Source organism: Rana temporaria, chromosome 2, assembly GCF_905171775.1.
Source record: "Rana temporaria chromosome 2, aRanTem1.1, whole genome shotgun sequence".
NCBI classification, from domain to species: domain Eukaryota; kingdom Metazoa; phylum Chordata; class Amphibia; order Anura; family Ranidae; genus Rana; species Rana temporaria.
In genome coordinates, this window is record NC_053490.1 from 112,237,726 (window position 1) to 112,309,814 (window position 72,089).

Below are 72,089 nucleotides of genomic sequence, written 5' to 3' on the forward strand. Positions count from 1 at the left end.
GTATATGTTACAGAATAAGGTCTGCAGGTTAGACATTGTAAAAAAAAAAATACAGGAAACATTACCAAAAAACATCTTCACCAGTCTTTCAGACACTAAAGGGTTAAGCAGAAATTCAGATTGATCTTTTTTTTTTTTATAGTGCAGATCTCCGTTCTTATTCATTCCAGCCATAGGGACATTTGCAGCTCATGGTGTTATGAGATTACAAGCAATATCAGAATTACTGCCCCTAAAGCTGGATTTAAGAAGAGGTTTGGTATTATTATACCCATGGAACCATAGAGTCTTTTTATTAAGGCTGTCAAGGCCATATAAGCAGGGACTGAATTTAACAGTCATGTGACATTTTTGGCATGGTCTCAAAACTAAGCGTGACCAACTAAAAACAGAGAAAAGAGCAGTAGAAAATGCTGTGCCAATATTTGAAAATATAATACAATACATGGAAGATGGTTTCAGATACACAAATACCCACATCTGTATTTCTAGCATATTCCTGGGGACAAGCTTTGCTCTCACATTTATGCACTTGTTCTTTAGAATATTTTGAGCACTTCATCTACAAAGAAAATCTGAAGTTCTGCTAGGAATTATACAGCACCTTGTGAACTTCAAAATAAGGGAGAAAGGGAGAAAGTGCCCAGTGGCGGTCGTAGCATACTGTGGCAAATCGTGGGCTTGGCCAAACTCTTAACAGTGGGAGGGACTTAAGGGGTGTAGCACTACCACCGAAGGAGCTGCTGGTTTGTTTTGAGTGGCATGTTACCTCGTGGCTCCTCTGCCGTCTAGGGGTGTGTGGTGAAAGTCGTAGTAACGGAATGTCCACCTGTCTTTTTCTGTGCTCTTTATTACCCAGCCGGGTAAAAATAATATAACCTGTGGTGAAGCAGAAGGAGAAATAGCAGATTCAGGCGTAGCAATAGGGAAACAGTCCTGCTCCAAAAAACACTTGTCCGACGGACCGTTTTCATCGGTTCACCGCTGAAGCAGACTGATGGTCTAATGTGCGGTTTTGAACCGATGCTTTTGTGTACTAACCATCTGTTTTGACCGATGGTCAGCCGTACCATCGGTTCGATTTTAAAGCAAGTTCTATCATTTTTGTCCGAAGGACAATAGACCGATGGGTCGTACACACGGTCGGTTTGGATCAATGAAACTGGACTTCAGGCCGTTTTCATCGGTTTGGACCGACCGTGTGTACGCGGCCTCAGGCCCCGTACACACGTCCGAGGAACTCGACGGGCAAAACACATCGTTTTGCTCGTCAAGTTCCTTGTGAAGCCGCCGAGGATCTCGGCGAGCCAAGTTTCCTCATTGACTAACGAGGAAATAGAGAACATGTTCTCTATTTGGCCCGACGAGATCCTAGTTGGCTTCCTCGGCCAAAAGTGTACACACCACCGGGTTTCTCGGCAGAATACGGCTCCGATCGAGTTTCTGCCTGAATTCTGCCGAGAAACTCGGTCGTCTGTACGGGGCCTGAGTCTTCTTCGCCACTCCAGCCAGAGTGGGTTTAGTGTACCTGGACAGGCCTCTCTCACTGACCTGGCAGCCAGAGTATCGCTCAGAACTTAAGGGAAGAAGTAGGGGTAAGAAGGGGACTAAAACACCCCCCAAGCAATACTCTCCCCCTTGTAACCCTTTCAGCAAAAAATCACACTCCCTCCCCTCCGAAAAATCTAAAAACTCAGCTCTAATTTGCACGCTCAACCCCCCCCATCCCCCCCAATCCTCTCTCCTCCTTCCAAAACAAATCCTCCCATGCAAATCCCCCCTCCCAGCACAAGATTCCCTCTTACAGCACAAATCCCCATCCACAATGAATCTTCTTCAACCCCCCAAATCCTCTGTTTCAGCTCAACCCCCCATTCTAGTACAACTCCTCTCCCACCCAATTTCCCCACTTCAAATCCCCCAGCACACCCCAAATGTAGGTCGCAAACGCAGTGTGTTTGCTTGCACTAAATCGCATGGTACAGTTGCTTTGCGTTTTTTAAAGAAGTGCATGCATTACTTTTAATGCAGTTTGGTGCAATTTCAACTCATTCAAATTAATAGGCTAAAATTGCACTGCAGCTGGATCGCATGTGAATCACACAAGAACGAACAGTGCATTCCTGTGAAATTCATTGAGTGAACCAGCCCTGAGAACAAGCTCCGGCACTTGGCTTTACTAACTTGCCTGGTGGGGTAGCACTAGCTTGGGCACCAGGGGAAATTGCCCCACATCTCTTGTGGGGTGCCAAGGTGCCACGATTGTCCCCTCTCCCAGCACATCTTTGATTGGGGGGGATATGTACTAGGGGGAAGATTGGGAGGGAAGATGATTTGTACTGGGGGTTGGGGGAATGGATTTCATATCAAAACCCCATTCTAGCACAAGTCCTCTCTCCTCCTTTAGTGCTCCTTAGCACATATCCTCTTCTGCCCCAAATCATTCAAAGTATACATCTTTGTTGCCTGCCCCCACCACTCTTCCCAGTCAGCATGCCCCCCCCCCTCCCCTGCAAAGCCTAATGTACACTTACCGGACACCTTATTTAGGTACACCTTGCTAGTACATGGTTGGACCCCCTTTTGCCTTCAGAACAGACTTAGTTCTTCATAGCATAGATTCAACAAGGTGTTGGAAACATTCCTCAGAGATTTTGGTCCATATTGACATGATAGCATCACGCAGTTGCTGCAGATTTGTCGGCTGCACATCTATGATGCAAATCTCCCGTTCCACCACATCCCAAATGTGCTCTATTGGCTTGAGATCTGGTGACTGTGGAGGCCATTGGAGTACAGTGAACTCATTGTCATATTCAAGGAACCAGTTTGAGATGATTTGAGCTTTGTGACATTGTGGACTATCCTGCTGAAAGTAGCCATCAGAAGATGGGAATACTTTAGTCATAAAGTTAACGACGTGGTCAGCAACAATACTCAGGTAGGCTGTGGCATTTAAATGATGTTCAGTTGGTACTAAGGGGCCCAAAGTGTGCCAAGAAAAAATATCCTACACCATTACACCACCAGCCTGAACCGTTTATACAAGGAAGGATGGATCCATGCTTTTGTGTTGCTTAATTGCCAAATTCTGATCCTAACATCTGAATGTCACAGGTGTAATGGAGACTCATCAGACCAGGCAACTTTTTTCAATCTTCTACTGTCCAATATTGGTGAGCCTGTGTGAATTGTTGCCTCAGTTTCCTGCTCTTAGCTGAAAGAAGTGGTAACCGGTGTGATCTTCTGCTGCTGTAGCCTATCTGCTTCAAGATTCGATGTGTTGTGCATTCAGAGATGATATTCTGCATACCTTGGTTGTAACGAGTTGTTGTTTGAGTTACTGTTGCCTTTCTATCACCTCAAACCAGTCTGCCCATTCTCCTCTGACATCAATAAGGCATTTTTGGCCACACACTGGATATTTTCTCTTTTTCAGGCCATTCTCTGTAAATCCTAGAAATGATTGTGCATGAAAATCCAAGTAGATGAGCAGTTTTTGAAATATTTAGATCAGCCTGTCTGGTGCCAATAACCATGCCACATTTAAAGTCACTTAAATCCCCTTTCTTTCTTTCCCATTCTGATGCTCAGATTGAACTTTAATAAGTTGTCTTCATGTCTAGATGTAAATGCATTAAGTTGCTGCCATGTGATTGGCTGATTAGCAATTTGTGCTACCAAACAATTGAACAGGTGTACCTAATAAAGTGTCCGGTGAGTGTATATTGTTCACAGACCTTTAGATCAGCACGGCACATGCAGACCGGTATCCCTCCTCCTGCCTCCCCCTCTTGTCTGTATACAGGAAAACCATATAGAGATATGGTTGCGGCATGCGGGACCCCAGACACCCCGCACAAGTGTGTCTCCACAGGAGAAGTTCCTGGAGCTAAGTGTCGCTCCGTGACTGAGCCTTGATTCATGGGTACTCCGGGATTTACATCAAATCCCATGATGGCTCTGGCGAATCCGGGACAGTTGGGAGGTATTCATTAAGTGCATGCAGCAAACAGACATGACAACATAGTTAAAAAAGTATAGAACCAATTTCACTGTAGACCTAAAGTGCATCTACACCTAAACATTTTTTTAAGTAAAACTAAAAGTAAAGCTTATTCGTAGCGGCTCCATGGTAGCATACGAATAAAAGATTGAAAAAAAACGAGATGTGAGTTCAAGGTCTCGACCATTAGGTCCTGTCTCATTCACCACAATTATATCAGATGCCAACAGTTGAGGATGGGGAGCATATTGCGGAGAGATCAGAATTTAGGGAAGATGGTCCTTTCTTACCACAGGGGTCGAATCAAACTAATTAGAAATGTGATAAGCCTTTTTGGAGTTAACAACATTGATTCCTCAAATCAAGAACCCATATGTACTCTTGCAACTCGACAACAGGGCAGCGGGCTTGTACATACAGTGTCAGGGGGGCACTTGAAGCAAAACTCTATAGAGGGAGAACACCAAACTACCTTGGTTCTTCTCATGCTTACCTCACCATTGAGTGGAAAAGGGTGATGGCACTGTAATGTCCATGGAGGTACAGCCAGGCTTATTCCTTTTCTCACCGGCCACTTATGTTGAGATTCCTCCTGAGACTACTGACAGAACCAGTACTAGCCATAACAGTCCCACCCTAATGGCCCAGGAGGCTATGCTTCCTATTGGCAATACAGCTCAGTACCTGCCCTCCAATGTTCATCTATCCAAATCCTCAGAAGCTAGACCTTCGAATGTGGAGGTTTAAAGGAGGAGGTTTGAGATGGTAGCATGTTCACCAGAGATTTTTTCTACCTTACTTAAGGCCAGGAAGCTGCAATAAATATATGCTAGGATCTTGGACAAGTTTGTGGCCTACACTGCTGGGAGAACTATAAATCCTATTTCACCTTCTGGCTCTCACCTGTTGGGTTTTCTTTAAATCGGCCTTGATTTCGATTTAGACTGGGATTGAGTTTACTTAAAGTGCAGGTAGACACAATCTTGGTAATCTAGCGTTTTATAGGAATGTTAAATATTTTCCTCCCTGCTAGGCATACCTTCCCCAAGTGGGATCTACCCCTGGTCCTAGAAGCATTAAAAAGCCGTCCACTTGCTCCAGCCTCTCTTTGGAACCTAACTCTCAAGACAGCTTTCTTAGTAGCCATAACACCAGGCAGAAGGATCTCAGAGCTGCATTGCTTAGGTATTGGGCAAGACCCTTTTTCATGATAGGGTGGAGCCACGTCCTTTATGAGGATTAACACATAAGGTTACTTACTTCCTTGTGCCACTGGACAATGCCTTGGGTCCTTCCAATTTTTAGGGATTCCCAGATGGATTCTTTGCATGAGTTAGATATATCCAGTGTCTTGAGAGCCTATCTGGAATTTACAGCACCTTTCACAGGCTGCAACAGACTGTTTCTCCTCCCAAGTTGGAAGAACAAGGGAAAAGAGGCCTTTCCCAGAATACTCGCTTCCTGGATTGTGATGCTAATCCAAAGAGCATACAGAGCTAGAACCATGGACCCTCCATTTCTGGTGAAGGCTCATTCAACATCATGGGTGGCAAGAGCAAATGTTTCTCTTGAGACAATTTGTAGGTCAGCCACCTGGTCATCCCAGCACATATTTCTGAGACATTATTAAGTTAAGGGATAGGGGAGCTCTCATGATAGTAGAGCTTAGAAGGAGGACAGTTCATTCTGGTCTTTCCTTGTCCAGGCAATATATATTTTGTTAGGCTTCAACCCATCCATGTCAGCTGGTTATTTATCACTTGTATGCTGCCATGGTGGCACCAGGAAAATGGAAAATGGTATCAAACATACTGTAATTTATCTTTCCTGGTGCCATATCCATTGCAGCATACACTACTGCTCTCAGTATTCTATATTTACAGAGAATGTTGTGGGTACACTTGTCTTTCTTTTTATGCTAGTTACTGGTCCTGGGGGGGCTCTATCACTCGTATGCTGCCATGGATAGGCACCAGGAAGAGAAAAGGAAAGGAATGTTATAACCCCTGTCAGTCTTTTTTTGCCACCTGTGTTCCATTAGGAGATTTCCCTATAGCCAAAACAGAAACAGGAAGTGAGGGGAAATCCATCCAAAATGAGGGAATCCCCATGGTTGTCACCAAAACTAGTGTCCTTTATTGAAAGATTTTCCCTCTATTCTTGTTCTATGACCACCCAATAACATTTCTTTCACTCTCTGTGATAACAGTAAACAGGACAAATAGAAAGGGTGAATCTTCCAACCGGGGGACACAAACAGCAATAAAAACCTGACACAGGTTCTAATCCCTCTAAACTCTATTCACAAATAAAATAAAAGTGTTGCATTTTGTTATACATTAGGTCTCGTTTCACACTGGTGTGTTTTTGAAATTGGGCTACTTCAGTGCGATTTCAAAGCGGCACATCAGTGCAATTTGCACTGGCGATTTGATTGCAGCTTGTGACTTAATAAAGTTTATGCAAGTCGTAATGAAATTGTCAAAACGTAGTGCAGAAATCTTTTTAATAATCGCTGCAAAATAAGTCAAATCACATGACAAGTCACACCAGTGTGAATGGGGGCTTAGTCTTAGACAGGGTGAGGAGGAAGGATTAAAATCTGACAGGTTTTACTGCTATCTGGCACTCCATTAGGACTCATTTAGACTTAGCACTCCAGAGATGTTAAAAACATGCAGCGGAGTCACATTTTTAGCACTCCCCAACTGTGATCCACTTAAGTGAAAGAGGACAAGCCACAATGCTCCCACAACCACAATGCACGCAGATGGTCATTTAGGGGGTTAAAACAGGGGCGGTGAAGAGGTGTCATCACTTCCTCACTACCTATCAAACCCTTCTTAAACATGATTCAAATGTGGATTTATTTTCAGAGGCGCAGCAATTGAGGTACACATCTAAACTAGCCTTAAAAAAAACGATTTCCCCTAACTTTCTGTCCTGGGTACAATATTTTTCCCTGGCAAGAAGTGAAGAAAGCTCAAACTCCCCTACAGCAACACTGTATAAAATAGATACAAAAATAAATGTAAGTTAACTGGGGGAATACTAGAACTTCCGTCAGTTTTTTTATTTTTATTTTCATTATTGTGTTTCCCCATTCTCTTTCTTCCTGTCAGGTAAAAGGTCATCCCTAGAATGGGAAGTGAGATGAACATAATGGTTGTTATTTTATAAGTGGTTGATTGTATGAGTAGTTCTATGGTATATTCCTTATACAAAAAGAGATGCAGTAGTGTTTTTAGTACATTTGAATTATTATTGATTCCATTTGGTAAATTGGAAGTCCCATAACTTGCCCTTCTGGGGATCTTTGCACATTTGTTCATGTGGGATGGCAGCGTATGGACAGTCTACTTGTGGTTTATGACTGCCACCACATTTGACTCTTCAATATAAGCCGCCTTTAGTGAGATGCTGCATTGGCATACTTTCCCAGACATTGAGAATGAGAGGCAGTATTTACAAGATAATCACAGTGAGAGAAATAGCAATAGACACTCCATCTGTCCTCTTAAGTGAAGAGGTCATTTCTGTACATGACCTGATAACCTCAGGAGGCAGATCTCTATCACAAGAGCCACTTAGCCCTGGTACTACTGATATATCTATACAGGCAAGAGATCGTCATTGTCCAGTGTTCATTAGCTGGATGCTGTGAATGTGGAAGCATTGACTCCATAGTGTTCATCTTTGAAAAAAGTTTAAACCTTCATCTGTTTATGTAATTATTATTTACCTAAAAAAAATTCTATCAAAAGGTACACTCCATTCATGAATGAAGTTTGTGTTTACTCAGTGGACATGGTCTACACCAGGTCTGTCTACTACTTTGATTCTGGCATACATTTTGTCATGTTGGCACACTACTTCCCGAAACCTTATGGATGACAACTTTCTTATTTCCTGAAATGCAAACCTTTGAAATGTTGGCCAAAGTGTCCTAAGTTGTAAGCAATGTCTACTGTAATTCACAGGAATGCAAAAGTCCCTAGCATAGCATGCTGCTAAATGGGGATACAAATGATTACCTCTGCCTACAGTGCAGTATATCCAAAAGGCTGTCCAAAGTTGAAGATCTTCCCTTGGCCAGTGTCTGCTGATGACAAGCTCCCCATACGACATCACCCACACAGAGAAATCTGAGGCAATGGGGCACCGAAACCCCCACTGAACCCCACTAACAGTTGCTCATCTCTGCTATTGCTGGGCCACTGCTGTGCCTAATATGAATACTTACACTAAACACCTAACTCATTTGCACAGTTTGTCCTCTGCTATCTTTAGCAATATGACAGGAGAACATGCAATTTGAAACATCCCTTTTCTGTTCCATTTCTGTTCCTGCTTTGCTACCATATTGTTGAAGATAGACATTACCCCTGAAGGATGGTGTAGTGTTAAATTATGGAGGCATGTACATCTAAATACGGGTAGAACATGTAACGTGTTTCAAAGGTGAACTTAGCCTTTAAAGCCAAAAATGGAACTTCTGCTTTTCGGAACCCCCCCCCCCCCCTCCGGTGTCACATTTGGCACCTTTCAGGGGGGAGGAGAGAGCAGATACCTGTGTAAACCAGGTATTTGCTCCCTCTTGCGGGCATAGATCACCACGGTGACCTACGCCATGTCCGGCACCTCCTTTGTCCCACGCTGTCTTCTGGGAGACAACTTTTTTTTGTTTCATATAGGAAAAATGTTGGCTCTTCCAGATTTTAGATGTCCTATGCATTCCCTCACTTCCTGTCCTTTCAACCACCACCTGGACAAGAAGTGGGAGGAAATCTCTACAGTGGGGCACAGATAGAAGATCTGATTCTCCCACAGTCTGCATTACTGCTGTGGAAATTTCCCCTAACTTACTGTTCTGGCTAAAACCCAACAAAAAGACAGAAATAGAGGGGAATGATTTCCAGACAGCAATAACAGAGGTACAGACCCTTCCCTGCTCTACTAAAAATAGTCCAAGCAAGGCAAGCTGATATCTCGGGATAGGCCTGTGACCTCGTTAAAAACAAGGGATCCACTACTTAATTTGTCTTACGGCCCGCCAGATCGGCTTAAAGGCACTTTTGCTGTAAGACAGGAAGTTCGGGACTCAAATCCTGTGGCAGAGGATACCTGGCTATCCACCTTTTTGTTCTCAGACGGTCTGTGTCAGAGACTGTTTCCATACTGTTCGTCCATCATTCCGGCTGATAGGCCATGTGAGAGTGGTCTATCCGAGTGAGCAATACCCACTCAGAAGTGAGTGGTGAATACTGGAACTGTTGATTGTGTAGCGGGGCATCACCTTTTGTGTGACCTAAAGACTACCATCTGCTGATCAAGAAGGATCTTAGCTCCCTCTGGTGGTCAAGTTGTGATATAGACACCTTCCATTTACTTGCATTGTTACCACCAGGAATGATGGGAAACTGAGTGCAGGGATAAAGGGACTCCATTGCACTGGGTTATTTATAAACTACAACACCCAGAGTGCAACTGCACAACCCCGGAATGCTTTGCTCCCTGCGCAGCCTGCTGGGGGAGGTAAATTAAGGAGGAGGGTGTTCTTGGCGCGCTCTCTCCAGACAGCCTTTTCAACCCAGGAGGACACCTGTGTGTGGTGTCTCCATGGAAGTCTAGGCCGGAGTTGAGGCCTACATACGCCCGGGCAGAGCGCCATTAAGAGAGAGGGACAGAACCTCTGACGGAGTGATTGGACGGTGTTCCAGGGCAGTAGTGACCTGTTCGAGAACCAGAGACTGTCATCCTGAAAGACTGTGACCGGAGATCGTGGACGGAGTGTTCTGGAAGGACAAGGCCTGAACTGGTTTGGTGAGACAGGCACCAGCCCAAAGACAAGATCTACTGACTGTGTTGCCGGAGGGCAAATCGTTCTCATTTACCGGTGTGGTTTGACTATTTGGGGCTCTTCCACTAGTTTATTTATTCCCTTATTGGATTACAAATTACCCCTTGCACGCCACCGCATGCCAACGCATCAGTGCATGGACTTTTGGGATAATTTGTTCTGGGGTTTGGTCTGATTAACCAAACCACATTAGTTAGGTATATTATCTAAGGACTGCCTGTTTAGTTGTTGCAGATTGTTGATATTTGTCTTCATACTCTTTAACTGAGTAATTGGTTCCATTAAACTGTGTAATACTGTAGAGAGAGAGAGCTGGGTGAGGCTTGGCAGGGAGGTGCTTCAGTGCGAATGCCTTACTGAGGGAACCCCCCTTGCTGGTGCTTACACAGGTCTGCATAGCTGTTACAAATTAGTTTGTATTTGTCTGCTACTGATGATTCTGACTCTTGCAGGGCTCTGCAAGAAGTTTACAACCATTTTACCCGTGTTCCCTTTGCTTTTATTTTAACAAGTAAAGAATTACATTGGTTAAGTTGAACTTGTGTGCAGTTCATCTGTCATCCTACAGGATTAATACAACTCAAGGTAACCATTTGTTTGAATAATTTGTTGTGGTGCAGTAAGATATTGTGCTCCCTAACATTTATTGGGGTCCACAATCCTCCTTAATACCAGTTGTGCCAAGGGAGGGTTCGAGCCAATTCTAGGGGTTGATAGCCAGAACGTAGACCCAAAACAAACCAGCAGCTCCACCGGGGGTAGTGCTACAATACTTTTTGTGCATTCTGTACTGTGTACCTGAACCTTCCCCTTCTATCTATACTCTCTACTACCTTCACAAGTTTTAAGCAACAAAAATAAAACCTAATAGTTGAAGGTTTTACATCTTGTGTGGACATTGCAATTTCTACAGACTTTCTTCCCTGGACAACGAACCTAGAGGTAACATTTAAGACCCAAATCTAAACCAGCAGCTCCTTCGGGGTAGTACTACATGTACATTGACACATAGGCTTTAATGGAGTTGTGTTTAGGAGCTTAGGCAAGAAAATGCTAAAAATCTAGGAGTTGCTAGTGTACATGAAGCCTTAGAAAATATTAGCCTCACTTTGGAGATACTTCCTCTTGCTTCCTTTTGGGTCTACAGAACAGGAAGTGAATGACAATCTCTACAATGAAACACACATGACAAATAAACCCAAAAACTTTTTAGGGATTCTATTACAAAAATGTAAAACAAGTTATGGCTTTGGCAACATATTCATGCTTTTTTTGAGCGTGCCTTAACCAGAGCATTATATTATGGCTTTTAAGAAACCAGGTGGCATCATTCTAAACGTGTCTCATATATAAATTGGCACCGGGCCCAGGTGTACATTTAACCAAGTTACCCCTTTCAGTTGGCATAACCATTTCTATCTACTCTGGCTAGCTATGCCATTGAGCATTTGTAGCTGGGGTACGTCATCCACAGTTATTCTGAGTGATCTGTATTTCTAATTAGTTAAGTCAGACACTCTGGGGGCAGAAGATGCCATCCCCTCTCTGGGGATTTGGAACACCTTTCCCTCCACCTCTCAATTAGTAATTAGTGGAGATGAATAAATTATATTTGGAAGGATTATGTTGTCTTTAATAGAGAAAATTGACAGCCAAGAGCTCCAATGATAAATGATAGAGCAACCATGGGAAAATGGAACGCTGAGATTGGTGGTTTATAATAGCCAGATATCCTTCTAGCAAACTGGCATCAAAGCAAGGTTTCAATTTGGAATCCAATTAAATAAAATATAGGTATTAGACTGTTTAATCAGAAAATAATACATTACAGTTTAGATGTGTGTTACTCTCTATATAACAGATTAGATTACATAGCTATTACTGATGTTTAGCCTATAACTGTAAGCTTTTATTTCATACAACACAAATTGGTACAGTATTTCATGTTTAGTTATACAAAAGAATCCCTTTAAGAAAGCTAAAACAGAAATCCAGACAAGCCTTGTAACTCTGCAAAGTATATTGTGCAACTAACTACAGATTATGCCTGTGTTGGTGTTTTGAAAGCTCCAGCCTCATTGCCATACTGTAACAGCAACGAAATCTGTCAATGACACACTTCATGTTTTCTTTGATTGGATCACAACTACCTGTATCATACAATGTAATTACACCCAACAGCAGGAACTTCTACAGTTTGACATTTGGCTCAATTCACAAAGCTTTAACACAAGGTGTAATGGTGCAAGTCTCAGCCAAGCTGACAGTGTCTGTCTTCAGGAGTAGAATGAGGCCTGGCTGGTCTGAGCAAAAGTGATGCGGTTTCCAGGAAGAGTGGCAGATCTCTATACTTTCCCTACTCGTCTGGAATCTTTCCTTACTGCCAATACTGTCCCTGACAGACTGGTGACCTGTCCCTACACTACCCACATGCTAAAAATGCACCCGAAACCCAAGAGCCAGGGTCTTAAATAGACTCTACCGAAAAACACTACAGCGCTGACACTGTGCCCATCCTATAGTGATAAAATGTCATATACCAGGGAAAAAATTGGTATTTAAAGATACTTACTCCGGGAGGCTGATGAAGGAGGTGGGGTTAAGCTTCCCGAAACGTGTTCCAATTCACACAGCGGTTGGACTGACAGATCCTCTTACTACTCCAGCTGGACACCTGATTTCTGGATACCACAGTAAGCTTTCTTCTCCACCAAGGACTACCACACAGCTCACAGCTCATTACAATTCACTGCGGACTGTCATCCTCTCTTTCCCTCTCATCCACTCTTAAGTTCTATTTGTTTTATATGGTATTTTACTTAATAAATTGTGCTACACTATGCCGGTTTGGCGCTTTCTTTCTTTTCCCCCCCTAAATAGACTCTGCCTGACTCATGATGGTCACCAGAGAAACATTGGCTGTCAGTATCCAACCGGATCACTGCCCTATTGACCCAGGAAACCATAAAGGAACCATGTTCCTCCTGACTTCCTCTCCTTCTGCACTGTTGCTGTGGCTAAGCGCTACCTGCAGTGGAGAAATTAGAGTGCACCTGCCAACAAGCAGATTGCGGTTGCAATGCCTGAATTCTGCACACTCTCAGTCAGCTGCCTGCCCATATCTCCTGTACAGTTACTGAACTTCAGGAAGAATCAATGAACTAAGAGAGCGCTCTTACGCTGCCGCCGGCGCGTATGCGTACCCCCCTACTTTAATTCTCAGGAAAATATGAATGAATAAAAATGGCTGTGTGGACTGATTTCAAAAGGTGAAGGGAGCTCTGGTGTCAGGAGGTGGGTGTATAGGAGCATGATTCATGTTGCATCCTAAATATATAACCCTCCTTCATGACCAGGCTGTTTTTTTACGATACAGCGTGCGTTACTTTCACTGACAATTGTCGTGGCACATGCAAACCTACCAATCGTGCGATGCTGTTCATAAATAAAATTGATGTCCTTTTTTGTTTTGGTGGTATTTGATCACATCTGCATTTATTTATTTTTTGCACTATAAACAAATAAAGACCAACAATTTTGAAAAAAATAAGTATATTTTTTACTTTCTGCTATAAAACACATCCAATAATAATAATAATAATAATAATAATTTAAAAAAAAAAATACAAATTTCTTTATCAATTCAGGTCAATTTGTATTCTGCTACATATTTTTGGTAAAAAATAGATTAGCGGATCTTTAGATTTACAATCCGCCGGCGGAAATTTTTGAGGCAAGTGCTTAATTCAGAAAGCACTTACCTCAAAACTTGCGGCGGTGTATCGTAAATCCCCCGACGGAATTCAAATTCCGCAGCTAGGGGGCGTCTACAATTTAAATCAGGCGCGTCCCCGCGCCGATCGAACAGCGCATGCGCCGTCCGCAAATTTTCCCAGCGTGCAGCGTAACTTGCGTCCAGCTCTTTTCTGAATCGACTTACGCAAACAACGTAAAAATTCAAAACTCGGCGTGGGAACGACGGCCATACTTAACATAGGATACCCCTCACATAGCAGGGGTAACTATACGCCGGAAAAAGACGAACGCAGGCGACGTAAAAAATAAACGATGGGCGGGCGTTCGTTTCTGAATCGGCGGAAATCCTCATTTGCATATTCGTCGCGTTTAAAAAACGAAACGCCACCTAGCGGCCGGCCTGAAATTGCAGCCTAAGATCCGACGGTGTAAGTCACTTACACCTGTCGGATCTTAGGGAGATCTATGCGGAACCTGATTCTATGAATCAGGCACATAGATACGACGGACGAAACTCAGAGATACGACGGCGTATCAGGAGATACGCCGTCGTATCTCTATCTGAGTCCGGGCCATAGTGTCTACAAACTATGGGATATATATGTGTGTATATATATACTGTATGTAACGGAACATCCCACACTCCGCTTGAGTGCTTCCGTCATATACCGCTTCCTATCAGTCTGGATATAGATATCAGATATTCCAGCTGCACACAAGCACACAACGAGACGAGACTTGTTTGTCTGCTGAACATGGAGTGTTTAATAGAACCAAGAATACAACCTTATATACAGTTTAAAGAGGAGGTAACCAGAACATAAATTAACATGAGCTAATTAACTAATCATTTATCCAGACTAGGCGACTCATAGATATGACCTTTCAGAGTAGACGTCACGTCTCCTCGCTCACCTGCTATACAATACACATTTTCATAAGTGTAAACAGAGGACATCTTCACACAATAGCAGGGTCAATTAGCACAGAGAACAGACAGATGGCTGGAGTTGGTGACATTAGCATCTAACAATGTGTGTCCCAACATTATGAATGAGTCACTCTTACAATTAACCCGTTGAGTTCAGAATCAACAAACAGTAAATAGTTCTTTACAGATATCCTGGAATATATTGTGGATAATAATTACATAATAATCCCATCTCAGGTAGTCCAAGATATCATTTCTCAGTCATCCTATGTCCCTAGTGGACATAGGATGATTTTAGACATAAGAGGGTCCGGGGATGTTCCAGGTAAGTCTGTCACACTGTGTATATATACTGTATATATATATATATATATATATATATATATATATATATATATATATATATGTATATATATATATATTTTTTTTTTTTTTTTTTTTTTACTAGTAATGGCGGCGATCAGCGACTTATAGCTGGACTGCGATATTGCAGCGGACAGTCGGACACTAACTGACACTATTTGGGGATCAGTGCCTAGCTAGTTTTCATGCCTTCCTTACTAACAGAACATTGACCTGCCTTGTTTGCAGACCACTGTTCTCCCTCTGTCCCGAAGGCAGACATTGAGTCTGCAGTGCCCGATGATCAGCTGTGTATAATTACAGCGGGAGTGAGCTGCCGCCGGCGCGTATGCGTACCCCCCTACCCAGAAGTGTTGTATCACGTACTAGGTACGAGATGCAGTGCAGCATGTTGCTGCCATATGTGTAAGTTATGCGTCGGCAAGTGGTTAAAGACAAAACTTTTTTTTTAATAGAGTAAGAGAGGGTTATAACTCCTGTCAGTTTTATTTTGGTCATCTGTGTCCCACTGGGGAGATTTCTCTTCACTTCCTATCCCATAGCCAAAACAGCAAGTTACGAGGATATCCCTCCAAAGTGAGGGCTTCCTGATCATTACCATTGGAAGATTCCCCCCCATTACTATTCTAGTTATTTTCTTTTAAATTCACTTTCGATGGTAACGGTACAAGTGTCCTAATCCCTCTCTACCCCATTTAAAACAAATTGCCTTTAGGCCCCTTTCACATTGAGGCATTTTTCATGCGGTACAGCGCTAAAAATAGCGCTGCTATACCGCATGAAAAAAAACTGTGCGCTAGCAGGAGCGCTCCAAAAGTCCTGCTAGCCGCATCTTTACTGCGGTATAGGAACGGTGTGTTCACCGCTCCTATACCGCGCCTTCCCATTGAAATCAATGGGAAACCACGGTATTAACCCTTTTTCGGCCGCTAGCTGGGGTTAAAACCTCACCGATAGCGCCCCAATATCGCGGTAAATACGACGGTATAGCCGCGCTACAAATAGCGCGGCTATACCGTCACCGCGGCTCTATCCCCAATGTGAAAGCAGCCTTAGTTTTAATTCAAGGCACTTGTAAACTCAAAATAGTTTATTATATTGCAGCTTACTGATTCTTCATTGTGGCGGCTGCATTATTTTATTTTTTAGGTCTTCCTTCTTTTATTTTCATCTGGTGATCCAGCCAATACATCTGTTGTTTTACAAAATAACAAGCTTTCCTGCAAATTTAGAAATTAGAGGGATAAGACAAACCATTTAGCACTGACAAGGGTGCTTACAATTAACAGCTTTTTTTATGTATATAAAACTTTCATACCAAAAAACTGCTTTTGTAACTGTAATGTTTGCTGGAGTTTGGCTTCACTTTGTTAACGTACCTAAATCTGCTCGTCCATCTAACACCACCCACCCCCGGACTCACAATGCTGCTGTCTGCTGTGCCTCTGTGCTTGTTTATCCAGAGTGGGGGCACTCTAATACAGCAGGTGTGTTACTGGTGATCACCAGACTAAAATAATAAATAAAACTAATACAGCCACCACATCTAAGGATTGCCTTTGTTTTTAGATTTAATGCTGCTTTAAGGCTGCCATATAAACCTCAAATTTCTGCTGAATCGGCCAAAATTTGAGCTATGAGTGACTCTCTCAACATCACCTGGCGCGACAAAAGTAAATTTTTCAACCATCTTTATTCAAGGAGCTGGGTGAAAAATTATTGGCTACAAATTTAGATGCAGTCACTGTTTGGGTATTCTGACAGCCATTGGTGTTATAATATAGTAGCCAAAAAGAGAGATTCATCCATCTACACACGTTTAGGCAAAAGTGGAGGAATTTATTAAAGCCTCGTGCACACGATCAGATTTTCGGATGATCATTTGTCTGTTTTTTGTGGCACGCTACTCTCATGTCGAAAGTGAAAAGGTTATTCCCCATAAGAAAATTCTCATACAACAGGGGTCAACAGCAGAAGTGACGTAATACGTTGAATAGTTTTGTATGTGGTCGTTAGTTTCTGAGCAAGTGTAATCTTGCTCTTACGAAACGTGGACATTGAGTTCACGTACGATACAATATTTATAGTCTGCACATTCAGCTTTTGTCGAAATCGGTTGTCAAAAGCACTGTACTAACGATCCAAAAATCGGACGAAATTTGACTTCCGATTTTCGTATCAAGGCTTTAGACTGTACAGCTTGAGTCACTGGATGAAAGGCCGTCTCAGGGTTGACAGTTGCTATCAAGAGCAGAGAAATTAGGAAATAATTACCTTGAATTTGATTGGCCACTTGTCATGAAAACAGGTTTCTAAGGAGAGTATTTATTTAGCAATGCCAACAAGCAAAACAAATACCAGGGCCAACAACCGTGACATTTTCTAAAAGAAAAGAACCTAAAAAAAATAAAATGAAATAAATGCAGAAAAAAATAATATAATAAGCAAAACTGATTTCAAATGGAATATGCAGACACGTCCATAAATAAATATTACAAAGCAGTTTAAAAAAGGAAAAAGAAAAAGCATCTTTCAAATAAAATATTTTATGTTAGTTATATATATATATATATATATATACACACACACACAATACAAAAAAAGAATATTCAGAAACTATATGAAAATATTTACGCATTCACTTGAGCCTAATGTAGTACAAGAAGGCCTTTTTCACTTTCAGTTCCACAGTGCACTTCTTTGAAATGTATGAGCGCCATGCAAACAGCGTATTGTGAATATATACGCATCAGCAGATGCCAGCTAGAATCAGCGTAGAAAATGATTGCTGCTTTCAGGGTTTAAAACAAAAGACACATCGTCCTTTTATATTTTATTGAAATAGCAATCTATAAAACTTCAAAAGCCATTGCATACACAAGTCTTTATGGGGTGGACAAGTTAGATTGAGTGTCTGTATAAAAACATCTCCATACAATAAAAAACATAAAAAAAAAATACAGTTATCAAAGTTTCCCAACATATAAATTAGATAAAATATTTACAGTAAATCAGAACCTCACATAATTTTCCCAAACCTGCTATCAATGAGCCTTAAGAGCCCATTCACACCTAGGCGTTTTGTCGCCTGTAGTGTGACGCCCGCTGCCGCCCCGACACGCCAGAGGGATGATGTAACATTGCCCTCTATGGAGATGGTTCACATCTCCACGCCGAATGCCTGTCGCCTGAAAAAAAGTCCTGGACCTTTTTTTCAGACGTCTTTCGGCGTTCGGCATAGGAGATGTGAACCATCTCCATAGAGGGGGTGAAGGCTGCATTCAAAATCGCAGCGTTTTGTCGCCGCGAATCGCGGTACAAAACGCCGCTATTTGTCGCCACAATTCGCGGGACAAAACGCCGCGAGTTAGTACGCCGAGGTGTGAATGCAGCCTTAAGGGCTCTCCAAGCACAGGAATGTATGCAGAAGTTCATAAGAGAATGGATACAGTGCCTTGAAAAAGTATTCATACCACTTGAAATTTTCCACATTTTGTCATGTTACAACCAAAAACAGAGATGTATTTTATTGGGATTTTATGTGATAGACCAACACAAAGTGGCACATAATTGTGAAGTGGAAGGAAAATGATAAATGGTTTTATCTGAACAGTTTGGCATGCATTTGTATTCAGCCCCCCTGAGTTAATACTTTGTAGAACCACCTTTCTCTGCAATTACAGCTGCAAGTCTTTTTGGGGATGTCTCTACCAGCTTTGCACATCTAGAGAGTGACATGTTTGCCCATTCTGCATTGCAAAATAGCTCAAGCTCTGTCAGATTGGATGGAGAGCGTCTGTAAACAGCAATTTTCAAGTCTTGCCACAGATTCTCAGTTGGATTTAGGTCTAGATTTTGACTTGGCCATTCTAACACATGAATATGCTTTGATTTAAACCATTCCGTTGTAGCTCTGGCTGTATGTTTAGGGTCATTGTCCTGCTGAAAGGTGATCCTCAGCCTCAGTCATAAGTCTTTTCCAGACTCTAAGGCCTTGTACACACGATAGGATAGCCAGAGGACAACGGTTTGAAGGACCGTTTTCATCAGTCCAAACCGATCGTGTGTAGGCCCCATAGGTTATTTAACCTTAGGTTAAAAAAATGGCAACTTGCTTTAAAATTTAACCAATGGATTGCTAACCGATAGGTCAAAACCGATCGTTAGTACGCAAAACCATCGGTTAAAAATCCACGCATGCTCAGAATCAAGTCGACGCATGCTTGGAAGCATTGAACTTCGTTTTTTTCAGCACGTCGTTGGGGTTTTACGTCACCGCGTTCTGAAACAATCATTTTTTTTACTGATGGTGTGTACGCACGATGGACCATCAGTCAGCTTCATAGGTTAACCTAGGACAACAGTCCTTCAGACCGTTGTCCTCTGGTTAACCTATCGTGTGTACGAGGCTTAACAGGTTTTCTTCTAAGATTGCCCTGTATTTGGCTCCATCCATCTTCCCATCAACACTAACCAGCTTCCCTGTCCCTGCTGAAGAAAAGCATCCCCACAACATGATGCTACCACCACCATGTTTCATGGTGGGGATGGTGTGTTCAGGGTTAGGGATGAGCCGAACACCCCCCGGTTCGGTTTGCATCAGAACCTTCGAACGGATCGAACATTTGCGCAAACTTTAGAACCCCATTGAAGTCTATGAGACTCGAACGTTCGAAATCAAAAGTGCTAATTTTAAACGGCCGTTTATTCGGGCGCAGTGATTTTAACGATGCTTAAAGTGAAAAAAAAAGTGAAATATTCCTTTAACTAGATGCCGACCAGGTTGGCTCTCCTGCACGAGAGCCCGTAGCTCAACGTCGGCTCTCGAAGCGGCCACTAGGGGCACGCGCGTGCGCCCCCCGCTTGCTCCTGACTCCCGCGCGCGTGCCCGGCAGTCGCGATCACTGTCAGGCACCCGCGATCGCTCGTTACAGAGCGAGAACCGGGAGCTGTGTGTGTAAACACACAGCTCCCGGTCCTGTCAGGGGAGAAATGCCTGACCGTCTGTTCATACAATGTATGAACAGCGATCAGTCATTTCCCATAGTGAGTTCACCCCCCCTACAGTTAGAACACACCCAGGGAACATACTTAACCCCTTCCCCGCCCCCTAGTGTTAACCCCTTCCCTGCCAGTGGCATTTTTATAGTAATCAATGCATTTTTATAGCACTGATCGCTATAAAAATGCCAATGGTCCCAAAAATGTGTCAAACGTGTCCAAAGTGTCTGCCATATTGTTGCAGTACCGGAAAAAAATTACAGATCACCGCCATTACTAGCAAAAAAAATACTTATAAAAATGCCATAAAACTACCCCCTATTTTGTTAAAGCTATAACTTTTGCGCAAACCAATCAATAAACGCTTATTGCAATTTTTTTTTTGAAAAATATGTAGAAGAATACGTATCGGCCTAAACTGAGGAAAAAAAAAATGTTTTTGTATATTTTTGGGGGATATTTATTATGGTAAAAAATATTCATCCTTTTCAAAATTGTCGCTCTATTTTTGTTTATAGCGCAAAAACTAAAAACCGAAGAGGTGATCAAATACTACCAAAAGAAAGCTCTATTTGTGGAAAAAATGGACGCCAATTTTGTTTGGGAGCCACGTCGCACGACCGCGCAATTGTCAGTTAAAGCGACGCAGTGCCGAATCGCAAGAAGTGCTCTGGTCTTTGACCAGCAATATGGTCTGGGGCTGAAGTGGTTAAATATCGTACCTGCTGGGTGTTTATAGTATGCCTGTAAAGTGGCACGTGTTTTCCGTGTTTAGAACTGTCCCTGCACAAAATGACATTTATATAGGAAAAAAGTCATTTAAAACTGCGGCGGCTTTAATGAAATGTCTGATCCCTGTAATAAGGATAAAAATCAATGAGAAAAATAGCATGGGTTCCCCCCCCCTCCCCCCAGGTCAATAACAGCCCCTTTGGCCCTATATACTTTGAACAGCAGTATACATCCGGTGCAACCAAGACAGGGACTGTAGGTTTGTTGTTAAGTAGAATCTGTTTGTAATTTTGAACTGGTACATTGTTAAAATGTAGCTCCAACCAAAAAAATCTATTTTTAAGCTTTTTGGAAAACATAGAGAAGGGTTATCATCCCTGTAACATTTGTTTTGCTGTCTGTGCGCATCTGTTCAGAAGATTGCACCTCACTTTCTGTCCCAATGACAAATGTTTTTTTGAAAATTTGTTTTTTTTAGTAAAACAAGGATTGGTGATAAAGCATCAGTGAACAGGAGAGACCTCTTACAGAAGAGAATTTCCCTTCCTAGTGGTAGATTTCCTCTAACTTCCATTTGCAAGTAGGAGTCGTTTGTAAGTTGGATGTTTGAAAGTTGGGGCCTGCCGTATATACTTAGTCTTGGTGAGCACTGGAACGCCCTGCTGTGAACTATTATATCAAGAATTGTAATTACAATTGAGCCTTTGTTGGTGGTGGTGCTGGTGCCAGAACACTGTAAGCCCTCACAGTTACTCTTGGTGGCTGCAGGAATGGGCCCCGCTGTGAAATATTAGATAACAAATTGTAATTACATGCCCCTGTTGAACAGGGGCAGAAAAATTGGGCCTTAGGCACTGGTTCCACAACACAGCAACCCCTCACAGATACTCTAGTTGGAGCGCACTAATGAGCCCTGCTGTAAAGTATTGCATCAAAAATTGTAATTACACGCCCCTGTTAAAGAGGTGCAGAAAAATTGGGCCTTAGGCACTGGTGCCACAACACAGCAACCCCTCACAGATACTCTAGTTGGAGCGCAGGAATGAGCCCTGCTGCAAAGTAATGCATCAAAAATTGTAATTACACGTCCCTGTTAAACAGGGGCAGAAAAAATGGGCCTTAGGCACTGGTGCCACAACACTGCCACCTCCTTTATATATACTCTAGTTGGAGCGCAGGAATGAGCCCTGATGCAAAGTATTGCATCAAAAATTGTAATTACAAGCCCCTGTTAAACAGGAGCAGAAAAATTGGGCCTTAGTCACTGGTGGCGATGCCCAGAACCAACTTACAAATGTTCTTACAAGCTATCAGCATGATCATTGAGGAGGAAAAGGATAGTCACTCAGCATAACAGGATAGTCACTCAGCATGACAGGATAGTCACTCAGCATCAGCATAGGCAGTCTTGAAGGGATCTGACATTTCCAAAAAAAATATTCAGTTACATCAGCATCAGGTGCTTGGTAGCTGGTTAATTTTTATGAAGGTCAGCCGATCGACCGAGTCGGTGAAGAGGCGCACCCTGTGACCGTTAAAAAACAAAGCCTCCAGCAGCACTGAATGTGCGTTCCGAAAGAATGCTGGATGCAGGACAGGCCAGTAGCTCAATTGCATACTGTGCAAGCTCTGGCCAGTGATCCATCCTCAAGACCCAGTAACCCAGAGGATTTTTGGTGGGAAAGGTGTCCAAGTCTGATCTTGCCCCTAGGTATTCCCACACCATGTAAAACAGACGCTGGTGATGGTTGATGGAACCGGTCATACCTTGGGGCTGCAGACTAAAAAATTGTCTGAACGCATCGGTCAGACGGCCACCTTCTCCACCGCTTCTTCTTTGACTGACCGAAGCCTCAGCAACAAGTTTTCCAGGACCAGGATTTTGTAACCTCCCAGTCTCTGGGAATGCATTGCACAGACCTTTCTGCAAGGCCTCCCTGAAGATGTTTCGTCCTCTGCTCCCTCTGCACCAGCAAGATAAGGTCTGCAACCTTACCCTTGTAACGTGGATCAAGGAGGGTTGCCAGCCAGTAATGATCCCTCTCCTTGATAGCGCGAATACGTTCACGGAAGGAGGCAGTCTACCAACTGAAAATGCAGCAGTTGAGGTGCTAGCAATTTAGCTAAGCTAGCATTCAACCGCTGGGCATGTGGATGTCTGGGAGCAAACTTCTTTCGGCATTGCAGCAGCTGGGGCAGGGAAATTTGCCTGGTACAATCTGACATTCGGTGTACCGATTGTAGATTGCCTGCAAGTACTTGGCTGTGACACACCTAATTCTACACCTTCAGTCCTATCAGTGCAGGCTTCTGAGAGGACTGAAGGTATAGTGGGGTTGGAGATCCCAGCTGATGAGGAGCAAAGAGAGGTCCGCTTTGTTCTTTGGTGTGGATTTTTGAGGTACACTTGCCAACGAACTGCATGGCAGGTCGACATATGTCTGGTCAAGCATGTGGTGCCCAAGCGGGTGAGGTTTTTGCCACGTGAGATACGCTTGCTACATATGTTGCAAATAGCGGTGCGATCTGATGCACTCGTCTCAAAAAAGGCCCACACCAAAGAACTTTTGGAATAATGCGAAGAGACAGCAGCGCCCTGCACATGCGGAGCTCTGCGGTGTGATGCAGTCGGTGTGTTGCCCTTAAGCTGGACCCTGGAGGGCATCCTGCCTCGTTGGAGATGTGCCTTCTCCTCCTCTCTCCTATCAGGCACCCACGTGGAGTCAGTGACCTCATCATCCCCTCCCTCCTCATCACTGTAGCAAACCTGGCAGTATGCTGCAGCTGGGGGAACATGACTGCCAGATTACTGTCCTTCTTGTGCACCCCCTCTCTCTGGGCTCATGTTACTGCCTTCCTCTAGCTGGGAACCATCATCGGAGCCTTCAAAACACTGCGCATCCTCCTGCAGTATGTACCCAACACTGTGGTCAAACAGTTTTGGGGGACTCCTCAGGACATGGTGGGGCTAGGGAAGGAGTGACTGATGCCATTGAACAGAGGGAAGAGGCTGCATTGGCAGCTGCTTTGCCAGACAAAGTACCCTGAGCCTGGGTGAGAGAGGATGAGGAGGATAAGGACGCCTTGGTCATCCACTCTACCAAGTCTGTTGCCTCGAGACGCAGAGCCTGCTTGCCCTCTTTTATCGGCTTGTGACTCTCTGCCTCTCCTTGTTGTCCTTCCAGACATACTAATGGCCTGCAGGGAGATGTAGCTGCACAAATACTGACAATACTTGCTAATCACTGCCTGTGGCAGGCGCAACACTATAAAGTGCCTCATGCGCTGTGGCATTAGAAGAATTGTGATATCTCTGACTCCAACAAGACTGTCTATTACTCTGAAAATTCCTCTATTGCCGTTCTATGGAAGCAGTAAGGTTTAAAGAGCACACCGAATGCTTAAAATAACTTCTTTATTGACTTCACTTTCTTCATAGATAACACTGCTGCTTTGCAGCAGACAGTCCATGTACAAACACGTGTTGAATAAGTATCACAAAATGGCGGTTCAAATATTCAATCTTGTCATTCAACATAAAATGGTGGATATATTTCTTTCTTCAGTATTTATACTCTTTCTCTCTCTGTAAGTTATCAAAGCATTCTCTGATTTCTCTGAAAGGTATAACTGTGGTTTGCAACTTGGTTTGCAGGGTTTCTTTAGTTCGGTTAGCTTGTTAAAGTGGATGGATGGATGTGACTTAGTTCGGTGGAACTACAGTTAGGGCGGTTAGATTACTTTGTTGGTATGACTGAATGGCTTAGTTTGGTGGAACTACAAGTGAACACACAACTAGATCAGTATACAATTCTGATCACACTATTTACAATAAGAACATATATATAACTTGTGTAACGTACCTATTTAGGCCCTTGCTTCCATAAAACTGAACTCTGTATGTCTGCTCTGCTCTCTTTCTCCATGTGGAATGAATTTGCAGCACATGTATAGTATTAGGAACCTCCCAGACAGAATGGATGCAAAGGTGGCTGTGATAGGTCAAGACTCTGCTCAATGTGAGATTAGCTGTGATTGGCTAAGGCTACTGATGAGTCACAAAAGCTTAACTCTATGCTTTCTGGTATGAATTCTACTGTGTAATTTGAGCTTACCTTAAAGCGGATGTGCCATGGGAAAAAAAGTCCAGCGCCGATCGCAGCAGAGGACGAGCGATCGCTCGTCTCTCTGCTGCTCCCCCCGCCATCCATGCTGAGGGAACCAGGAAGTGAAGCGCTGCTGCTTCACTGCCCGGTTCCCTATGGCGCATGCGCGAGTCGCGCCGCGCCCGCCGATTGGCTCCCGCTGTGTGCTGGGAGCCGAGTGTTCCCAGCACACAACGGGGGGGGGGTGACAGGATGTGACGGAATGCCCGTCTTTTGCCCGTGAATGCCGGGCCGGAAGTGGGTGCAAATACCTGTCTTTAGACAGGTATCTGCACCCCCTTCCCCCCTGAAAGGTGTCAAATGTGACACCGGAGGGGGGGAGGGTTCCGATCAGCGGGACTCCACTTTAGGGTGGAGAACCGCTTTAACTGTCATATAAATAAACGATTCTTAAAGGCATATTTTTTCCTTTGCTTCTGTGAACACAACATAGAACTATTATATGAAATTTAAGCATAAAATCACAGTAAATAACTTTGCTTTTGTCTCTCACATATAAACATGTGCACTACATTTAGGTTCTTAGCAGGTTTAGCTGTACGGTATATACATGTAGGTTATATTAGCTACCTAGGACAGGTTCTAGCCGGCCAGCTACACTCCCACCAAAATTACCTATAATTCTTGTTTTCTATAGTAGGATGTGAACATGAATTTGGGGAATTTTCAATCAGGTTCTCAACTTCCAAGTGTCTATTATTAACTCTCAAGTAGAACAACTAACTTCTGTATAGGACGTTCCAACTTGAGTGGAGTAGTGAGACGTTTTCTCTTTTTGTCAAGTTTCTCCTATTTGTAACAACGCTCTTCTTACTAGTTTGTCTTTATCCTTTTGAACTTCTAGAACTTTGGCCAATTTCCATTGACTTCTAGGTAAATCTGCCATTCTTTGTTCTTCGGTAGGTCTACGTGCCTTTCTACAGGTTACACATTTATTTATATACTTTGCTATTACTTTGTTTCCTTTCACTATCCAGTAACCACCTTCTCTCAAACAGTCCTGGGTAAAGCTTCTTCCTTGATGCAAGGATTTGTTGTGGTAGTGATCAATAATCAATCTTGTGAAAGTAGAATTATTGGGTAGAATTGCTGGATGCTTCACTCTGCTGGGTAACGATGCATTTTCCAGTCTCCCTCCCACCTTCAGTATACCATCCTGTAGAACAAGATTGAGCTTGTACAGTGGGTGGTTGTTGGGAATCCTTTTAGGTTCTTGACTGAGTCTCTTGCACTCTTCACTATAGAATCTCTGTTGAATGAGTCTTACGACTGTTTCTTCAGCTTTCATTCTTTCCTCTACATTCAATGATTCCTTCTTTTTTATTCCCCTTGCCAAACGTTGAATTTGAGCTACTACGTTTATGACTGTATTCCATTTTGAACATCTGGCTAGTCTTTCAAGTATGTCATCTTGACACTTGGCAGCAGTGCTCAATGTTTGTACAACCTTTACTTCTGGATCACCCATAGACAATTCTGTGTAACCTTCACTGGGTATGATCTCCTTTTCCCAAAGGAACTCTGGACCGGTGAACCAATTTGAATTTTTCAATTCTGTTACATTCAGACCTCTTGAAGCATGATCTGCCGGGTTATGCTTTGTATCAACGTGATGCCAATGTTCCAGATTTGTAATTTCCAGAATTTTATGAACTCTGTTGGCGACAAAGATATGGAATCTTCGAGCTTCGTTGTTTATGTATCCTAGGACAACTTGTGAGTCTGTCCAGAAAAATTCTTCATCTATTTTTAACTGTAATTCTTCTCTTACTGATGCTGAAACAACAGCTGCTGTCAGTTCAAGTCTTGGTATTATTAAACAAATAGTGAAAAGGTGGATGGACTGATTAGCATTTGTAATTAACAGAGTGTGATTCACATTTGGACTGACGGCGGGCATGTGGGTGTAACATGATGCGTGTCAGAGGTCAGCCCATTGATAAAAGGGAAGTTATGAATCCGTGTAACCAACCCTGCGTGAAGAAGTCCAGAGCGACAAAACTAGTCTAGGGAAAGTTACACGGCACACCAAGGAAGCGTCCGAGTACCGACCATCGCATGTGTAGTGTGTTTTTGAAGTGACGAGTGACGAGTGAGACGAACGGAGCAGGGGGTGAGGCTGACGGTTTTTATTTAGGTCTGCTGTGACCATAATGAAACAAGATAATCACCTGTGAGGAACTCGCTGCTTAGTTCACTATTGAAGTGCCTTGATTTGCTGTATCAAATGTGAGGGCAATGTGTGAAGCTTTTTTCACTGATTTTAAATAAACAAGTTTGATATACTTCACCATTGGAGTCACTTTACCTTTCATGTGGAACAACGATTCGGCTTGTGAGAATCACTGGTGGAATTGGTCAGTTCGTGTGGAGAAATATTTTGCTGTTTGTGCCAAGCATGAGAATGCAAGGCATATCGCATTGGTAAGCGCAATTCTTATGGGTGTGGAGTCACTGAGCACTTTGGTGTGGTGAAAGGTCTCATATTAAGAAGATTTTTTGAAGATTTGTTTTCCTTTGGACACTTTAACCACTTGCCGTCGCTGCACCGCCGAAATACGTCCACAAGGTGGCTCTCCTAGGCGAGACCACGTAAATGGACGTCCTGCCTATTAGCCGCCACTAGGGGCGCACGGGCGCCGCCGGAGGCGCGCGCGCGCGCCCCCCGCTCGCCCCCGACTCCCGTGCGTGTGCCCGGCGGGCGCGATCGCCGCCGGGCACACGCGATCGCTCGGTACAGAGCGGGGAACGGGAGCTGTGTGTGTAAACACACAGCTCTCGTTCCTGTCAGCAGGGGAAATGCTGATTTTCTGTTCATACAATGTATGAACAGAAAATCAGTGTTTCCCCTAGTGAGGCCACCCCCCCCCCCCACAGTAAGAACACACCCAGGCATACTTAACCCCTTCCCCGCCCCCTAGTGTTAACCCCTTCACTGCCAGTGGCATTTTTATAGTAATCTAATGCATTTTTATAGCACTGATCGCTATAAAAATGCCAATGGTCCCAAAAATGTGTCAAAAATGTCCGAAGTGTCCGCCATAATGTCGCAATACCGAAAAAAAAAATCGCTGATCGCCGCCATTACTAGTAAAAAAAATATTAATAAAAATGCCATAAAAATACCCCCTATTTTGTAAACGCTATAACTTTTGCGCAAACCAATCAATAAACGCTTATTGCGATTTTTTTTTACGAAAAATATGTAGAAGAATACGTATCGGCCTAAACTGAGGAAAAAAAATGTTTTTCTATATATTTTTGGGGGATATTTATTACAGCAAAAAGTAAAAAATATTCATTTTTTTCAAAATTGTCGTTCTATTTTTGTTTATAGCGCAAAAAATAAAAAACGCAGAGGTGATCAAATACCACCAAAAGAAAGCTCTATTTGTGGGAAAAAAAGGACGCCAATTTTGTTTGGGAGCCACGTCGCACGACCGCGCAATTGTCTGTTAAAGCGACGCAGTCCCGAATCGCAAAAAGTACTCTGGTCTTTGGGCAGCAATATGGTCCGGGGGGTAAGTGGTTAATTGTTTTCACCTGGAATATTATCTCCTTTGATTTTCTATGTGGACGCTTTTTCACATAGCGCTACTATTTTGTTCATTCAGAATTTTTGGTACAAGTCTTGGTATTGTCTGAATACTGATAGGTGCAACTCTGTTTTTTCCCATAACCAGGGCACAATGTATTTTTCCTTCTCCTATCACTCTGATGTAGGAGCACTGACCATAGCCATAACTACTGGCTTCTGAGAAGTGATGAAGTTCTATTCTCTTGTACTCTCCGAAGTCATGAGGTACAAAACATCTGGGTATCCGAACTTCTTTCAAATTTTGCAAGTCTCTTATCCAAGTCTCCCACCTTGGCCTCAAATCTTCAGGTATGGGTTCATCCCATCCCAACTTCCATCTGCATAATTCTTGCAGTAATTCTTTTGCTTTGAGGATTACTGGGACCAAGAATCCCAGTGGATCATATATAGAAGCCACAGTCGAAAGAATGGTACGTCTGGTTGGACGAAGATCCAAACAAGCAATGTTCGGTCCAAACCTATAGTTTGGACTGAATCAGGAGCTCATCCATACTGTGAATTTTATATTTAGAGTTTTAGTTAAATTTAAATGCAAGCTCTTAAACAATATTATTAGCTTATTACTGATAATTAGTGTTACTAGAATTGCCTGCTTTTAGTGTAAATGCTTTCAGTCGTTAGTGTTAGCCCGTGATGCCATGTGTCTTATTGTCAGACAGCAGTCGCCAATGATTATAACTCAGTTATGTGACATTGCCTGGGAAACACTGTATGAATCCTTCTCTGGGCCTATTATTATTAATTTATTCCAGGAACCCGGCCAAAATCTTTTGACAGAAAGCCAAAAAATAATGAGGATATTTATATGGCTTTACTAACTAAAAAACTCATATGAAGATGTCACTTCTGTCAGCTATGAGGCTCATTTACATACAACCACATACAAATGCTTGCTACTTACGTTGCCTTTATCATGTTATATTTGTGTCCACAGATACATAGCTATATCGTGCAATGTTCTTCAAATGAGATCATAGAGATAGGTTTACCATACTGTAACTAATGGGCTAGTGCCTAGGGTAGCACAGTGCGTGTGGAGGGGTTGCATGTAGCCTAAACTTAAAAAAAACGGCGATCATTATGTTATCATTTATTTTATTTCTCTCTTCTGGACAGATCTGGACATTTGTAGCTAAATTCAGTAAATTAAAGGGTCACTAAAGGAAAAAAATGTTTTGCCTAAAATGAATGTCTGCAAGGTAGACAGACAGAATAGTGTAATGATTCTGTTAAAAAATTATAGATTCCTTCATCTATATCACCTCCGGCATTCTAGCTTCTGTTCTCTCATTCACTTCCTGGTTTGCATCGCTCGTTCATGTAAGAACTACATTTCCCAGTATGAATTGCGGCACGCCCAGTAATTCATACCTCCTTGAAGTCTCTAACACGTAGAGAGCGTCCTGCCACACAGATGTAGTTCCCAGGAGGGGGTGAGCAGGTTACTGACCACCGCAGTAAAGCCTCCCATCACGGTGGTCAGTAAAATCAGACAAGCAGGAAGTGAACAGAACAGAGAAGAAATAGAGCAACTTATGAGCAAAAAACGAACAATGAGGAAGTGAAAAGAGGAATCTGTGCAGGTAAAGGATGCTTATTATGAAAAAACATATTTTCCTTTACAACCCCTTTAACTATAAAAGAGAGTGTGCTCAGGGAATATATAGAGGGGTCAGAAGACTCACTGTAGTTAAAGCGGATGTGCCACTAAAACAATATATTAAAAGCTAGCAGCTACAAATACTGCAGCTGCTGACTTTTAATATAAGGACACTTACCTGTCCTGGAGTCCAGCGGTGATCGCAGCAGAGGATGAGCCGATCGCTCGTCACCCTGCTGCTCCCCCCTCCATCCACGGTGAGGGAACCAGGAAGTGAAGCGCTGCGGCTTCACTGCCCGGTTCCCTACGGCGCATGCGCGAGTCGCGCTGCGCCCGCCGATTGGCTCACACGCTGTGTGCTGGGAGCCGAGTGTTCCCAGCACACAACGGGCGACAGACGGGATGTGACGGAATGCCCGTCTTTCGCCCGTAGCGTGTGGCCGGAAGTGGGTGCAAATACCTGTCTTTAGACAGGTGTCTGCACCCCCCTCCCCCCTGAAAGGTGTCAAATGTGACACCGGAGGGGGGGAGGGTTCCGATCAGCGGGACTCCACTTTAGGGTGGAGGACCGCTTTAAAAAGGGGTTGTAAAGGATTTTTTTTTCCCCTAAATAGCTTCCTTTACCTTAGTGCAGTCCTCCTTCACTTACCTAATCCTTTGATTTTGCTTTTAAATGTCCTTATTTCTTCTGAGAAATCCTCACTTCCTGTTCTTCTGTCTGTTACTGCACACTGTAATGCAAGGCTTTCTCCCTGGTGTGGAGAAAGCCTCTTGAGGGGGGAGGGGGCGAGCAGGAGTGTCAACTGAGGGAGAAGATAAACATTTGAATACTAGTCAGTACCAGTGTGCAAAGGTGTATTTGTTTTTGGAATAATATACCACCTCTAATGTTGGGCTTCCTATGTGTGTGGATGCTGTTGCATTATGTAAAACTATTTGTTTAGTTGTTGCATCTTAGAATGGGATGCCCTGAGAGCGTGCATAATTTTAAGGGCGCCTTGACTGGAAAAAGGTTGAGAAACACGGTGCCAGAGAGATATCCTGTGTTATAGAAACTTGCTAGCCTGACCTATCAGTGGACCTATCTGAGCCACTTCCTGTTCTGTAACTTCCCAGCTGGGCTTTTGACCTTTGAGAATGTGCATATCTCCCAACTTTTTGAGATGGGAACGGCGGACACCTATTAGCAAAATATGTAGGCATAGGACACACCCCCTGCCACTCCTTCTTAACCACTTAACAACCGGCCCATAGCCAAAGTACGACTACAGGGCCGTTGCTTAACTCTGGGACGCCGTTAATTAACGGCATTCCAGAATCGCGCACACGGGAGTGTCTGTGACCGGAGGACCCGGCGCATCACAGATCACAGTAAATCGCTGCTGATAGCGGCCGTTTACCACGACAGAGCGATCACTTGTAAAAAACCCGCGTCATCTGTACTGATCGGTGTGTGATGACAGGCAGTTGGCGGAAAATCCAACCATTTGTATGCTCCACCGGACAATTGTCGCATTTTCCACGGACAAATGTGGGGTAGCATGCTTTAAAATTGTCTGCCAACAATTGTGTGCTGTCGGATTTTCCCATCGTGTGTACACAAGTCCGTCTGACAAAACTCCAAAGTACAAACACGCATGCTCAGAAGCAATGCTCACCATAACACAACATTAGAAGAAGTTGCCCAAAGGGTGGCACTAAAGAGCTGAAAAACCCTGTAGTTTTGTGTTTGTTGGCAGACAATTATGTGCAGTTTGTATGCAATACAAGTTCCTGGCCAACGCCCTTCGGACAAAAGTTCTACGCTTTGTCCGCAGAAAATCCTATCGTGTGTATGAGGCTTAAGAGCAGAGCTTTTTTTCTCAGAAAATAGGTGCAGGAACTCAACCACGACCCATTCAGATTTCACAAACAGTAGGAGGGTCTTAAAGGGGCATTAAATACCAGAATTGCATTACATACAGAGTGCAGAGTTCAGGGGGTTACACACAGAGTGCAGAGCTCAGCTGTCACTTGTAAACAAAGAAACCAGACTTCTGTGTTTACAAGTGATTGTGGTGAGCTGGCACCAAAGGGTCTGAGCCAAAGGTGGTGGAACTGAGTTCCCCCAAGTTTCCCCTTAAAAAAAAGCCCTGCTTAAGCGTAATAACGAGGCTGGGAAGAGGAGGATAGATGAGAGCAGTCCAGACTGTTCCTCTAATAAATGAACATTAGTGGGTGAACCACCTCCTAAAATGTATTTGGTCTTCAGTGTGTTGGGACTGGGTGAATGGTGGCAGCTCCAGAGTGCCCATACAACATGGTGGTGGGAATTTCGTTTAATAGGTGGCTCCACTATGGGGCGCAATAACTTAGGTCTGAGCTAATGATACATTAAACGGTCTGTGCTAATGGCCACTTACCTACAAATATGTACAGTATTCACTATAGAGGGCTAATAAATATATCAGACAAAGCTGGTGGTCTCTTTTATAAAGGTATGTTTTTTAATAGACAGAATTAATTAACCAACTTTTACTACTTTTGGAATAGCGGGGAATGAACAAAGTGAAAGGTCTGCATTAGGCAGAAAGATGACATATACTTACTTCTGTTTAAAAATGACTGGAGGGTATATATCGGCCTTGAATTAAAATGTACTCCATGATTTACAGACGGAAAGATCAGACAGATAGATGTTGCTGTTTATTTTTGCTCCTGCATGCGTAAATTGCTGGTTTGGACGGAAAGAGGTTATAAACTGTGTCAAGCTTAATCCTCAGCAAAATGACTTTTAATCTCTTTCAGAGAGAGTAAATGTCTGAAGCCAATTCAAAATCCTTTATAATCATAAACACAGCTTCCCTGGTCAGCTCACCACATTAAACAATCACCCACTGTTTGATATACAGACATAGAAGTAAAATGTATTCTATATACAACCAACCAGTGTTTGTATAATGTGACAAAAGGTGACTCCAGAGTACATACTAATAAGGAAGGACACCTACATCTAGCTGTAAAATTAGTTCCAGGCCTAATGCTCAGTCAGATCTGCTTGTTTTATAAAAGTATTCTAGTTTACACTATATTCATTACTTGGAAATTGTCTGTTGGTAAGTTACTATTTTTATTTTTGTCTGCAACTTAAAAGATTAAATAAAATCTGAGATATTATAAGCTTTAACACATCACAGCAGCAAGTAAAAAATTGTATTGTGTATAAAAACAAAATGTCTGTGGCATAATAAACACTTGTACAGCATATTCCAACTGTTTGGTGTCCATTGTGCACACAAAGAACAGAAAAAGCAGTTTTTGCATAACTAAGGGGTGTATTTATATATATATAAAAAAAAAAAGTTGCATAGCATTTCCCCCAGTGAAATTGCATGTACATTGGTTCTGCGCAAATGAAGCAATAAAACAATTACTATTAGGCTATTTCCTGTGTGGAATTAATATTTTTAATTAATTTAAAAATAAAAATATCTAATTTGGCCAATAAATGGCAATAAATATAGGAATTTCCTATGATACTTAGTGCCATCTAGTTGCCAATGGGAAGTAGCCTAATAACATTCATTATTTTAACACAGAGAAAAATATATACGTGCATTTTTACTAGGTGGGTTGCTATGCAAATTAATTTTTTAATAAAGACATTCATCTGGGAGTACAGGAGCAATTTTATCGATGTCTTTATGGACCTTGCTTTGTGCACTGGTCCAAATCATTTGGTGGAGGGGGAATTAAGATGTGGGGTTGTTTTTCAGAGGTTGGGTTCTGGTGAAGGGAACACTTAAGGCGTCAGCATTCCAAGACATTTTGGACAATTTCATACTACCAACTTTGTGGAAACAGTTTGGGGACGGCCCCTTTCTGTTCCAACAAGACTGCACACCAGTGGATAAAGCAAGGTCCATAAACACATGGATCAGCGAGTTAGGGATGGAAGAACTTGACTGGCCTGCACAGAGTCTGGACCTCAACCTGATAGAACACCTTCAGGATGAATTAGAATGAAGACTGCGAGCCAGGCCTTCTCATCCAACATAAGTGCCTGAACTCACAAATGCGCTTCTGGAAGAATGTTCAAACATTCCCACAGAAACACACTCCTAAACCTTGTGGACAGCCTTCCCAAAAGAGTTGAAGCTGTTATAGGTGCAAAGGGTGGGCCAACTCAATATTGAACTCTACGGACTCAGACATGTGCAATTTTGACCAAATTTAGCCTCTGTTCCAGCCATGGCTGTGCTGGTAGTAGCCACCAATGTTCACCTGGGGGTGTTATTACCCCTCCAGGACAAGGGTGGCAGCAGCAGAGTCAGGGTGTATTGGGTGTCCCCCTCGGCAGCCAATCAGTGCAGGTGATCGTCCTGCTGTGCATGCTGGGGAGGGGTACTTAAGAAACAGAGGCCACTGGACCAGGGTCGTCGGTCTGTCGTCCCACCACCTCGTGGCCTGCCTGGCCGGGGGTGCGTGCTCCCGAAATCCTGGCTCCGGGACCACATTGGTCTGGGGTTGTGATCTGTCTAAGTAGGCCCAGTAGTCAGACTACTGGGTCTACGCTTTCAAGGTGATCCTGTGCTGTCTGTCCTGCGGGAGGAAGCCACTTGATGAATGAAGCAAGGGGAAGACCTATCCTGGAGAGGACCATGCAAGAGGCTGGTATCTTGGGAGAAGGCCTGGAAACTTCATCTAAGGACTACACTGAGAGGCTTGATAGTGATCGCCTGTCAGATCTAAGTTCTACAAAAGTGAATCTGGAGAGATCTGGGTGATGAATCCTGTGTTAGGGGATTCGGGACCGAAAGTGTCTCCTCATAAAGGAAGGTCTGTGGCAGAGACTGTACTTTATTCTGTGCGCTATTCCGGCTGCTAGGCCACTGAGAGGGACCTATCCGGGTGAGCAATACCCACTCTGGCTAGAGTGGCGACGAGAACTGTTTGCTGGATGCAGGAGTGTTTCCTAATTGAGATTATGCACCTGAACCTACTTGTTTACCCTTCCACCCCTTCAACCACTTCTTCTTTCTTTACCAAGTTCTACAAATAAATCTAATGCCGCGTACACAGAAGCCGAAAAACGATGTGAAGCCCACACACGACCATTTTAAATGACGTTTTAAAAAATGTTGTTTTTTTTCATGCCGTGTGTACGCGGCATTAGAAAAAGAAGTGTAAAGTGTGGACATTTAACTATTTCAACTCTCTCCTACTACCCTGGATAGCGTAGATATAAAGGTAACATGCTGCTCGAATTACTAAGCAGCGCCTCCGGGGGTAGTGCTACATAAATATATACACAGTCATGGCCGAACCAACGTTCGGCTTCTTTCGGCAACTCGTGACGCTCCTTATGCGACGGGGGGGGGGTAGTTTTTGTCATCACGTCAATCACTAACTGCTGCATAGGAACGCCCACTCCCACCGGATTCACTACCCGGAAGCCGGGTAAGAAAATAGCTATACGAGGTATGTACAGTAAAAAAAAATTAAAAAAATCGTCATACTGTCAATGTTGAGAGTGAGCTCAATGTAATGTTAGAAAACTGTTTTTAGGGTGAACCCCCGCTTTAAGTACATTTTGGCAAACTGTAGTTGCTTTTTTATGTCTCTGTGTCAGCAGTGGGGTGCTCCTGGGTCTCCTGCCATAGCGTTTCATTTCATTTAAATGTCGACGGATAGTTTGCGCTGACACTGATGCTCCCTGAGCCTGCAGGACAGCTTGAATTTCTTTGGAACTTGTTTGGGGCTGCTTATCCACCACCTGGACTATCCTACGTTGCAACTTTTAACAATTTTTCTCTTCCGTCCACGCCAAGAGAGATTAGCTACAGTGCCATGGGTTGCAAACTTCTTGATAATGTTGCGCACTGTGGACAAAGGCAAATCTAGATCTCTGCAGATGGACTTATAACCTTGAGATTGTTGATATTTTTCCACAATTTTGGTTCTCAAGTCCTCAGACAGTTCTCTTCTCCTCTTTCTGTTGTCCATGCTTAGTGTGGCACACACAGACACACAATGCAAAGACTAATAGGTAGATTCAGAAAGAGTTAGGCCGGCTTATCAGTAGATAAGCCGACCTAACTCAGAATCTACGCCGACTTATGTTTAAGTGTATTCTCAAACAAAGATACGCTTAAACATATCTAAGATAGGACGTCTTGCGCCGTCCTATCTTAGGTTGCAATATTGAGGCTGGCCGCTAGGTGGCGCTTCCATTGTGGTCGGCGTAGAATATGTAAATTAGTAGATACGCCGATTCACGAACGCACGCCGGCCGCCGCAGTACATTTACGCCGTTTCCATAAGGCATTATCAGGCCTAAAGTTATTCCATCTAATAGATGGAATAGTAATGTTAAAGTATGGCCGCTGTTCCCGCTTCGAAATTCGAAATTTTTACGTCGTTTGCGCAAGTCGTCCGTGAATAGGGATTTACATCGTTTACGTCCACGTCGAAATCAATAGGCTGGTGCGGCGTACTTAGCCGCAATGCACACTGGGAAATGTAGGCGCCCGGCGCATGCGCAGTTTAAAAAAAACTTCAAAAACGTAAGGTCAAGCACCATTAACATAAAACACGCCTCCTTAGACACATTTGAATTAGGCGCCCTTACGCCCGCCCGCTTTGGGCTACGCCGCCGTAACTTAGCAGGCAAGTACTTTGAGAATCGCTAAGCTACGCCGCCGCAAGTTTAGTTCAATCTACCTGAATCTACCTATAAGTGAACTTCTCTCCTTTTTATCTGCTTTCTGGTGTGATTTTTATATTGCCCACACCTGTTACTTGCCCCAGGTGAGTTTAAAGGAGCATCACATGCTTGAAACAATATTATTTATCCACAATTTTGAAAGGGTGCCAAGAATTTTGATCAGCCCATTTTTGGAGTTGTGTGACATTGGGCCAGATTCAGAAAGGAGATACGACGGCGTATGCACACTGGGAAATGTAGGCGCCCGGCGCATGCGCAGTTTAAAAAAAACTTCAAAAACGTAAGGTCAAGCACCATTAACATAAAACACGCCTCCTTAGACACATTTGAATTAGGCGCCCTTACGCCCGCCCGCTTTGGGCTACGCCGCCGTAACTTAGCAGGCAAGTACTTTGAGAATCGCTAAGCTACGCCGCCGCAAGTTTAGTTCAATCTACCTGAATCTACCTATAAGTGAACTTCTCTCCTTTTTATCTGCTTTCTGGTGTGATTTTTATATTGCCCACACCTGTTACTTGCCCCAGGTGAGTTTAAAGGAGCATCACATGCTTGAAACAATATTATTTATCCACAATTTTGAAAGGGTGCCAAGAATTTTGATCAGCCCATTTTTGGAGTTGTGTGACATTGGGCCAGATTCAGAAAGGAGATACGACGGCGTATCTCCGGATACGCCGTCAAATCTCTGAGTGCGGGCCGGTCGTATCTATGCGACTGATTCATAGAATCAGTTACGCATAGATTTCCCTAAGATCGACCGGCATAAGTGTCTTACACCGTCGTATCTTAGGCTGCATATTTACGCTGGCCGCTAGGTGGCGCATTTTTACGTCGTTTACGTTAGGCTTTTTCCGGCGTAAAGTTACCCCTGCTATATGAGGCGTAGCTAATGTTAAGTATGGACGTCGTTCCCGCGTCGAGTTTTGAAAATGTTACGTTGTTTGCGTAAGTCATTCGCGAATAGGGCTGTACGTAAGTTACGTTCACAACTAAAGCATTGACGAATTGCGGGGTAATTTCGAGCATGCGCCGTTCGCGGGGTAACAGTTAATATACAGGCTGTTATTTGTACTCACATTAGTTGATATTAGCGCTATCATTATTTCACTAGTTAATATACATAAAACATGCTCACATCATCCCCATTTGAATTAGGCGGGCTTACGCCGGACCAAATACGTTACGCTGCCGTAACTAAGGGCGCAATTTCTTTGTGAATATGGAACTTGCGCCCTAATTTACGGCGGCGTAACGTATCTGAGATACGTTACGCCGGCACATAGATACACAATTGTATCTGAATCTAGCCCATTATGTCCAATTTGCTTTTTTTCCTCCCTTTTTTTGATTTGTTCTAATACACACAAAGGGAATAAGCATGTGTATAGCAAAACATGTGTTACTGCAATACTTTTCTGTGAAAAATACTTGATTTTCTGGAAAAATTTCTGGGGTGCCAACAATTTTAGTCATTAATGTATATATATATATTCGAATCCAGTACAGCAGCTCTAAAAAAGTAGGTGCATAGCGTGGGCTCCTGGGTGTATACTGTGTTGGAAAAGAACAGTGAATGTCTGTTAAAGTATGCATTAGAGTGCATTGGCAGTCCATTCAAAAGGAATTAGCTGCCTTAACGCAATGCATGTTAACAAAAGAAACATGCATGTTAATGTGCGTGTAGTAACACACTGCAAAGCATGGGAACAATCTGAATGGGCTCTAAATGTATTGGGGGAAGATTTAAATATCTGTGGACACATTGCAATCATGGCAAAGAGCTCCTGGGCCATTTGTTCCCCGGGGGAAAAACTGATCATCTGTTATGGCTTTTCCCAACCCTTTGCTATTGTTCATTCGAGGTGAGGCCAGTTCAGAGGAATTCTGCTGCGTTTTATAAACATGTGACCTTGTGCAATAAAGGGATAGACAGCTTGTTTAGTGATGGCATTGTACATGCTTTAGAGTCTGATTTTATAATTAATATCTATTAGCTGGCCATGATTTAATTATGTGAGGCCATTCAACATAACTATTAGGCCAATGACCATTATAAGAACAGATCATCGTCCATTTTGGCTACCACAAAAAAAAAAAATGTACATTTAGCAAAGATGCCAAATGTTGGCATTTCTATTCTGTGCATTGAATACAGATCAGTGCTGGTCCGATATTGATCATTGTAGCAATGACTGGTTATCTGTATTGAAGCAATGTTTTGCATGCAAAGTTTAAAATGCTGGAACATTTCAAGCTTCCAATAAGCTTTCATGCAAAGGAATCTAGCGCCCAATGTTTCCAATATTTCTTTAGTTTGAATGAACAAATTATTGAAATTTACATGCAAATTGATCGCACCTGTTGACTGGCAAAGCAGTGGTTTCCACCTCTCATTTGGTCACTTAAAATTGGGTATCGAATAATCTCAGAACTCAGCCTGCCTTAAACCAAGACTGTCACTGACCACTCTGACTGTCTGCCAACCACAAGTACCTGTTTACTGTGCTCAGTTGATGACTGCCCCGGTGTGGTAGGCAAGTGCTATAGCATTGTGAATAAGACTTGGGGGTAACCAAGTACCAGTAGGCCTGCTTGCCTTATGGGAAAGGGAGCTGCTATAGGTGTAGAACACAGAAGCTAGCTATAGTGTCTGACCACCTGCGTTAGGGGTAAGTGTGACTGGTATTTAACATTTTTGTAAAATACACTGAACAAAATTATAAACACAACACTTTTGTGTGTGCCGCTATTTATCATGAGCTGAACTCAAAGATCTATGACTTTTACTATGTACACAATAGGCCTATTTCTCTCAAATATTGTTCAAATATCTGTCTAAATCTGTGTTAGTGAGCACTTCTCCTTTGCCAAGGTAATCCATCCACCTCACAGGTGTGGCCTATCAAGATGCTGATTAGACAGCATGATTATTGCACAAGTGTGCCTTAGGCTGGCCACAATAAAAGGCCACTCTACAGTAAAATGTGCAGTTTTATCACACAGCACAATGCCACAGATGTCACAAGTTTTAAGGGAGCGTGCAATTGGCATGCTGACTGCAGGAATGTCCACCAGAGCTGTTGCCCTTGAATTGAATGTTCATTTCTCTACCATAAGCCGTCTCCAAAGTCATTTCAGAGAATTTGGCAGTACATCCAACCGGCCTCACAACCGCAGACCACGTGTAACCACACTAGCCTTGGACCTCCACATCCAGCATCTTCAACTCCAAGATCGTCTGAGACCAGCCACCCAGACAGCTGCTGCAACAATCTATTTGCATAACTCCACACCTTTTGTCTACGTGCCATGATATAACATACTTAAAAACAATAACAAGAGGGGGGGATGGGGAGAAAGGATGCAACTTAAATAGGAACATCATTACATTATCCCATTGCCATTTTGTCCCCAAGTCTCCCGTTCTCTGCTGGGCCATAGTCTGTGGGTGGGAGGCCAGCCCACAGCCCCCTCCAAAACACACAGTGACAGTGAGTTCTGTCACACTCACATTCAATGGTGTCTGGCACTTTGGAGAGGTGTTCTCTTCACGGATGAATCCCGGTTTTCACTGTACAGGGCAGATGGCAGACAGCGTGTATGGTGTTGTGTGGGTGAGTGTTTTGCTAATGTAAGCGTTGTGGATTGAGTGACCAATGGTGGCGGTGGGGTTATGGTATCGGCAGGTGTATGCTATGGACAACGAACACAGGTGCATTTTATTGATGGCATTTCGAATGCACAGAGATACCGTGACAAGATCCTGAGGCCCATTGTTGTGCCATTCATACATGACCATCACCTCATATTGCAGCATGATAATGCACGGCCCCATGTTGCAAGGATCTGTACACAATTCCTGGAAGCTGAAAACCTCCCAGTTGAGCATGTTTGGGATGCTCTGGATTGGCGTATACGACAGCGCGTTAAAGTTCCTGCCAATATACAGTACATGGGTTGTGTTACAAGATAAGGGTTCACATGTACATTACTTTAACATTTGTTTCAGCAACATAGACATTACGTCAACAAACCACAACAGCAAAGGGCCTGATCCACGAAGCAGTTACGCTGGCGTATCTATTGATACGCCGCGTAACTGCTAGGTTGCTCCGGCGTATCTTTGTTTTGTATCCACAAAACAAGATACGCCTGAAGCTGGGCTAGATCCGACTGGCGTACGTCTTAGTACGCCGTCGGATTTAAGGTGCATATTTACGCTGGCCACTTCCGTCGATTTCCGCGTCGAGTATGCAAATTAGCTAGATACGCGAATCCACAAACGTACGTCCGGCCAGTGCATTTTTTACGTTGTTTCCGTAAGGCTCTTTTCGGCATAACGTTACCCCTGCTATATTAGGCGCAGCCAATGTTAAGTATTGACGTCGGGCCAGCGTCAAATTTTCCGTCGTGTGCGTCGTTTGCGTAAAGCGTTCGCGAATAGGGCTTTGCGTAGAATGGCGTTCACGTCGAAAGCATTGGCTTGTTGCGGGTTAATTTGGAGCATGCACACTAGGATACCCCCACGGACGGCGCATGCGCCGTTCATGAAAACGTAATTTACGTCAGGTCAAGACGTATTAACATAAAACACGCCCCCATCTCATCCATTTGAATTGCGCGCCCTTACGCCAACACAGTTATAATACGCCGATGTAAGTGACGGCGCAAATTCTTTGTGGATACGGGAAATACGCAGTAAGTTACGGCGGCGTAGTGTATCTGAGATACGCTACGCCGGACGTAAACGTGCGCCGATGTACGTGGAATGCTGCGTACACACAATCATTTTTCGGGTTCTAAAAAATGACGTTTTTAAGGGTCTAGAAAAAACAACGTTTTTTTCAACCCGATCATTAAAACAGCCTTGCCTACACACGATCGTGAAAAAAAAATGCTCTAGCAAAGCGCGGTGACGTACAACACGTACGACGGCACTATAAAGGGGAAGTTCCATTCAGATGACGCCACCCTTTGGGCTGCTTTAGCTGATTTTGTGTTAGTAAAAGACGATTCGCGCTTTTCTGTCTGTTACAGCTTGATGAATGTGCTTACTCCATTACGATCGGTAGTTTTACCAGAACGAGCGCTCCCGTCTCATAACTTGCTTCTGAGCATGCGCAAATTTTTTTACGTCGTTAAAGCCCACACACGACCTTTTTTTACAACCATAAAAACGACAACGTTAAAAACGTAGTGAAAAAATAGAGCATGTTCGAATTTTTTTGCCCATTTTTCAGAACCCGAAAAATGCTCTGAAGCCCACACACGGTCGTTTTTAATGACATTAAAAAAAACGATCGTGTGTCTGCGGCATAAGACCTTAGAAAAGGGCATGGCCCTTTGACCTTGATTATTTTAACCTGTCACTTTTATAAAAAGCAGCAAAAATTACTATAAAGAAATGACATTATTGTAATCATTTAGTTTAGATTAATAATATCATTTTTTCATATAGGTTAATACAGCACAGAATAAGCTACAGTTTGTACAAGTCTCAACACCACAATACAATTTGTTATCACGATGTATTAATGACTGATTTCACTAATTCCACTCCAGCTTGTACTAGGAATGGCTCAGTATGCATACAATAGATTTATAAAGCCAAATAGATTTGGGGAATTACATCCTATGCCATTTGGGTGATGGTTTTAATAAAAAGCCTTTGGAATAGTGATGTCCAAACTGAAAATGAACATTGGCTGAACTATATCGTCAGAGTACACGAACAAGAATGGAAATATTGTCCAAAAATTCGCCTCCAGCTGCACCATGCTTTGAAAGAACAACAGTCACGCTCTACCGTGGGACCATCTGCTATAGTAACTGACACCATGCGCAGAATCTGCTCTGATAACAGGGCCCCTGATCCGTTAATTGTTTGGATTGTTGCCAGCAAAACTGTATTTTAATTATTTAAATATTTCATATGTGATAAGTCTCACTTATTCTTTTTGTATAAGCATGTAGAAAGCATCAAAGATGTCCACAATACTCTCTGATGCTAAAATAATTAACCTCACAATGGTAGCAAGAAGACATTTTTACCTGGACGCTTTTTATAATGAATGGATCTATACAAAAATATTGACAGTTTTCCATCACCATCAATTAAATGTTTTGGTAGCACGACTCCATGCACCATCAATGTCCTAGGTTTCACATGTTCACATCTGCCATTTCGTTTAAAGGGGTTGTAAAGGTTCACTTCTGCCCACACTGGGTACGATTTGGTACGATTTGAGATGCGATTTCACATGTCAAATCGCATCTCAAATCGGCGGCATTTGCCAGCAATTGTCGGCAATGGCACTGTCCTAATCGGTGCGACGCTGCATCTGCGGTGCTGCACCGATTTCAAAAAGTAGTTCCTGTACTACTTTTTGCGATTTCGGGCCGCAATTTACATTGAACCCTGCACAGATGTCTTTTAAATCGCGGCCGAAATCGCTGCAAAATCGCGGCAAAATCGCAGCCGCGAAATTTTGAATTCGCAGCAGTGTGAACCTAGCCTAAGGGTTGTAAAGGTTAAAAAAAATGTTTCCCTAAATAGCTTCCTTTACCTTAGTGCAGTCCTCCTTCACTTACCTCATCCTTCCATTTTGCTTTTAAATATCCTTATTTCTTCTGAGAAATGCTCACTTCCTGTTCTTCTGTCTGTAACTACACACAGTAATGCAAGGCTTTCTTCCTGGTGTGGAGAAAGCCTCTTGAGGGGGGAGGGGGCAAGCAGGAGTGTCAGGATGCCCACTAACACACAGCTCCTTTCTCTATCTGCAAAGTAGAGAGTGTCCTGACTTGCCTGCTCGCCTCCTCCCCCCTCAAGAGGCTTTCTCCACACCAGGGAGAAAGCCTCGCATTACTGCGTGTAGTTACAGACAGAAGAACAGGAAGTGAGGATTTCTCAGAAGAAATAAGGACATTTAAAAGCAAAATGGAAGGATGAGGTAAGTGAAGGAGGACTGCACTAAGGTAAAGGAAGCTATTTAGGGAAAAAAAAATACCTTTACAATCCCTTTAATGCATCCTATGCATTAAGGTGAAAAAACATTCAGCGATTGCGGGCACCCCAGCCCCCCCCCCCCCCCGTTTACTTACCTGTGCCCTCAAAAGTCCAGTGTCGAGAACTTGCTTGATGTCAGCCCGATCTTCTCGGCTGTTCTCGGCTCTTCATTGGATAGATTGGAAGCAGCGCAGCCATTGTCTCGCGCTGCTGTCAATCAACTACAATGACGCAGGGGCCGAGTCCTGTAGTCAGCTGGTTATGGAAGCCTGATACAGGACTTGGGAGAGTGCTTCCCATAAGGTGTTAGCTGTTGCAGGGAGGAGCCAAGGCAGCTGCCGAGGGACCCCAGAAGAGGACGATCGGGGCCACTCTGTGCAAAACTAGCTGCAAAGTGGAGGTAAGTATGACATGTTTGTTATTTTTTTGTTTTTAAGTGGAGCTTTAAAACCACTTTAAGCTGCCCATAAATGGATCAAAATTCGGACAGTTCAGCGGGAACCAGCCCAACTTTGGCCCATCAATGGCATTTTTTGCTTGTCAGAAGCCAATCAAAAGATTGACTTCTCTCAAACGGGACTCTTTGGAAAATGTTTCTCGATTAGCCGGCTGCAACTGCTGATCAGTGTATTATGACAGAGGGGGAGTCCCGCTATCAGAATAAAATTGGAACGCAGGGAGGGTTCCTCCATCTACCTCACATGTGTGGATAGGGGAATCTGTTATGTTTTTTTTCACTCAGCCCTCTGATTTATCGGGGGGGGGGGGGGAACAAGGCATCTCTGGCCAGCTTTACTGTCTGCTTTCTTCAAATATGTTAAAAAGACTCCTTTTAGTTTTGGCACATGGCATTGCTTCTGCTGTACTTCCATCCTCTGCTGATATCATCAAGGCTGCTATGATGACTTTTAGTGTACCAGTGCAAGAGTTGTGTTTCCTGCTCTTTGCACTTTACCATTTATAAAGCACGGTTTGTGAGGATATGGCTAGGCAAACTCCTACTACTGTAAGTATTCACTATGAAAATTATGATGTCGGGAGTTGGTCTTAAAATTAGCCCAAAAACAATGTATTATATTACAGCTTACCAATTCTTATATGTGGTGGTTGAATTTGTTTTCTTTTTGAGGCTTTGCATCCCTTTATTTTCATCTGGTGATCCTACCAGTAAGTCTGCTATTTTTTTACTTTCTTTGACAGACCAAGCAACAGTGGCAATTGAGACAAACCATTTGGCACTGGCAGGGTTGCTTATAATGGTCAGCATTTATTAATTTATGTAAAACCTTTATCCACAAAGAAAAAATAAAATATTGCTGTAACTGCTTAACCGGTTCCCAACCGGCTCATGTAGATATACTGAGGCAAAATGTCTCTCCTTCGCAAAATCCTGTGCGTATACGGCATTTTCCAGGAGAGCCACCAGAGGGCACCGCCGGAGGCCCGCACGTACACACACCCGCTGCACAGCGGGGATCCCGATACGTGCGGCCGGCAGGCGCGATCACTGCCAGTCACACACGACTGCGTGCATGAGCGGCAGCACACACAGATCCCTGTCCTCTGATAGGAGAGAATATAGATCGTATGTTTATACAAGGTAGAAACAGCAATCTGTCATCTCTCCTAGTTAGTCCCATCAACCCACAGTTAGAACACACAATAGGGAACACAGTTAACCCCTTGATCGCCTCCTAGTGTAAACCCCTTCCCTGCCAGTGACATTTACATAGTAATCAGTGCATATTTGTAGCACTGATTGCTCTGTAAATGTCAATTGTCCCAAAAAGTGTCAAAAGTGTCTGACCTGTCGGCCACAGTGTCGCAATACTGCTAAAAATTGCAGATCACCATTACTAGTAAAAAAAATAATAATAATAAAAACACCATATAAATCCATAAATCTTCCCATAGTTTGGCGCAAACCAATCAATATACGCTTATTGCGATTTTTGTTTACCAAAAATATGTAGAAGACTACAGTACATATTCGGCCTAAACAGAGAAAACTTTTTTTTTTTTTGGGGGGGGGGGGGGGATATTTACTATAGCAAAAAGTAAAAAATATTGTGTTTTTTTTTTTTTTCAAACTTACACTTTCGTTTTGTTTATAGTGCAAAAATAAAAACTGCAGAGGTGATTAAATACCACCGAGAGAAAGCTCTATTGCACAAACCAATCAATATACGCTTATTGCGAATTTTTTTTTTACCAAAAATATGTAGAAGACTACATATTCGGCCTAAACAGAGAATTTTTTTTTTTTTTTTTATTGGGATATTTACTATAGCAAAAAGTAAAAGACATTGTGGTTTTTTTTTTTCAAATTCACACTTTTCTTTTGTTTATAGTGCAAAAAATAAAAACCGCAGAGGTGATCAAATACCACCGAGAGAAAGCTCACAAAAAAATTGCCGGTCATTGAGCCAAATCTTCTGGGGCTGAACTGGTTAAAAAGGTTTATCTGGAGTTTGGCTTCAATTTGTTAATCAGGTCTATCTAAATCTGCTAGTGCATCTAACACTACTCTCTCCCCAGACTGACAATGCTGATGTCCAAAGGTGTCTCTGTTGCTTCTCCATAAAGTGGAGCCACCAAGACAGATAATATGTTACCGACTGGATCACCAGGTGAAAATAATAAAAAAAAAATCCTAAAAAATAAAACGAATGCAGCCTCGACATTTACAGTGGTTCTAATCTAGAGGGCCAAGGTTTTTTACCTTCATGCGTTCTATGAATGATGATAAAAAAAAAACATCTGTCTGCAGCAGCCTCCCCAGCCACCTTATACTTTCTTGAGCCCCACCGTGATCCAGTGATGTGCACAAGAGCCTCGGCTCTCCAGGGACTTTCCCTCTTCATTGGCTGAGACAGCAGCAGTGAGCCAATGGGAAGAGAGAGGGGGCAGGCCAAGCTGTGACTCCCTGTCAGAATGAACATGCAGAGCAGCGGCTCAGGAGCGAGCCTGCTTGGTGCCACCACAGCAAGCTGTTTGCTCTGGGGGCACTTTGCAGGAGAGAGGGGCCAGGAGCACCAGTGGGTTCACATACAAAACAGTGACCTTGATGCTTCTGCAATACTTTTGCATAGTGTTGATTATGGTAAAACATGAGCAGGCACAGGGGCAGGGCCGGATTAACAATGGGGCTGATGGAGCTGCAGCTCCAGGTCCCTTTCTCAAGATAGGCCCATTTGCCCAAAAAAAAAAAAAAAAAAAAATTTTTTTAAGAATTTTTTTTTTTTAAGATCGAATTTGGGGGGTTGTAGCTCGATGACCAGAGGTCACAGAAACCCCACATTTGGGGGTAGGCATGGGAAGACCTACCCCACAACTGGTTAAAATATGGGACGGCTATCATTTATGGTTCCGGAGATACGGGCCTGCTTGCACAGCCTGTCAGAAGCTACATTCAGAGCGGCCAATATAAATACAAGCTGACACACTACAGCAGACTGATAGGATCACAGTGCTTATAATAATTATTTGTATATTACTCATGGTAATTAACCCCTTGCCACCCAGGTCAATTCTGACACTTCTCTACTACATGTAAAAATCATCATTTGTTTTTTGCTAGAAAATTACTCTATGGTGGTCTTTGCACTTTTTATGTTGCACGGCATAGAGCTGCACGATTCTGGCTAAAATGAGAATTGCAATTTTTTTGCTTAGAAGATAGATCACGATTCTCTCACGATTGTTGCGGCGTAACATCATCTTTCACCTTAAAACAAAAAAAAAAAAAAATGGGCTAACTTCACTGTTTTGTTTTTATGGTTTTTATTATTCATTGAAGTGGGAAAATGCAGTGTGACATAAAATATTGCAGCAATAGCCATTGTATTCCCTAGAGTCTCTGCTAAAATATATATAATGTTTGGCAGTTCCAAGTAATTTTCTAGCAAATAATATTGCTTTCTAACTTAAGAAGCAAGTGTTGGACTTTAAGTGGTTACATTTAGTTACAATGTTAGTTAGTTACAATGTTTCATTTTGTTTACAAACTTCGCAGACTGCCCAGATTTGTTCTTTACACACAGAAGTGTATCCCTTTGATCTAAGAAGGAAGTGTCAGTTACAATGTTTCCTGTTAAAAACTTGGCAGACTGCCCAGATATTTTCTTTTGACAGCTGAAAGTCTCTCCACTTGTTATATGAAAGAATCAGCAAACTCTGCATTGAAGATCGTCAGGGGGGTTGAATCGAGATCACGATTTTTTTAATGATTAATTGTGCAGCTCTAGCACGGTATTTGCGCAGCAATTCTTCAAACATGTTTTTTTGGAAAAAAATGTTTCATTCATTAAAAAAACAGTTAGTTAGTTAAGTTAGCACAATTTTTTTTGGTATCCTAAGCGATGCTTTACATTTTTTTAGGTTACATGTTTAGAGTTACAGAGGAGGTCTAGTACTAGAATTATTGTTCTCGCTCTAACGATCGTGGCGTATGTAACCTGTGTGTATCTGGCTCTGATGCTACCAGTGCCTACCTAGCCACTGACTAGTATCTCTCCCCAGCCTGTCCCCACACACCCTCTCACCTGCTGACCTGTGGATGGGGGAATCACTCCTGCAGTGTTATTGTGTTCTGCCAGTGCATACAATGATCAGTGTTGCTAACTTTAGCTGGCAGCACTGATTGTTTTAAGAAAAAAAAACAGGCTGGTTGTACTCAAGTTGATTAATAGATTGACTTGTGTAAAACCAGCTAGCCCATACATAGATTGACTATGGCTGGTCTCTGCATAATTGGCATAATTTCAATCCATGTATGACCCGCTTAACCACTACTCAGTCCCTAAATATCCTTCCACTCCTGTACATAGTGCTCACTGTCATACTCTCCACACTTCTCTCCTGTACATAGTGCCCACTGTCATACTCTCCACACTTCTCTCCTATACATAGTGCCCACTGTCATACCCTACACACTCCTCTCCTGTACATAGTGCCCACTGTCATACCCTCCACACTCCTCTCCTATACATAGCGCCCACTGTCATACCCTTCACACTCCTCTCCTGTACATAGTGCCTGCTGTCATACACTTCTCTCCTGTACTTAGTGCCCACTGTCGCACCCTCCACACTCCTCTCCTGTACATACTGCTCACTGTCATACCCTCCACACTCCTCTCCTATACATAGTGCCCACTGTCATACCCTCCACACTCCTCTCCTATACATAGAGCCCACTATCATACAGTCTACATTCCTCTCCTGTACATACTGCCCACTGTCATACCCTCCACACTCCTCTCCTGTACATACTGCCCCATCATACCCTCCACACTTCTCTCTGGTACGTACTACCCTCTGTCATACCCCCTCACTCTTCCTGTACATATTGCCCATTGTCATACCCTTCACACTCCTCTCCTGTACATAGTGCTTTTTTCCGTACCCTTTGTACTCCTCTCCTGTACATAGTGCCCACTGTTAGACCCTCCACATTCCTCTCCCTCACCTGCACATACTTCCCACTTATATACCGTCCATACTCCTCCTCTATGTTGCTTACCCACAAAAACAGTTCTTTAAAATTATACTGAATATCCTCAATGTTACCAGCTCTAGAATGGACACACTTTTGTTAGTTCAACTAAAGGAAATATCAGTTCTCATATTTGTTCTGCCCCATTATTAGTACTCATTTAATTTTGTGATTACTACTATGATGTATAGAGGAACATCGGGGATCTCAGCTACTCTAAATATAGCACTTATATAAAAAAGTGGCCCTGAAAATATTTTTTAAATGTTGGCAACTGTGCACTTAGGCACTGCCCAAGGGCCACCGTCCACCGGGTCAGTAGGGGGCCCCATGAGAGGCTCCTGGGATCCTGTGATAATAAAGCGGTAGTAAACTTTCCTGACATTACTTCTTTTTAGAGGCCCTGGGGTAGGTTATGCCACAACGTACAAGTATACACAGCATATTAGCACATTAGTGTACACTTAAATTTTCAGACTGAGCCCTCCAGTGCTGCGATGAATCAGGCGGGGCCTGGACACTTCCATCTTCACCCGGTCTTCCTTCTGGGTTCTGTGCCTTTGGTCACTTGCCTTGGGTGGGCTGCGTTCATGTCATTCCCACGCATTTATTTATTATTTATTACACCCCATTCACACCTCCGCGACAAAACGCCCGACGCCGGCTGCTCGTGCCGCTGGAGGGGAGAATTCCCATTGCTGTCTATGAGATGGTTCACATCTCATAGACGCCGTACACCTGCGGCATGAAAAAAAGTCCCGGACCCTTTTTTTCAGGCGGCATTGGCGTTCGGCCATACAAAGCAATAGGAAGGATTTGTAAAACAAAAGTTACACTATTCGCGGCAAAATACGCCGCGTACGCGGCGTTACTTGTCGTAAAGGTGTGAATGCAGCCTAAAAGGCCCCACCAAAATCCTCAGCACCAGGCCCATGATGTTCTTAATCTGGCCCTGCACAGGGGAGGCACAGAAAGTCAAATGGGGTAGGTGATCTTGCCTTGTAGATGATCTGGCTCTGGAACGACTCTCAATACAGTATGGTAAGTGTCTTTAAAAGTGGAATTTCCCTCTGTTCCCCTTGCAAATTTTTCATTTAAAATAAATGATCATTTTTATAATTATTCATTTAGAGAAATCTAACATATTCTAGCGGCATTTTACAGAGAGCATTGGCAGCGGTCCCTGTCCTTCAAGAGTTTGCAACCTAATTCTATAGTCATACAGTCAGGTCAGAGGTCTAAACAATCACGAGGAGGATTTACCAACTGCATTCCAGGTGATCGCCCTGGTGGCAAATGAGCCCATGGTCCCAATGCTGCAATGTGAGTGCAATAGGCACTTAGGGCTAGATTCACATACCTTTAGGCGGGCGTAGCGTATCTCCTATACGCTACGCCGCCGTAACTTTGAGAGCCGAGTATGGTATTCACAAAGATTTTGCGGCCGAAGTTACGGCGGCGTAGCGTATTAGGGCCGGCGTAAGCCCGCCTAATTCAAATGTTGAAGCTGTGGGCGTGTTTTATGTAAATTAAGTGTGATCCCACGTAAATGACGTTTCTAACGAACGGCGCATGCGCCGTCCGTGAACGTATCCCAGTGCGCATGCTCCAAATCACGTCGCAAATAGTCAATGCTTTCGACGTGAACGTAACCTACGCCCAGCCCCATTCACGAACGACTTACGCAAAAGACGTAAAACGTGAAAAATTTTACGCGGTTTCCGACGTCCATACTTAACATTGGCTGCGCCATGTTTTTGGTCGTTTATCTTTACGCCTGAAAACGCCTTACGTAAACGGCGTATCTTTACTGCGACGGGCAAGCGTACGTTGGTGAATAGGCATATCTTGCTGATTTACATATTCAAGGCGTAAATCAGCGTACACGCCCCTAGCGGCCAGCGTAAATAGGCAGTTAAGATACAACGGCGTAGGAGACTTACGCCGGCCGTATCTTAGCAACATTTAAGCGTATCTCAGTTTGAGCATACACTTAAAGTTGCGACGGCGCAGATTGGGACTTACGACGGCGTATCTACTGACACGCCCGTCGTAAGTCTTTCTGAATCTGCCCCATAGTTGCCAATATATCAGTGTTCATTTTTTATACCATTTTCTTTGCAAATATCATAACAGCAAGTAGTAATTAGTCTATATAGTGGAGTAGAATTAACACATGCTACTATATCTGCATTGTTTATACTTATTAGCCAGATTACAGCATATATCACAAGGCCACACCCTTTTGCCAGATACACACTACGGGGCAGATCCACAAAGGTATTACGCCGGCGTATCTCTTGATACGCCGCGTAATTTCTAATTTTGCGTGTCGTATCTTTGTTTTGCATCTTCAAAACAAGATACAACGGCATCTAGGCTAGATCCGACAGGCGTACGTCTTAGCACGCCGTCGGATCTAAACTGCAATTTTTCGGAGGCCGCTAGGTGGCGTTTCCGTCGAATTCCGCGTTGAGTATGCAAATTAGCTACTTACAGCGATCCACGAACGTACGTCCGGCGCATTGTTTTTACGTTGTTTGCGTTCGGCTTTTTCCGGCGTATAGTTAAAGCTGCTATTATGAGGCGTACTCAATGTTAAGTATGGCCGTCGTTCCCGCGTCCAATTTTGATTTTTTTACATCGTTTGCGCAAGTCGTTCGCGAATAGGAATTTGCGTAGAATGACGTCACCGTCGTAAGCATTGGCTGGTTCCGGTTTAATTTCGAGTATGCGCACTGGGATACCCCCACAGACGGCACATGCGCAGTTAAAAAAAAAGTTGTTTACGTCGGGTCACGACGTATTTACATAAAACACGCCCCCATCACAGAGATTTGTATGGTGCGCCATTACGCCGCCAAAGATACACTACGTTGCGAATTCTTTGAGGATTCTAAAAAAATAAAATAAGTTACGGCGGCGTAGTGTATCTTAGATACGCTGCGCCCGGCACAGAGGTACGTGGATCTGGCCCTACATTGAGAAAGGAAAATGTAAATTTAATCATTAAAGGGGTTGTAAAGGTTAGTTTTTTATTTTCTAAATAGGTTCCTTTAAGCTAGTGCATTGTTGGTTCACTTACCTTTTTTCCTTCCATTTCCCTTCTAAATGTTTTTTTTCTTTGTTTTCTTTGTCTGAACTTCTCACTTCCTGTTTCTTCTCAGAAAGCTGTTCTGGGTGACTAACCCCCAGCCAGATGATGGAGACAAGCTAACTGAGGAGGAACAGGAAGTGAGAAATTCAGACAAAGAAAAAAAAAACATTTAGAAGGGAAACCGAAGGAAAAATTAAGCGAACCAACAATGCACTCACTTAAAGGAACCTATTTAGAAAATAAAAAACAAACCTTTACAACCCCTTGAATATCGATTCTGCTTTTTCCATGTTTGCTGTGTTCAGAACCTGATTTTTCCATTCATATCCATTACATATTTTTACAGGACAAGGGGGCTCAGCAGTGTAATCCCTGCTGCATAAAGTAGCAGCAGATGAGTTGGAGTCATATAGGAAGGCTTGCCGGCTTTGTGGGATTAGGGCTGGGTTTAATCTTGTCGGAGCAGGGTTTTGGGGAGATTTTAATCAGAATTTCCACAGTAATAATCCTGTATAAACTCTGCTGAAAAGCCTCCAATCCTTTGCAAAGTTGTAATCAGGCAGCAAAGAATCTGATTAAAAGTTACACGTTGGTTTAGTTTGCTGTGGGAAGTACCATATTATCCATGTCCTGCTTATCTCTTAAACTGCTGGACTGAGCTTCACGACTAGAGAGGGTCTTTGACAAACAGAGAGGATTGCTAACACTGAATTTTCCATTGTAATACACTTTAAAGTGACAGATATTTATTTATTAATGAGCCTTAAGGGAAACCTGCCTTAAACAAGCAAAACGACTGCCATTTCTGTGCAAATAAAAAAAGGTCAGTTGCCTGGCTGTCATGATGATTTCTTAATTATGTTCTTTGACTGAGAATGTATTGCAGACGGGGGTGAGCCCAATAATCAGACACAAAATGAGGTCAGCAATAGTGTTGAGCAGAATATGCCATATTCGATTTCGCGATATATCTCGAATATATATTCGAATATTCGAGATATATTCGCTAAATTCGAATATTCGTGATATTTTATCGAAAGTAAATGATTGCGATTTTTCGCTATTGCGAATGCGAAAATAATTGCGATTTTTTGATAACTGCGGTAGGAGCACTCTGATTGGCTCAGAATATTCGTGATATTTTATCGAAATATCGCAACATGCGAATGCGATATTTATTGCGCAATTTCGAGAAATGCTGGAGGAGCGCTCTGATTGGCTCAGAATATTCGTGATATTTTATCGAAATATCGCAACATGCGAATGCGATATTTATTGCGCAATTTCGACAAATGCTGTAGGAGCACTCTGATTGGCTCAGAATATTCGTGATATTTTACAATACAAAATAATTGCGAATATTCGGCAAATGCGGAAGGAGCACTCTGATTGGCTCAGAATATTCTTGATATTTTACAATACAAAATAATTGCGAATATTCGGCAAATGCAGAAGGAGCACTCTGATTGGCTCAGAATATTCTTGATATTTTACAATACAAAATAATTGCGAATATTCGGCAAATGCAGAAGGAGCACTCTGATTGGCTCAGAATATTCTTGATATTTTACAATACAAAATAATTGCGAATATTCGGCAAATGCAGAAGGAGCACTCTGATTGGCTCAGAATATTCTTGATATTTTACAATAGAAAATAAAAAGTGTTTTGCATTGGTGGTGATTCTTTACTCTATCCATCTGTCACAGCCATTTGTCAATCAAACACCTTGAAGATTGAACACGTTCATGCTGCATGCTTTGGACTTTTTTTCACTTCACATATCAGACATTTTTATGAAAGATTATTTTTCTATTATTGGGACTATATTTCTTTATATATTTGTTTTACTGTGTATTTCACAAGTTATTTGCGCTTGCTTATTTTATAATTTGCCCACATGTCTTGTCACTAGACATATTTTTTATTCTTGTAGAGCGACTCCATTTTCTGTCTTGTATTAATTTATGTTGTATAACATTTTTGAGTTGCTGCTGTATTCTCCCCTTTTTTAAGGTATGCGCAATTTTTTCCTTCTTACAAAAAATAATAATATCAAACATACAAATATTCATAACATACACATACACAAAGCCCCCCCCTTTTGCATCAGAGACAATCAGAGTTCTCCTACCACAGTTATCGAAAATTCGCAATCATTTTCGCATTCGCAATAGCGAAAAATCGCAATTTTTTTTTTTTCAATTTGGCAACATAAAAGGATCGCCTCAGCTTAGCTACTCGGCCCAGGGTCTCTAATCATACCAGCAATGCTTTTAGACGTCGATAGGATGTGATCTGTTTTAAAAATCAAATTGAAAAAATGCGAATATTCGGAATTGCGAATATTCACCGCGAAATTCGAAATATAGCGCGATTTCTCGAATATGCTATATTCGAGTCGAATATTCGCAATGCGAATATTCGTGAGCAACACTAGTCAGCAATGGCAGCCCTTGTTTTTCTCTCATGACAGATTTATGTGTACTGAAATAAATTCAAGGGGAAACAAAAAAATGTAGACTATAATCACTAAAATACTATTATGTTTGAACAAATTTGTTACAATCAGTAATAATTAAATCATATCACTGAAACACTCACTGGTACTTCCAGGTATAGAAGACTGGCGACTTTTAGCTCAGACAAGACTTTCCTTCACTCCCTGCAACTGAATGTAGTGGCTGGGAAGTAAAAGGAAAGTGTGACAGACCGCCTGGCACCCCACCTGGGTGCTTCCGCCCAGGGCCTTCTTAATAGCATCATGGGCCCCTGGGCAAAGTAATGCTCTTGGGCCCCTAAAATGGAGACAGTGCAAGTAAACAGACATCAAGTAGGTAGGAGGCACCTTTTGGGTGGAGCTCTGCATTAACTACATGAACAATCATTCTGTACAGCAAAGAAACAGTGGGAACTACATACATAAAGTAACAAAGCTGTCCTGTGCATATAATATATCTGTTAGATTGATGCCTCCCCAGCACTCTGACCCCTCTACACCCCAGATATCCCCCAGCACTCTCAGTGCCATCATGGGGCCCCCAATTTCGGTGCAGCCTGGGCTCAAGGACCAGCTGCTTTAGGGAAAGTGCAGGGGGCCCCCATGCACCTAGTGCCCAGGTGTGCCCTCTCATTAAGACAGCCCTGCTTCCGCCAAACAGTGCCTCCTGCCCTCTAAACTCTTACAGCAGCCTGAAGCCTCGTATACACGTACGGGTTACCCGGCTGACTTTTTACCGCTGGGAAACCCAAGGAGAAAGCCGAGAACCTGCTCGTTCAGTCTTTCCCCCGTACACACAAGAGGTTTTCCCGACAGGAGAATCTCAGCCGTGTGTATGCTCCATCGCAGTTTTTCCCATAGGAAAACTGCCAAAAATCACCAGGCAAAAGTCAGCCGGTTTTCCCGGCGGGAAAAAAAGAGAGCTGGTTCTCTTTTTTTTGTCTGGCTATTTTTGGGCAGTTTTCCCGTTGGAAAAAAACGGACGTGTGTACGAGCCTTGAGAGCTAATACCGGCCCTTTACTCCAGGGATTGTACACAGAAAAGTTGTTGAGATAAAACCAAAGGAATGAATCTTTATCAAAATTCAGACACAAATACGTTATTTCCCTCAGAAGGACCTTCTCCTCTTGGAGATATTAGCATGACAAGGCAAACTTCAAACAGCAATCCAATTACCAGCTAGCAACTGCCAGTGATCTTAATTAAACAGTCAGCTAATTAACAACTAGTCACCAAGACAAGCCTAGGTGACTCATGTCAGTGCCCACCCAGACATTCCGGCACCAGTTCCCCAGAAAGAAGACCAAGGGCTATCCAAATCTCATTTACCAGCTTTCACATGTGCAATCTGTCCACCAGGCAAGTCATCATAAGACAAACTCTTACAAGGTTCCAGAAGTCTAAAAAAATGGAATCAATGTATCTTCATAGATTTTTTTGGACGGAGATTGTTGATTAATATTTCTGTCCCAAGTGGAGGAGCTTCTCTAACCCAGTCTGCAGGAGGGCCACCATATTTCATCTGACCATTAACCTGTACAAGATTAATATTAAACCTTTCCATTCGCTCCAGAAGGGAAGCTTTATTTGTATTTATTCAGAGATTTAATCCAAGCCTAGCTCTCAGCGTTCAACACATTATTGTCCATCATTAGGGAATGATCTGCTCTCTCCATGGGGTCAGGGGCTGAACTGTGCTCTTTACCATTCTCTGACCGGGAGAAGCAGACAAAATCCTTAGGCTCCTACGTGGGTCGTGTTCAGTGGGTAGAGGGCTAGCCCCTAGTCCCCTCCAAAAGCCCCTGTCTCGGTTGGGTCTGTCACAGAATGTAAGTATAGGTACAAATACTGACCCTGCACAAATCCTAAGCCAAAGATAGTGCCCCCTGAGAGAAAAGCAGATGAAAGCATTGTGATTTCTGCGAGAGCTAATACATTAAACTAAATACATTTGGAATTTGGAGTTTCTCTCATAATTTACATTTCTATAGATATCGGTTCTTGGATTATCCAAGATTTAACCACTCTCCTGGGTGAATTGCCATAGGTGTACGTTGGCCACTTTAAGAGCAATAGGGGGCCCAGCCGGAGCCGATGCACGTGGCTGCTAGCCACGATGTCCGCCGGCCACAGAGAGACAGAACGGGGATCTGTGTGTAATAACACAGATCCCCGTTCAGACAGGGGAGGAGAGAGAGATCTGCTGTTCCTAGTGATCAGGAACAGCGATCTGTCTCCTCCAATCAGTACACTGCCCTCAAAGTTAGAAACACCTCCCTAGGAAACACTTAACCCCTTAAATGCACCCTAGTGTTAACCCCTTCTCTGCCAATGACATTTATATAGTAATCAGTGGCTATTTTTAGCTCTGATCGCTGTGTAAATGTCAGTGGTCCCAAAAAAGTGTCAAAAGTGTCGCAGTCCCGCTAAAAATCACAGATTGTCGCCAAATCGCCACCAGTGTTTTTACCAAAAATATGTAGAAGAATACATATTGGCCTAAACTGATAAAGACATTTAAAACATTTTGGCATATTTATTATAGTAAAAAATATTGTTGTTTTTTTTCAAAATTGTCGCTCATTTTTTGTTTATAGAGCAAGAAAAAAAATAAAACGCAGAGGTGATCAAATACCACCAGAAGAAAGCTTAATTTAACAAGTTGAAATTAGAAGCTGTTTGGCTACCATGCACAGCTGCACCAGATTTTGAACTCTCCAGCTTTAGTAAATCAACCTCTATGTGTCTCAGATTTACATACCACCCAACTTTAGCCCAGGTTCACACTGGGTACGATTTGGTACGATTTGAGATGCGATTTGACATGTCAAATCACATCTCAAATCGGTGGCATTTTCCGGCAATTGTCGGCAATGGCACTGTCCTAATCGGTGCGACGCCGCATCTGCCGCGATTTTGAATTCGCAGCAGTGTGAACCTAGCCTTAGAACTTGAGAATGAGAGACACTTTTGGGAAATAGGGACCTTTAGGGAGATCAGGGGCTACCCGTGCTTTGCCAAAGGCGTGTACACAGAGGCATGATTAAATTATGCTTAATAATGAGGGTGGCCTAATGGAGTCTGATTAGAAACAACAAATAAACACCACCAGGGATTTAGCCCAAAATCAATTCACTGACTGTTCACACTGCTCCCCGTCACCTTTTCCTCTTCTCACATTGACCTAAATTTTCCATTGATACCCCTCCCCTGTGCACACTGACCCCATTTTCTCTGAACACCCTCCCCCTGTACACACGGCCTCTTTTTCCCCTCATACATTTCCCCTCACCCTCCCCTCCTATACACTGTTCAGCCTATAGGCCTTGCCCCCTACCCTGTAACAATTGCCCCCCCCCCCCACATGTATATCAGCCTTCCTGTATATAAAGCACTTCTTTTACACATTGATCCCTCCCTGTATACACTGCCCCTGGTATACATTGTCTACCTTTCCCCTGCACACTTTGGGCCAGATTCACAGTGGAGATACGACGGCGTATCTATGCGACTGATTCATAGAATCAGTTACGCATAGATAGCCAGAAGATCCGACAGGTGTAATTGTTTTACACTGTCGGATCTTAGGATGCAATACCGCGGCCACCGCTGGGGGGAGTTTGCGTCGTAAACCAGCGTCGGGTATGCAAATTAGGAGTTACACAACGGATTTTCGCGTTCGCTATGTAGCCGCTAGTCTAGTTTCCCGTCGCAAAGTTAGTCGTCGTTTTAGGTGCCCTAACTTTAGTCAGCAAGTGTATTGCTGTCTAAAGTATGGCTGTCGTTCCCGCGTCGAAATTTAAAAATCAACGTCGTTCGCGCAAGCCGTCCGGGAATACGGAATTCCGCTATGCGTGTCGCCGTTCGAAAAAATTACGTCGCGGCGCGCAATGCACGACGGGAGTTCGGAAACAGAGCATGCGCGGTAGGTCCGGCGCGGGAGCGCACCTAATTTAAATGACACACGCCCATTTAAATTGGCCCGCCTTGCGCCGGAGGCCGCGGGCGTACGTTTTCATCGCAAGTGCTTGGTGAATCAGGCACTTGCGATGAAAAATTGCGACGGTGTAACGTATCCACGAAACGTTACGCCGCCGCTCTCCTATGTGAATCTGGCCCATAGTAGATAGTAGACATGTGCATTTTGCATGTGTGATGTATTCAAATTTCCAAATTACAATAGTAACGAATTTCAACTAATCTGAAATAAATTATTACAACACAAATTATTTGAATTTGAAAAATTAATTTGAATTTAAAAAATAATTTGAATTAGAAAATGAATTTGAATTTGAAAATGATTTTGAATTTAAAAATAAATTCAAATTTGAAATGAAACCATATTGCAATAAATAAAGTCAGGTTTACAATAAATAAATAAAATACATAGAATAGACTAAAACAGAACACAATACAATTATAATATAGTATAGAATAGAACAGAATAGAAAATAAAGGGATAAAATGTAATAAAAGAGAATAGTATAAAAAATAGAAGAATAGAAACCAATAGAATAGAACATAAAATAATAGAATAGAGTAGAAAGGAACTGAATGGAACAGAAAAAAATACAAAAGATTAGAATGTAATAGATTAAAATAGAATGAATATAGCCACGGCTATATTATTCTATTCTATTCTGGTACACTTTTTTCAATTCTATTCTGTTTTATTCTATTCCTTTATTTTCTATTCTATTCCGTTTTATTCTATTCTGTTCTATTCTCTTTTGTTCTGTTCTATTCTATTATTTTCTTATGTATTCTATAAAGCAGCCTAAGTAGGAATCACCTTATTTCACATTCATACCTTACTGTATTTATTGCAATATGTTTTCATTTTAAATTCAAATTCAATTTCAAATCGATTTGAAATAACAAATATACAAAACAAATCTGAATATACAAAACAAATTCTGAAAACGAATCATTCTAACTTAACAAATATGAGGAAACTAAATGATTAACTTAACAAATAAATATGAAACAAAATATAAACACATTTCCCATCATGCACACCTTGAGTAGGTAGAGACTGCATAGTAAAGCCCCATACACACCATCAGATTTTCTGCAGATTTTTGTCTTCAGATTTACCAAAACCATATAATATGAGGTCAAACCTTAAAGTGGAGGTTCACCCAAAAACGTAATTTTTAACATTAGATTGAGGCTTGTTTTGTCAAGGGGAATCGGGTGTTTTTTTTTAAATCGAAGCAGTACTTACCGTTTTAGAGATAGATCTTCTCCGCCGCTTCCGGGTATGGGCTGCGGGACTGGGCGTTCCTATTTGATTGACAGGCTTTCGACAGGCTTCTGACGATCGCATACATCGCGTCACAATTTTCCGAAAGTAGCCGAACGTCGGTGCGCAGGCGCCGTATAGAGCCGCACCGACGTTCGGCTTCTTTCGGCTACTCGTGACGCGATGTATGCGACAATCAAATAGGAACGCCCAGTCCCGAAGACCATACCCGGAAGCGGCGGAGAAGATCTATCTCTAAAATGGTAAGTACTGCTTCGGTTTAAAAAAAAACACCCGATTCCCCTTCACAAAATGAGCCTCAATCTAATGTTAGAAATTGTTTTTCGGGTGAACTCACGCTTTAAGAGTTTCAATTTGTATGCAATCAGGCAGGCCCGTGTACTACATGGTTTTGGTAAATCTGAAGACAAAAATCTGCAGATAATCTGTGTGTGTGGGGCTTAACTGCAGAACGCTGGGAATTGTGGAGGGTTACCATGGCAAAAAAAAACTGACCTAGATCAGCTGAATCACCCTATAAAGGGTACTGCACAGGCCCTCCAACAGCTGCCCATATAGTGGCATTCAGTGGGAATGCAAGACACAGCGGATTTTTGATAAAATCCTGGGATAGTATTGCGGAATCCAGGACAGTTGGTAGATATGGATTTGGCTCTAACCATAAATGCACACTTTATTGGATCTTGGGTGCCCATATTTGGGAGAACATTTATTAAGTAGTGAATGTGTCGATCATTAAGCATTCTTTGCAGGTGAATCCTATCTGTGCATTTATTTCAATTAGGGATTAATTCACCTGCAGTGAATGCTTGGTAAATGTCACATTTGCTGCTTTATAATTATACCACTTTAGACTCTTTAAATGGATTCTAATGCCGCGTACATGCGATCATTTTTCGGCATGTAAAAAACTACGTTTTTAAAAAATGTCATTTAAAACAATTGTGTGTGGGCTTCACATCATTTTTCGGGTTCTAAAAAACGACATAAAAAATGTAAAACTTATTGCATTTTTTAACAACGTTTTAAACTATGTCATTTTTCGGGTTGTAAAAAATGATCGTGTGGACTTAAACGATGTGAAAAACCCGCGCATGCTCAGAAGCAAGTTATGAGACGGGAGAGCTCGTTCTGGTAAAACTACCATTCGTAATGGATTAAGCACATTCATCACGCTGTAACAGACAGAAAAGCACGAATCGTCTTTTACTAACACTAAATCAGCGATAGCAGCCCAAAGCGTGGCGTCATCCGAATGGAACTTCCCCTTTATAGCGACGTCGTACGTGTTGTACGTCACCGCGCTTTGCTAGAGCATTTTTTTTAACGATCGTGTGTGGGCAATGTCGTTTTAATGACGTTTTTTACAAGCCGAAAAATGATCGCGTGTACGCGGCATAATACTTACCTGCCAAATTGTTTTAATTAACTTAAAACTATCTTCCGTGGTTGATCACATTTTTATTTGTTAATGTCTGTCTAGACCAGTGAGTAATATGGTCTCTGTTTATCCGTCTAACTTTATTTTATGTTTGAAAATAGACATGTCATAAAAATAACTGAAATATTTACATAGCAATGCAACACTAAAAATAAGAGACATCAAGTGGATTTGGACCAAATGGAAATAATCTGGAATGCCTACTCTGTCTGCAACAAGCTCCCCTCTATCCATTATCTTTTTATCTCCAACTCCTTTAGCCTATTTGCTGTTACTGAGACCTGGATTTGGGAATCTCACTCTGCCTCTCCAGCTGTACCTGTCCCATGATGTTCACTGGACTCACTCACCCAAAACCAGTTGACGAAATTGGAATTCTTCCACCCCCACAAAGTACTGTTCAGGTTCATCCTTCACATATATCTCTCTGTCCCTCTCTTTTTTTTACTTTGTTTATTTGTCTCTTTTTTCTAGTTTCTGCAAGGATTGCTGTGATCTATCAGGGCCAGTATCTAGCTGTGATAAAGGTATAACTGTGCTAAACCAGGAAATTGGTATTCCTCTTTACAGAACACAGAATGGAGGGCATAGAGCCCAAAAATATGTTTGTACCTAAAAATAAAGATAGACACAAATGCAGTGATACATATAAATAACAGTGATGTACAATGATATGTTATGGCTCTGACCAACTAGGAGCCCAATCTGTGGATAAACGTGTGTGTGGATCAATGTCCTCTCCAACCAATGCAAAAAGAATTGCAATAAGTGAAAAATAAATTGATCATACAAGAAAATGAAGGGAAAACAAATTCAATAGTCAATAGTTGAAAAAATATCCCAGTGAGTGAATACAGTCCATAGAAAGTGTCTGATTTGAACACCCGTGCACAATCCGGCTAATAACTGCTTGTGATCCCAGAGAGTCTCATGTGAATCAACCACAGATGAAAAAAATCTGCTTACCAGATTCAAAGGTCCTCATGGACCAAGCCCAGCATAACACTCCGACCAGAGGAACTGGTTAGTGGTATGGTCCTGATACAGCAGAGCTTCACACTTATACTCAATGGCAACGATCATATAAAAGAGAGGAATGCTTCCATAGCATAAAACCAGGGATACTTTATTTAAAACAGGCACATAAGTAAACAACTCACATTTCAGACGATTTTGATAGGCATTCAAACCTGCAGCGCTAACAGGCAAAAAGAACCGCTCGTGTAGAGATTACAACGATGAGAGGGGATGACGTCAGCATGTCGCTCGCTCCGCCCGGGGCACGAGATGAAGTGACCTATCACGAAACGCGTCGGGCGGAGCGAGCGACGTGCTGACGTCATCCCCTCTCATTGTTGTAATCTCAACACGAGCGGTTATTTTTGCCTGTTAGCATCCGGCCAGCGCTGCAGGTTTGAATGCCTATCAAAATCGTCTGAAATGTGAGTTGTTTACTTATGTGCCTGTTTTAAATAAAGTATCCCTGGTTTTATGCTATGGAAGCATTTCTCTCTTTTATATGATCGTTGTCATTGAGTATAAGTGTGAAGCTCTGCTGTATCAGGACCATACCACTAACCAGTTCCCCTGTTTGGAGTGTTATGCTGGGCTTGGTCCATGAGGACCTTTGAATCTGGTAAGCAGATTTTTTTCATCGGTGGTGGATTCACATGAGGCTCTCTGGGATCACAAGCAGTTATTAGCCGGATTGTGCACGGGTGTTCAAATCAGACACTTTCTATGGACTGTATTCACTCACTGCGATATTTTTTCAACTATTGACTATTGAATTTGTTTTCCCTTGTTTCCTTTTTCATTTTCTTGTATGATCAATTTATTTTTCACTTATTGCAATTCTTTTTGAATTGGTTGGAGAGGACATTGATCCACACACATGTTTATCCACAGATTGGGCTCCTAGTTGGTCGGAGCCATAATATATCATTGTACATCACTGTTATTTATATGTATCACTGCATTTGTGTCTATCTTAATTTTTAGGTACAAACATATTTTTGGGCTCTATGCCCTCCATTCTGTGTTCCGTAAAGAGGAATACCAATTTCCTGGTTTAGCGCAGTTATACCTTTATCACGTTTTTCCTATGTTGTTTCACATACTAATTGCTGCTTGTTAACCCAGATTCACTATTGTACATAGCGCAGTTGTTTCCAATTTTCCACCAGTATCTAGCTGCCTTAATGACTTTTGTGCTTGGCTACTATACTTTTCCTCCTCTGAAATACCCACTGTCATTCTGTCAGGAACCATGAATCAGACCGAGACAGAAGTACAGTTAAATCACACTTGTTTAATAATAATAATAAAAAGGTAAACAGAGTAAGCATAGTCAAAACATAGCCAGAGTTCAGTAACCGGATCGGGTAGTCGGCCAAACCAATGTCAGAGAGCCTGAGATATACGTAGTAGTACAACAAGCAGGATCAGGAGCCAGAAGGAACGCCAGCCGAGCAAGTCCACAACAGAAACGTAGGAGAAAGTCTCTGTGATGTTGACAAAAGGCGAAGGCAGAGATGAAGTGAGCTGGAAGGCTTTAAATAGGCAGGACTGACGAGCAGATCATCAACAGGGGAGTCACTGTGGAGAGAAAGGAGCTGGCAATTAACCGACAGCTGAGCGGCCAGCTCAGAGAAGGAAGGGCTGAGCCCAGCCATTGACACATTCTTGCAGACTCCAACCTCTCTGTTAATGTTAACGCTCCAGCTACCTCTGAACTCCTCAGCCTAACTACCTCTTTGACCTAACAACATAGATATTTAAAAATTGATCAAGGTATTTACCAGGTAACTATAGACCTGTTAGCTTAACTTCTCTAGTCGGGAAGATATCGGAGAGTTTATTAAAAGACCACATAGATGAGTTCATGCTGGAAAAAAATATTTTAATGTCCCTGGTGGTATTCCCGAGTGTGGCTTTGGGTGAATTTTCATTACCAAAAGCGATAACCCTGTACAGCTTACTAACCTTGTCCCCAGGATCCTGCAATGTCTCCCCGCTGTGTGCGAGCTGTGTCCTCCGCTTGATCTATCACAGTGCTGAGCTTCGTTCCCTGAGAGCGCCGCCACGGAGCCCGGCACCAAATTCAAAAAGTGAAAAACAAAATGAACAGCAATAAGGCTACTTTCACACTTAGGCCTGAGGGCTTTCACACTGGAGTGAGAGAAAAGGCTCTTTCGGGGCACTTTGCAGGCGCTAATTTTAGCGATATAGCGCCTGCAAAGCGCCTCTGAGTGAAAGTAGCCTAAGAGCCAGACAGGTGTTTTTTCCCCTCTTCGCTTTATGTAAAACTAAAAAATAGTTTTGCCTTTTCTTATACTTTAAGGACCACTGTTGATGGGTTTCTCCATTTATAAATGTCTACTAAAGTGCAAAAGCACTGAAAGGTGGTCAAATGCAGGTACAGTACATTGCAGCTGAATGAATTCTAAATGGTGTCAGAAGTGTCTAGAATTGTTGTCAAAAGCATGCTGCCTCTGCCCAATGAAGCACCTTAATACAGGCCCTAAGGCCCAATGCACACTGGCCATTTAGCTCTGGTGTTTGTGGCTCTGTCATTTAGGTGCAGATGAAGGTCACAGGTGCACAGTCCAGCCCTGCTGCCGTCAGTGTGTCAAATCCTACGAAAGGCTAAAAGCTTGTCTGGATGGGGTTGGATATTGCATTTAGTGGTGCACAAAGCAAGCAAGCAGTCTGTGTTATGAGCCCAGTGTCCATGAGGCCTAAGGCTCGGTTCACATTGCCGCAACTTTGGATCTGACTTGTGAGACCTCAAGTCGCATGACATGTGAAATCCCATGTTAGTCAATGAGAGCTGTCTTAAATAACACTACTGAAGTCGCTCTGACTTTAGAAAAGGTTCCTGTACTACTTCAAGGCAACTTCTGTCAGACTTGTCCCTCAAATTAGTACTCAAGTCGCTTGGAAGTCTCCTGGCAAAGTCTCACCAAGTCTTGACTGACACGATACCTACGAAGTACTTGAATGTCGACTGCTGACTATATTGTAATGCTGATTTGTTAATACATTTTTCTGTTAAAAAAATAAAACTTGCTCCTCCCAGGGGAAATTGAGTCTGTACCACCAAACTTGGGATATTTTGGATTTTTTTAGACTGAATTTTAGTTATTTCCAAATCCTAATATGCTACTGGAATTGAATAAAGTGCTACAGAGAAACACAAGTGTTCCAAGCACAGGCGTCTTTTGCAACACAGAAGCTTTGTGTGACCTTTAACACTTTGTGTCTTACTTCTCCATGCATGCCTTTTTGTCCTCTCTGAAAAGAAAGCCTTGACCTTGAGCACAAGACAAAGGGGACCAGCCAACAGGCAAATCTTGCAGACAGCCCTAACATAATGCCTGAAGCACAAACTAAACACCGCCAAACAATATAAATTCAATTAAAAAGCTTTTCCTCACAACTCTCTTTAAAGAAGCCTGCAGCTTGGTCCTTGGCCCGAATAGAAGGAGTCCCAGAGATGTGCAAAGGCCATAGGAGTGCAGCATAATGCAAAGTCACTAATCTGTGAGTGATTATGTTGAGGAAAAGACCACAGTCTACTTTAACTATTTTGACCAAGGTCTACTTTAACTATTTTGCAATACAGAAAAGATTTAAATAGAGGCCCCTTGTTGCTACAATTCTGAAGACCATACATTCACATCCAAACTCAAACATATGAGCAGTGTCTGTCTGCTGATTCCCGCTGAGCAGGCGGATAACTGGTCCTTGTTGGCTCCACCTATGCAGAGTGGACACAGACATATCCCATTCTTCTCTATGGGCGGTTGGATGTAAAGGAGCTGGTTGTCTGTTTATAACCGACTGCCATCCGATCCTCCCAAAACGGAGGGGAACCTCCATCTGTTTTTAGTAGATTGGATCAAATTGGAAGTAAGTAAGTGTAAAGGGACGAATGTCCCTTTACATTCACTGCTCCATAGAGAAAAACGGAGGGCCCGATCAGGTCCGTCTGAAAAACAGAAAGGCGGATCTGATCAGACCGTTAGTGTGAAAGGGGCCTTTATCTAATTTTAAGTTGAACTCTAATTAATTACCGTATTTTTCGCACCATAAGACACACTTTTTCTCCCCCCAAAAATGGGGGAAAATGTCCCTGCATCTTATAGTGCAGTACTGACCAGGCACTGCCCCCCCTTGTCGCCGCCACCGTGCCAGAATCCCTCTCTCCCTCAGAATATTTTTTTTCCTTGTTTTTCTCCTCTAAACCTAGGTATGTCGTATGGTCAGGTGCGTCTTAAGGAGCGAAAAATACAGTAATCTTAGTTTCTTAAGACTTAAACACCATAAATCAAAAAGAATTGACAATCTTAAATCACGTGAACCACTGTACAGGACATTACCCAACCGCCAGGTTTCTCAAAAACCTGTAAATTAAAGCAAAATGACCATCATAAATCATGTAAAATACTGTTCACCCATGAAGTAGGTGACATTACTGCCAATAAGGATAAACCACAGTAGGGTGAATGGACAGCACAACAACAAGCCCTGATAGTGAGACCTGGAGGAGAAAATGGATGAAGGGCCTGCATGACTAAGTTGAAACAGGGTCAAGCAACGGTCAACTAGGTCAGTGTGGGAAGGGGTGTAGTCCTTACCTGATTGGAGACAGAGGCTAGATGGGCAGGGTGCAGATGAGAGGGTCTTTGAAGATAGGTAGTTTCTTGCTCATTCCAAGGACTTCAGGGGAAGAGGTAGTTTACCTGCCCTTGTGTTAGGGGTTACCGAAGTGTATGAGTAGTGAGGATGTTTTGTGTCTCAGGTTTTGATCGCCTTTATATATATATATATGAAGATAATCATGGCTTTTTCCAGGTGGAACTTGGTGGAACTCAGTTCCACCACCTCTGGCTCAGACCCTTTGGTGCCTGCTCACCACAATCACTTGTAAGCACAGAAGTCCGGTTTCTGTGTTAACAAGTGACAGCTCTGCGCTCTGTGTGTAATCCCCCTGAACTCTGGCCTCTGTATGTAATGCAATCCTGCTAGTTATTGCCCCTTTTAGACCCTCCTACTGTTTGTGAAATCTGACCACACCCACTATTTGATGTGATTTGAAGGGTGTGTGTGGGGGGAGGAGTTTTGGGGGGTTGTGGTTAAGTTCCAGCACCTATTGTTCGAGAAAAAAAGCCCTGTAAATAATTGTGTCTGTTGTACACTTTGTCACATCAGTTGGCGGGTCAGGGGGTCTTTTCGGGGGGTCAGTGAGTAATTACATTGTTACAAAATTGTTGGGCCCATCTAGGGTATGGCACTTCTACTTGGTTAGTGGTGGTTTTCCCAGGAGAGGAAATGGAAAATTGTGATGTCAGAATGTCTTCGAGCCAGTTGGGCGTGGCTGAGGACATGGACAATTCCAGTTAAAATTGTGCCTTAAGGACACCCAAAGACCCTTTGTTGTTGGGCATTGCTAGAATTACATTGTTGAATTTGCACCTATTGGTATGTTTTAATATGATGTTATTTTATTCTTTGGTTAATAAAAATTGCCTGCTGTGGCCGTAATAAACCCATGTCACGCAGTCCGTGTCTTTATGCTATAGTTTTAAGGACCCAGGTTGACAAAATCTTTTAGTCAAGCTTTGTGTAGAGGTAAGAGTATTTAATTTTTGGATGTTGGTTTTCCTGCCAAAATGTCAGTCAACAATCTGGTTGTCAGAATTTTTATTTTCCAATGATGGTAAGTAAGGAATCTATCCCTTGCCTTGGGCCTATTTTGAACAGCTGTTTTCAAAGTGCAGAGGGACTGTTACATTCCGAGCCGTATGGTTTTCTTGGCACAGGAATAATCAATAAAATCCTCTTAAACTGTTGATATCAGCAGTTTCTGGGGTAGGAGTTAGGTTGGCTTTTCATTCCAAAGAAGGTGAAATGGTTCTAATAGAACCAATGACCGAGGGTTTAAAAACTTCTGATTGTCAGGGGTCCAAAATCATGGAATATTGCCCTTTATCACTACATACCAGCTTAATGGGGTTTGCACTTTTTAGTTGAAAGCAGAAGACCCCATTAATGTAATATTTTTTTTGTTTTGTTTTTTTGAAGGCTAATCCAGTGTTTCTCAAACTTTTTTGTCATGTGGCGCACCAAAAAGATCAACACATTTTCACTGCACACCTGAAAAGATAAAAAAAAATTGTGGTGAAAAATGTATTTATTTTTACATATATATTTTAATTAAAATTTAATGTGAAGGATGTGCCTGCTTTCCCAAGCAAACCAGATTGAAGCATTTGTAATCTTTGTACTTTCGCTTGCTTCCTTGCTTTTCATTAGACATGTGCGATTCGGTTAGTAACGAATGGATTTTCGTACGAATTTGTTAGTATTCGTACATTCGGATCAATTTGAACATCCGAATAGCTGAAAGAACCAAAATATGAAAATTACGAAATTACGAATAAGCAAAATAACGAACATGCAAAAATACGAACTTACGAATGAATAAACTTACGAAAATATGAAACACCGAAACAGTAAAAGAATGAAAATTACATCTGTAACGAATGATTTGCATTCCGCATTTTCAATCCTTTGTCTGTTTGTAATTCCGTATGTTCGATGAATCGTTCTTTTGAATGGACAGTGTAAGAAAGTGTATCTTAATATGTATGTTTGTAATTTTGTATGTTCGTATTTTCATTCGTATGTTCGTAAATTTGTTTCTTTGTCTGTTCGTAATTTCGTGTTCTCGAATCGTTCTTTCGAATGGGCAGTGTAGTGAGTGATGTATCTTACTTAAAGGGGTTGTAAAGGTAAAAGTTTTTTCACCTTAATGCATTCTATGCATTAAGGTGAAAAAACATTTGTGGATTAGCGGCCCCCCGTTTACTTACCTGACCCCTCGAAAGTCCCGCGCCGTAAATGCGCAGGCTTCTCGGCTCATTCATTGGTTGATTGAAAGCAACGTAGCCATTGGCTCGCCCTGCTGTCAATCACATCCAATGACATCGATACAGTGAGCAGCTATAGCCACCGGCTATATCACTGGAGCGCGCCCGCAAGAACTCACCACCATGCGAGCTTGCTTGCATGAAGGTGGTGAATTCTTGCAGGGAGGAGCTGAGACAGCCGACGAGGGACCCCAGAAAACCAGGTTTGGGGCCACGCTGTGCAAAACGAGCTGCACAGTGGAGGTAAGTATAACATGTTTGTTATTTAAAATAAATAAATTGTATCCTTAGTGTTCCTTTATTTCTTAGCTAATCTCTTTTGTGTCTGAGTCACAATGCATTCCTGGATCTTTTTAGATTCAGTTGAGGAGGAGACTGAGTCAGGTCTCGTGACTGAGGGAGTGGACTGGGAGTACTACAGGACTTATTAGAAATTAAGCAAGATACACCCTCTCAAAATGGCACACTGGGGCGGAGGCTATAGCCGCGTGTAGAAAACAAAACTAAAATACATTGCGAATGACCGCGATGTATTTACGAAAGTACGAATGCATTCGAAGCACGGTAGGAGGATAAAGCCGCGTGTTGAAAACTAAACTAAAATACGAGATTGCGAATGACCGCAATGTATTTTGTCCATTTTGAATGGACAGTGTAAGAAAGTGTATCTTAAAGCGGATCTCCCACGCCAAAAACGTTTTTTTCTGAATGGCTATTTAAAAGTTAATTTACCCTAATATGCGCAACTCACGTGTCCTGTCTCTGCATGCCGCTCCGCTGCTATACAGTGTGAAATAAAAACGTATATTCCCCCTTCCGGTTTCGGCACCATTTTAACTGTGGGCATAAGCCCACAGCCCGGCATTTCCTTGTTCCGGTGGATGCTGATGTCCCAGCATCCACCGCTCGATCTCGAGCATGCGCGCGAGCAACGGGGACCAGCGGAGAATTTTCAAACGCCCGCCCTTTCCTTTGTTTACATCCGCGTCACCTGCAAAACAAAGTTGCGTGATGTTTGTACTAACAGAGCGGAATATGATAATTAGGGAGCTCTGACACAGGCTCCCTCCCAGCAGACACAGCGCGGGACAGAAAACCCGACGGAAACCCGAGGGGTTGCAGACCGGAAGGCTCTATTTTTCACGGTATTGTAACACTGTTTAATATGAAAATAGCCGATTATGCATTATTTAGGAGCATTAGGAATATTAAGCGAAAGTTGAATTCAGGGTGGAGCTCCGCTTTAATATGTATGTTCGTAATTTGGTATGTTCGTATTTTCATTCGTATGTTCGTAAATTAGTTTCTTTGTCTGTTCGTAATTTCGTGTTCTCGAATCGTTCTTTCAAATGGGCAGTGTAGTGAGTGATGTATCTTACTTAAAGTGAAGGTTCACCCAAAAACTCAATTTTTAACATTAGATTGAGGCTCATTTTGTGAAGGGGAATCGGGTGTTTTTTTTTAAATCGAAGCAGTACTTACCGTTTTAGAGATAGATCTTCTACGCCGCTTCCGGGTATGGGCTGCGGGACTGGGCGTTCCTATTTGATTGACAGGCTTCCGACAGGCTTCCGACGGTCGCATACAGCGCGTCACAATTTTCCGAAAGTAGCCGAACGTCGGCGCGCAGGCGCCGTATAGAGCCGCCGTTCGGCTTCTTTTGGCTACTCGTGACGCGATGTATGCGACTGTCGGAAGCCTGTCAATCAAATAGGAACGCCCAGTCCCGAAGACCATACCCGGAAGCGGCGGAGAAGATCTATCTCTAAAACGGTAAGTAATGCTTCGATTTAAAAAAAAACACCCGAATCCCCTTCACAAAATGAGCCTCAATCTAATGTTAAAAATAGTTTTTCGGGTGAACTCCCGCTTTAAAGGTGTTGTAAAGGTAAAAGTCTTTTCACTTTAATGCATTCTAAATGCATTCTAGGAGGCTATAGCCGTGTGTTGGAAACAAAACTAAAATACGAGATTGCGAATGACCGCAATGTATTTACGAAAGTACGAATCCATTTTGAATGGACAGTGTACAAATCCATTCGGAGCACGGTAGTAGACACGAATCAACGAAAACAAAACAATGTTACGAATCATCGGAAAAGGCAATCTCACAAAAGTAACAATTACTAAATTACAAGTAATGTACCGAATAAGCGAAAATTATTATCTAACAAAATTACGAATTTCGAATCAAAGAAAATAAATTAGACAGAATTACGATTTATTCGGTATCAACGAAAATAAAACTGTTACGAAAATATGAACGAGTCCGAATATGAAAACTCGCGTCTTACAAAATTACAAATCTTTACGAATCTACGGAAACGAGACGAATCGAAACAAAACCAATTTTTTTTGTTGTGCACATGTCTACTTTTCATTTAAGAGTTTCTCTTTCAGGCCTCGTACACACGGCCGAGGAACTCGACGTGCCAAGCACATCGAGTTCCTCGTTGAGTTCCTTGTTGAACTTGTCGAGAAGCTCGACAGGCTTGCTTTGCGTACACACGTAACAGACCAAAATTTGGTCGTTCTCCAGCGCGGTGACGCTCACCACGTATGACGCGACTATAAAGGGGAGGTTTGATTTTGTTGGCGCCACCCTTGGGGCTCCTTTTGCTGATTC